The 72,089-nt window shown below is 43.4% G+C and overlaps 5 protein-coding genes across 5 annotated transcripts; 1 reads left to right on the top strand and 4 right to left on the bottom strand.

Annotated features, from left to right (window-relative positions):
* Positions 1-2,662: 2,662 nt before the first annotated feature.
* On the bottom strand, positions 2,663-6,295 carry LOC143219707 (uncharacterized). Its single transcript, XM_076445580.1, has one exon. It carries the CDS (start codon positions 6,243-6,245, stop codon positions 2,901-2,903), a length of 3,345 nt encoding a protein of 1,114 aa, XP_076301695.1. The 5' UTR covers positions 6,246-6,295; the 3' UTR covers positions 2,663-2,900.
* Positions 6,257-8,090, bottom strand: LOC143219694 (uncharacterized). The gene is made up of 2 exons (XM_076445563.1): positions 6,344-8,090; positions 6,257-6,261 (listed from the first exon to the last, which is right to left on the bottom strand). Exons 1-2 carry the CDS (start codon positions 8,088-8,090, stop codon positions 6,257-6,259), a joined length of 1,752 nt encoding a protein of 583 aa, XP_076301678.1.
* Positions 8,091-33,014: 24,924 nt separating this feature from the next.
* On the top strand, positions 33,015-34,533 carry LOC143219693 (uncharacterized). Its single transcript, XM_076445562.1, has 3 exons — positions 33,015-33,149; positions 33,231-33,757; positions 34,322-34,533. Exons 1-3 carry the CDS (start codon positions 33,064-33,066, stop codon positions 34,531-34,533), a joined length of 825 nt encoding a protein of 274 aa, XP_076301677.1. The 5' UTR covers positions 33,015-33,063.
* An 8,414-nt stretch (positions 34,534-42,947) lies between these two features.
* Positions 42,948-44,330, bottom strand: LOC143219692 (uncharacterized). The gene is made up of 2 exons (XM_076445561.1): positions 44,031-44,330; positions 42,948-43,568 (listed from the first exon to the last, which is right to left on the bottom strand). Exons 1-2 carry the CDS (start codon positions 44,328-44,330, stop codon positions 42,948-42,950), a joined length of 921 nt encoding a protein of 306 aa, XP_076301676.1.
* Positions 44,331-44,406: 76 nt separating this feature from the next.
* On the bottom strand, positions 44,407-47,469 carry LOC143219691 (uncharacterized). The gene is made up of 5 exons (XM_076445560.1): positions 47,465-47,469; positions 45,605-46,066; positions 45,244-45,541; positions 44,476-45,104; positions 44,407-44,431 (listed from the first exon to the last, which is right to left on the bottom strand). Exons 1-5 carry the CDS (start codon positions 47,467-47,469, stop codon positions 44,407-44,409), a joined length of 1,419 nt encoding a protein of 472 aa, XP_076301675.1.
* Between the last annotated feature and the right edge of the window lie 24,620 nt (positions 47,470-72,089).

Genomic DNA, 72,089 nt, shown 5'->3' with positions numbered 1-72,089 from the left:
CTGTTACGTCTATGCTGTGTGCGTAGACGGCGTTCTGTGTGAACTGTTACGACTATCAATATAGTCGGCGGTCTGTGTGACCTGTTACGTCTATGCTGTGTGCGTAGACGGCGTTCTGTGTGAACTGTTACCATGTTTGATTTCCTGCAATGAAAAGTTAATACTTTCGTTACCTCTTGTACGTCAGGAAGGCCGAACTATGAATGTAATATGAAGGAATTGTTCTGTTGCAGATACACGCGAGGACGCGTGACATGTCAGTCCGGCCGTGTCGTAGATTTAAACGCGTTTTTAGAATAAGCATTGGTTAAGGATTGGCCGTTGGAAGTTGCAGGAGTCGGCTGCTGAGTGCTCGCGCGTGCATTTACATTGTAGCGCGGCCGAGACGTTTGATCGGCCGCAAGAGTCGGGATCGGTTTCTCTTACGCGCAGCCGAAACGTTTGAGCGGCTGCGACAAACAAAATCGGCTCCCTTTTAGAATGCGTGCACGTGGACGGAGTGACTCTGCGGAGTGGGGAGAATGCGAGGCAAGGCCCTCGATGGCCCGAGACCGGCCGGCAGATTTTGTTTAGCGCTCGAACGATCGAGATCAGTGTCTCCGCAGAGTCAAACGGTCAGAATACTCGACAGCCGACACGCGACGATGAAACGTATTAACGCCGGGGCGCACGGGTCGCGCCAAAATGTTTCTGCCGCGACATGTAGATGAATCAAATTACTCATATTATGGACATGGATGGGTTTATGGTTGACAAGACATTTCTCTGCAAAGAGCTAGCAATTGTGACTACAAATGATAAATTATTCAAGAAAGTCGACTTAGCAATTGTAACCACAAATGATAAATTATTCAAGAAAGTCGACTTTAAGCTTGGAATGCGTTTTTATGATTTGCCATATGCTGCTAGAAGAACTATTAGTTATTGTACACATAATATACATGGAATACCCTTCAAAGATTTTGGACATGAAACATACGATCAAGCTGACATATATGATATACTGCGTAATTTTGTGTGTAACTATGAATCGCCTTTAGTTGCATACAAGGGGGGGTCTTTTGAGCAAAAAGTACTAAAACATGCGGGAATACCGTCAATTAATTTAGAGTCATTTGGTTGTCCCAAATATGATGTATTAGTAACTGATCCAGGATATCATGTTTTCACAAATTACATATGTCAGCTTCACAGTTACTCCTCGAAAAGTAACCATTGTTGTTTAAACGAAGTTTTCACATTTCGCGAATGGCTAAATAAAAATATTATATGAATTACAGACTGGATTTATTATATGATGCCCTTTGCTCGCAGAATATCCCTATCAGACCAACCGCATGATTATCGTATTGAAAATGTGAGACTTCAGAGTTTTGATAACTGGCAATATAATGATATTGTGAATCCTAAAGATCTTGCCGCAGCAGGATTTTTCTACATAGATTTGAAGGATTGGATGGAGTGTTTCGAGTGTGGTTTACAACTGCATGAATGGGAAAAAGAGGATGATCCGGTGATAGAACATCAAAAATGGTCAAGAAAATGTCAATTTATTCGTGGAAAAAGCTGTGGCAATGTACCGATTGGAGTGGACCCTGATACGATTCAACCGCTACCACGTGGTACAGATGAATGTGGATTATAATGAGTTGTGTCTATCTTATACATGGTTAAATAAAACAACTTTTTAATGAAAAAATGTCTAAAAAACCGTTAAAGATGACTAAAATATAGTCTACAGACAATGCTTCTTGGTCAGGAAAGTCTCCGGGGGGAGAGGGGGGAGAGGGGGTGGTACAGAAGCAGGAGGAGTCTATCGTTCTGCGTAGCAGTAGTAGTGTGTGTAACCGCTTCGACCAATAGAATGCATGCTCCTACAACCCAACCAATCAGGCACTTGGCTACGTCATTCATGTCTCTTTTGTCAGCGGTAATTGGTTGTAGTTGGTAGATAGCTTTGGAATATTTACAAATATTCGTTTCAATGAACTCTGCAGACGCTCAAGGTGAGATCGTTGCATACCATATCGCTAGCCAATTAGTATGCAAAGAAAATAGTCTGCCGTCTACAACAGATAATACCTCTCAAGCATGACTGTATGAATTAATGCGTAATACAAGAGTTGTTTGAGATCAGACGGGACAATGAACTTCACCGAATTTGGACGAGCACACTTTATTCCGTCTGGCGGTAGTCTCAACAAAACTTTATACAAATTATGTACAACGTTCAGCACAATTGTATGATTGACTGAAGCAATAAAGAATCGAATAAAGTAGTTCCGAAAGAACGTGATTGTTCACAGCAGCGGTGCTGAGAACGTAGTTATAAACGAATGCTGTTAACCGAAAAAGACTGGTCTGACGACGCGCGACTTTCGTACCGAAGCTAATCAGCGATTGATTCGACGATCGATCAGAAGAGCGGAATTTCTCTCTCCGTCGGAACGATGACCTGCTAATCGAAAATCTCGACCAATGGAATTTCACCAGGCAGGTCGATAATCGATCCGACGGTGACAGCCTATCGCGCGGCGCGCTGCTGATCGATCATCGATCTCGCGACGGCGAGCGGAGCAGCCAATCACTGGGCTGCGTGGTGGATCGTGCGTCACGATCTCGCGGTACGCGCAGCCAATCCCAAACATTCCGCCCGCCTCGTCATTCATTGACGAAATTGAGAAGAATGATTGGGTTGGCAACGTGCGACGTAGTAAATGGACGATGAGACGCGAGTGCAAAAATGGAAGTTTACAGTGCTAATGATTGCCGAGATGGATACAATTAAAATGAAGTGAATAATGAGGTGAGTGAAACTACCCTAAGTAAATGATGTTGCTAGTTAATTGGTGACGCGAATTGTACAGTGCTTAACCTAAAATTGATACGCGCTCGAAATTTCACAGATGAGAATTGGAATAATCGCGTGATACGCCTGCCTCGGGTTCCCTTCCAGCATCTGTCTCAGCATCGTTCGGCGCTAGTAATGGAATTAGTTTGTGTACAGGCCTAAGAAATTGCGACTTGGCAGTACGAACAGTTGCGACTCGAATAGAAGAATCTGGTCCCGGGTGCACGTTTATTACGCGAGCGAGAGGCCATTGAGTGGGAGGAAGAAGCTCACTTTTTATAAGGCAGAGGATTCCGGCCTTGATTAGTGCCTTGTCCCTTTGCCATTTGCCTCGAGTTTGTAGTGAATTTAAGTACTCCCGTGACCAGCGCTTCCAGAAATGTTGCTGCATTTGTTGCAATAATTGCCAACGAGACAAGCGTGATGCTGGAAGGTCCTCGAGGCTGGGCTCCGGGATTGCGATGAGAGGTTCCCCGATCAAGAAGTGACCAGGCGTTAGAGCAACTGGATCCTCAGGGTCGTCTGACATAGGCAATAAAGGTCTGGAATTGAGACAAGCTTCGATACCCGTCAGAAGCGTGGTCAGCTCCTCGAAGGTCAATCTCTGCTCGCCAATGATTCTGCGGAGGTGATACTTAACGGACTTAACAGCTGCCTCCCAGAGTCCGCCGAAGTGAGGAGCGGAAGGAGGATTGAATCTCCAGGTAATTCCTTCTCTGGAAGCTGCGGCGAATGGGCCTCCTCCCTGTTTCTCCGATTCGCGTAGAAGGGCACGCAGTTCGTGGTTAGCGCCTACAAAGTTCCGTCCACAATCGCTGTAAAGTTCGGAGCAGCGACCACGCCGTGCCATGAAGCGTCGTAGAGCGGCCAAGAAGGTATCGGTGGACCCATCCGATGCAGCCTCCAGATGTACGGCCTTAGTGACGAGGCAAATGAATACGGCGATGTATCCCTTCGAGGTGCGCTGACCACGGCCACTACTGGATCTGAGCAGTATTGGCCCAGCATAGTCAATTCCAGATCTGTAAAAAGGACGACAAGGAGTTAGTCGTGGTAATGGAAGATTTCCCATTTTTGGTTGTGCAGTTTGACCCTTCCAACGTATACAAGTGGTGCAATGTCTGATACAGGACTTGACCATATGACGACCCTTGAGGACCCAGCACTCTTGACGCAGAGTAGCGAGAGTCAGTTGAGTTCCTCCGTGGAGGCACCGCTTGTGCGCTGCGTCTACCCACAGCCTTGCCAAGGCGGAGTCGTCTGGAAGTATAGCGGGATGCTTCCTGTCGTAGGTGAGGTTGGTGACCTGGAGGCGGCCGCCAACGCGCAGTACTCCTTCAGGATCTAGGAAAGGACTGAGCTTTGCTAGCCGGCTCTTGGAGGGCACCGGTTGGTTTTTCCGGAGGGCCCTGATGTCCTCCATGAAGTGTGCAGCTTGCTCCAGCTGCAATAGAGTGAGTTTACAAGCTTGTATCTCGGAGGCAGTGAGAATTGATTCCGTTTTTCGTTGTCCAGGTTTCCAACGACGACACCAAGCCAGAACTCGTAGTAGGCGAGTCAGGTTAGAAAACCGCTCGATCAAGGAGCATGCAGATCCCTCTGGTCGGCGAGCCACGTGATGAACGAGTGGTTCAGTGACTTCGGGGTGAGCTTCGCTGCTCACGGTCTCCGGGAAGTGTCCGGATGAAGAAAGCCACTCGGGTCCTCGCCACCAAAGCTCGAAGTTTACCATCTCGGTTGGATACAGGCCCCTGGATGCACAGTCTGCAGGGTTCTCGGCACTTCGTACATGATGCCACTTGGCTAGAGGCACCATCCTCTGGATTTCGGCGACTCGGTTGGCCACGTACGTCGGCCAACGAGATGGATGCCCCTGAATCCAGCTGAGAGTCACCGAGGAGTCGGACCAAAGATGTAGTCCGATATCCCGCAAGTCGAGCACCTTGGTGATGTGGTCGGTGAGTTTGGCCAACAGGAACGCTGCACAGAGCTCCAGTCTCGGTAGTGAGACTCTCTTCAACGGAGCTACCCTGGATTTGGCGACGATGAGTGAAACGGTGGCAACTCCCCTCTCATCGAGGACTCGAGAGTAAACCACAGCCGCATATGCTCGCTCGGAAGCATCAGCAAATCCGTGGATCTCGATAGTTTGCTTGGAGCCACTGATACCCAGCCAGCGTGGGACTCGAATAGTTTGCAGCGTGGGCAGCTGCTGTTGGAACTTCTGCCAGATGAGTTCCTCCCTTCCTGGTAGAGGTGCGTCCCAGTCAATCTTGAGGAGCCACAGAGACTGCATGAGAACCTTTGCGACTATAGTGACGGGAGCCAACCAGCCAAGGGGATCGAAGAGTTGTGCCGTCCCGCTGAGCACCGCTCGCTTAGTGTAGCCAGTGTTCCGAATCGAAGTGGCAGCGGAGATCTGAAAACAGTCAGAGGAAGGGAGCCATTGGATACCTAGGACGCTGTGTAAAGTGAGAGAGTCCCATTCGACGATTCCCTTCCGCTCGTCGATGGAGAGTCCTTCCAGAAGTTCCCGAGAGTTGGAGGCCCACTTCCTGAGTGGGAATCCGCCCGCCATGAGGAGCTCTCGGACCTCAAGTTGTTTCAGACGAGCCTCTGGAAGGGAGTCAGCTCCGGTGAGGACATCGTCCATGTATATGTCCCTCAGTACGGTGTGGGAGCCTCGTGGATACCGTAGCTCTTCCAGTTGGGCGAGTTGGTGAAGACATCGGATTGCCAGGTAAGGTGCACAGGCAAGTCCGTAGGTTACAGTGTTAAGCTCGTAATCTAGTATGTTTTCCCTCTTTCCAGATCTCCACACGATCCGCTGCCACCTTCGGTCTTCAGGATGAACGAGAATCTGCCGATACATTTTCTCGATATCGGCTGAGAACACGAATCGGTGTCGCCGCCATCTCAGAAGTACGTCAGCAAGATTAGGCAGTAGATTAGGACCCCGAAGAAGGAAATCGTTGAGTGACTTCCCATTAGAAGAAGGCATTGAGCCGTTGAAGACTACTCGAAGTTTGGTAGTCTTGCTGCTCTCACGCAGCACTCCGTGATGAGGAAGGTAATAGGAGTTACAACCGGAAGAAGGTGGAGTCGACGACATGTGCCCTAGTGCCTCGTAGGTGGTCAGGAAGTCTTGATAGGCGAGCCTGAACTCTTTAGAGCGTCGGAACCTGGAGCTTAGACCATCAAGAGTTTTCACGGCGGTGTGTCGTGAGTTTCCCAACTCTGGAGTGTCCTTGAACGGCAGACGCACCATGAAGCGACCATCAGGTAGACGGGCGTAAGTTTTGGAGAAGTGTTCCTCAGCTCGGATGTCGTCTTCCGTGCCAGGAATCATTGCCTCGACTTCCTCCTGCTCCCAGAACCTCGATAAGGAAGCCATAAGTTCCTGGTCTACCCTGCTGTGAAGTACTGGAGCCTCAGTGCGATCAGACGAACAGTTAGAGTTTGACGGTCCAGATCCTCCGGTCAGAATCCAGCCGAAGTGGGTCTCCTGAGCGACTGGAGTGTGTGGCGGCCCTTTCTTGACGCCTTCCAAGAGAACGAGGTCGTAGGAATCGGCTCCTAGGAGGATGTCTACCGGATCGGTATGGTGATAGACAGGATCGGCGAGTTTCAACCCCTTAACGTGGGGCCAGGAGCTGGGAGAGGGTAGATTTCGAGGTTGGTAATTGGAGAGTTCGGGAAGAATGTAGGCAGGAACCTCGAAGATTCTCCTTTGCTCGTGATGAGGAGCATTTGCGAGAACAGTCTTCCCTCGAGTGAACTGCGCTCTGCATTTTCCAACGCCACGAAGAGGAATCCTAGCCTGACTTCTTTGAAGGCCGAGTCGTTGAGCAAGAGCCTCTGAGACTAAGGAAACCTCACTGCCGGGATCGATGAGTACGCGAGCGAGGCTGCTTTGTCCGAGTGGGCCTAGAACTAAAACACGAGCGGTACCGAGAATCACCGAAGCGTTACTCACGTGAGTAGATACCTGCTGCACGCAGGCCCCAGCTGCATTATTCTCCTGTCGAGATTGAACTGCTTCGTGTATCAGCGTGTGATGCTTGCCTTCACATCGCTGACATCGCTTCGGGGACTTGCAATCATTAACTTGGTGGTTTCCAAGGCAGTTGAAGCAGATGTTTAATGCACGAACAGCGTCCTTTCGTTCAGAAGGCGACTTATCACGGAATTGCTTGCAGTGTTGGATGAAGTGTTGATCCTGGCAAAGGCTGCAGGATCTTCCCGAGGGGCTGGCCTTGGAAACTTGATGGACCTTGAAGCTCTTGGTTGCAGTCTTCTTGATCGTAGCTGACTCTCTTTCCGGCGGAGCTTCCAGTTCTTCGCAGGTTTGTATGCGCCCGAGCATAAACTCCCTCAACTGCTCCATAGTGGGAATGTCCTTTGATCGCTTGACTAAATCCTCCCACTCACGTCGTGACTGTTGATCCAACCTTTGTGTGGTTAATTCAACGATCCAGTCTTCGGCGTTGTTCACAGGTCTGTCAAGGTTTATGAGGGCATCGACGGCATCAAACGTTTCGTCGAAAAGTCGCTGTAATTCGACGGCGGATTCCTTGCGAACTGGAGATAGCTTCGAAAGGAGTCTGATCTGGGCTTGGACCAGCTTTCGACGGTTCTCATAGCGGTTTTCAAGTTTCTCCCACGCGACCTGGAAGTTTTCGGCAGTCGTCTTGACATTTTTAAGTAAGGCTGCGGCGCTACCCTTCATGCAGGTTTTAAGATAGTGCAGACGTTCTACAGGCGAAAGAGTCGGGTCCTTGATTATCAGTGAGGTAAACAAGTCACGAAAGGACGGCCAGTCCTTGTATTGTCCGTCGAAAGATGGGAGAGGCATTTTTGGCAACACGGCGCGCGACCTCTGAGTGCCCGTCTCGACGACCGTTGAGTTTGAATTCGGAGATTCTTTAACGGTCGCGGATGCCCTGAGGTCCGAAATCATGTCTCTCAGCACTCCAGTCTGTTCCATGTGGACCAGTTGCACTTCTTCGTACTCGTCGTCCTGGATGTATGCACTTTCCTTTAATTTAGGATCCTTTTCAGCGGCGGCTCTGATGGCGGAATCTCCCCTTCGATAATCGGACCATAGCTCTTGGAGGGTAGTAAGGCCAGATTGCAGTAATCCCAGCGAAATGTTGGCCTTTCCCCGTTTTTTGATGTTTGAAACGAGTCGGGAAATCCGTTGGCCGATGAGTTGCTGATTACTGACAAGGTCAGCCATTGTTTGTATTCACGATTTCAAACGCACAGCGGTTAAAAATCACTTGTAAATTTTCAGTGAACTGCAGCACTGAATCCGGCTCGAAGGACCAAATGTTTGAGATCAGACGGGACAATGAACTTCACCGAATTTGGACGAGCACACTTTATTCCGTCTGGCGGTAGTCTCAACAAAACTTTATACAAATTATGTACAACGTTCAGCACAATTGTATGATTGACTGAAGCAATAAAGAATCGAATAAAGTAGTTCCGAAAGAACGTGATTGTTCACAGCAGCAGTGCTGAGAACGTAGTTATAAACGAATGCTGTTAACCGAAAAAGACTGGTCTGACGACGCGCGACTTTCGTACCGAAGCTAATCAGCGATTGATTCGACGATCGATCAGAAGAGCGGAATTTCTCTCTCCGTCGGAACGATGACCTGCTAATCGAAAATCTCGACCAATGGAATTTCACCAGGCAGGTCGATAATCGATCCGACGGTGACAGCCTATCGCGCGGCGCGCTGCTGATCGATCATCGATCTCGCGACGGCGAGCGGAGCAGCCAATCACTGGGCTGCGTGGTGGATCGTGCGTCACGATCTCGCGGTACGCGCAGCCAATCCCAAACAAGAGTCAAAGAGGTTGCATAATTTGTTGTAACGGTGATGCATTGATCAATTAATAAGAAATGATAAGTCTACAGATGATAACACTTTGTCGGTATAAAAACCGATCTCCGCGAGTTCATATGAAGTTATAACGCAAACGAGTTACACATTGAAGGTACATCCTACACTTTTTTTAACAACAGTTAATAACTTAGTAGTGAGTATAATATTTTGGAAAATACATCTAATACTTTTTCAACAGTTAATTACCGTACTAAGTATAATAATAATATTATTTTTCTATATTGCAGCAGTACAAACGTAACTTTTACATAATGGCATTTGCCTTTATTCCCAATATGTTGTTACAAGAACAACCGCTGCCTGATTATCGATTTGAATATGAAAGACTTGAAAGTTTTAACAACTGGCAATACCATCATATTGTCTGTCCTACTAATCTTGCAGCAGCAGGATTCTTCTGCATGGACTTCGATGATTGGGTGGAGTGTTTCACGTGTAATGTACTGTAACGTCGTACCGACGTGTTGCGTCGGTTTTGTTCGTATGAGCAAATTCTCGCTGTACATACATATATATATATGGTATACGCATACTTCCTTCGTAAAATCTAAACCGAAATCGCGTTTAAATCCGTACACAGCGATATGTATATATATATCTTACGCGTATTTATATATATATACATATCCCCGTGAGAGTGAACATAGGGAATCGGGAAAGAAGCGATAGTCACCGGTACAAGCGGACGCCAGCATGGCAACCGCGAGTACAGGTGTACGTACATCTAAACCGTCGTTTCGTTCGAACTGCGAAAAGTATACATCGACGACAACATATTCGTCCGTGCCTGGTACGATTTAGACAAAAGGACTTCACGGTTCACCGAATCCCTATGGTCCGCGCTCTTATTATAAATAAGACGAAATCGCGCGAATCGCTCTCTTCCAGTTTTCGGAATTCATACCATTCAGTTCTCTAGCGTCTTCAGTCGAGTTCAGTTTAATCGCGTTTTCGGACTTTGTTCCAAATCGCTCACGATATTCAGGTCGTATTGCACCTTACCATTTCTACCATTTCCATTTCAATTATATTTCAATTGTTTCTAAATTATCTGTCGAGTTTGCTCGTGAATTCTTATACCATACTTACAGATATTATTTCTGCGCTATTTCGTTCACACGAGCTCGCTCGCCTTATAATTCATATTACAATTGCTATTTCTGTGCTATTTTGTTCATACGAGCTCGCTCGCTTTATAATTCTTATCACAATTGCTATTTCTGCGCTATTTTGTTCACACGAGCTCGCTCGCTTTATAATTCATATTACAATTGCTATTTCTGTGCTATTTTGTTCATACGAGCTCGCTCGCTTTATAATTCTTATCACAATTGCTATTTCTGCGCTATTTTGTCCATACGAGCTCGCTCGCTTATAATTCATATTATAATTGTTATTTTTGCGCTATTTTGTTGCACGAGCTTGCTCGCATTATAATTCAAGTTCGTAATTCTTATTTTTGTGCTCTTTTGCTTTGTACGAGCTCGCTCGCTTTATAATTCTTATTACAATTGCTATTTCTGCGCTATTTTGTTCACACGAGCTCGCTCGCTTTATAATTCTTATTACAATTGCTATTTCTGTGCTATTTTGTCCATACGAGCTCGCTCGCTTATAATTCATATTATAATTGTTATTTTTGCGCTATTTTGTTGCACGAGCTTGCTCGCATTATAATTCAAGTTCGTAATTCTTATTTTTGTGCTCTTTTGCTTTGTACGAGCTCGCTCGCAAACTACTGAATTTTACCCTGTGCTATATATTTCGTTCGAGCTTGCTCGCAAGCCGTCATTATATTTTGCTTCACGAGTTCTGCTCGCAAATCATCACTTTGTATCCATTTCGGTTCATTATACTTTATTTGTTTAAACCTATTACTTCGCAGCTTTATTCAGCAACATCCTGCTCCTCGCTATCTCCCATGCCCCGCCGCGCCGGTAGAAGCTACCAAATCGGTAAATTGGTGCGACAGCTACGCGCCGAAGGGAGAGGCACCGCTTATAACCCGTACTTGGGAATCGCCAAACGGCCCAGGATCATTCGCGACGCTCCTTTTCTCCGTCGGGTGAAAATAGTGGACCGTCGAGAGATCGCGATACCTCCGCGACGCGAAGAAGGAACCGCCGACCGCGCTGAAACGCCTCCGCGCCGCGAAGAAACAACCGTCGGACGGCCAGATTCCGCGCCTCCTCCCCCGTGGAGGTTGATACCGATCCGATTCCTCCCGAGTCTCCCTCCACTGGAGGAAATCAGTATCGAGGACCCGCGTTACGAACGTTACGTCGTCCGCAGAATACTCACCCTAAGGTGGTATTACTAAAGTTTCGTCGGTCAGTGACCGAGTGGAGTGATCGCGAGTGTGTGCGTGTGTGCGTGTGCGTCTCCGGGTTGTTCAATCCCGATCGGTCCGTCGATCGATTCCTCACATCCCTCACATTCCTCACATTCGTTCCTATAACCCCTAAAATTGGTGTATCAATCGTGTACGTCTGAGCCCAGAGGGTGCTCGGTACCGAGAGAACACTAATTTCCCTTCGGTCGAGAATCCTGTCACGAATCGAGCAACCCACGCGTTCGGACGAGTCACACACAACACGCCCACACAGTGACACTCTGATCGCAGGGAACTGTCACCGTCATCGCGCAGTTCGTCGCTCCGTCGCGACATCCCCGCCGGACGACGTCCATTCATTTCCCTCTTCGCCCCTTTTCAACAACGACGAACGCCGGTATCGGGTCCCTGATCAGACGTGGACGTTACGCGCCACGTGGATCTAAGATCGTCTTAAATAAATTGGTCCGGTTACGTCCCCGCCCCGTCTGGGCGTCGTTTCGTCGGATCATATCCGACCCGGGACGTAACAGTACAAATAAATAATTGGAAACAGGATGATGATCCAATGATCGAACATCGGAGACATTCGATTACATGTAAATTTGTTAATGCAATTAGTTGTGCTAATGTATCGATTTAATGAGATTTGAGGTTCCCATAAACAATTGAATCATGCAGTAAAGAATTGAATCATGCAAAAACGTAAACAGTAATTCGTAGTAATAAAAAAAATGTAAATACAAAAATTCCGGCAATTTCTAGTTAGAAGTCAATTCCCGACCCCCGGCAATTAAATTAAAATTATTAAATCAAAACAATCTAAAATATAATCAATCAACGTCCCCCCCCCCTCAGCGGGCCGCGGTAAAATTATCAAAAAAACGTTGACCGGTCCGCGGCGATAAAAAGATTGGGGAGTACTGTAATAGTGTATACAGGGTGTTTACCTACAGGTGGGAGAAAATTTAAGGGGTGGTTCTCGACGATAATATAAGACGAAAATGAAGAATAAAAAAATTGCGATTTCGGCTTCGTTATTTAGTTATTAACAATTAAAAATCCGCCTAAAATGCTGCAACACTTCTAACAAAAGAATACGTTGCGTACGTCACACAGCCACGCGACAGTCTCGTATCAAGTGACAAACGCATGCATACCTTGGTTCTCATTTGGGGCCCCAGCGAGGTGAAAATGTTTAAAAAATCGGTGGACGACATTGAACCTACCTACTCGTTAAAATCCACAAGGGCATTTCTAATATCCGCCCTATGGAATTATCGAGTAGAAGGGGTCAATGCCCTTTCACTTTTAAATTCTTCTCACAAATATCCACAAATCCTTATCCTGCACTATAATTGTTCATAACACCGTACTTAGCATACTGGAATAAACGCTCTAGCACTATTTACAATATCATACACACGCACTACGAGTTTACAGAGAGTACAAGTTTACTGAGTGGAATGAGGAGAATGTGAAGAACTGGTAATCCTTTAATGTTGAAACACTGCTCTTTATTGAACTTGATTTACGTCGCGAGACTCGCTCACAGACGGAACGGACATCTTGAGGTCGTGTGATCCAGTGTGATCTCTGCGAACGGAAATCTTCGACGCGTGCGAGAAGAATCGTCCGTACAAGCTAGCATCTGTATGTACTGATGCACACTGATTCAAAACAGCTGATGAGGTCGATGCCAGACGCCAGATCGATAAAACAAATGAAGATCTACAGCAAACTACCGCCCAAACATCGCGCGTTGCTATACCAATACATTGTCTATCCTGTTTTCACGAATTTCGTGATTCTTTCTCATTCTGTCTGTGACCGCGAAATATCTCATGTGTGTGCATTGACCACATTAGCTGTCTTGAATCAGTGTGTATACGGATACTAGCTTGTACGGACGATTCTTCTCGCACGCGTCGAAGATTTCCGTTCGCAGATTCGCATGACTCTGTAAACTCGTAGTGCGTGTGTATGATATTGTAAATAGTGCTAGAGCGTTTATTCCAGTATACTAGGTACGGTGTTTTGAACAATTATAGTGCAGGATAAGGATTTGTGGTTATGTGTGAGAAGAATTTAAAAGTGAAAGGGCATTGACCCTTTCTACTCGATAATTCCATAGGGCGGATATTAGAAATGCCCCTGTGGATTTTAACGAGTAGGCAGGTTCCGTGTCGTCCAACGAGTTTTAAAAATTTTTCACCTCGCTGGGGCCCCAAATGAGAACCAAGGTATACATGCGTTTGTCACTTGATACGAGACTGTCGCGCGGCTGTGTGACGTACGCAACGTATACTTTTGTTAGAAGTGTTGCAGCATTTTAGGCGGATTTTTAATTGTTAATAACTAAATAACGAAGCAGAAATCGCAATTTTTTTATTCTTTATTTTCGTCTTATATTATCGTCGAGAATCACCCCTTAAATTTTCTCCCACATGTAGGTAAACACCCTGTATATTTAAAATACTTTTATTTTGTATTGTAACAGACCTGTACCGTACAGGCCTGTTACTATACAGAACGTAAACCGGATCAATCCGGTTATAGCCAAACCGAGATCATCCGTCGTTCATTTCTCGGAACAAACCGCCGTACCCCCGTCGTCACGCCGAGGCGGACCGCGTCGCGCCACCCCCGCGCCTAGAAGCAATCCGCGAATCACCGCACCGCGCGACCACTCCCACCACTATTCGCGAGCTATAAGAGCCGCCACGGCCAGAGCCCAGGACGGCATTCATGACATCTCCATCGTAAGTATATGCAATGACATACTTAGGTTTCCCACGCTGTCCACAACGAGATAACTTCGCCTAGCGAACACCTCGAAGCCAGCCGTGAGAATTCACGTCCTAGAGTACGGCGGGTCGCCACTCTTCTGGATACGGTATGTCACTTGTCACATCCTGAATCCTGATCCTGAGAGCACAGCGTGTCGCCACTCTCTTCCCGGCCACGGTGTGTCACCAGCCGAATCCTGAATCCGAGAGCTTGCGTGTCGCTACTCTCTTCCGCAGCCACGGTGTGTCACCAGCTGAATCCTGAATCCGAGAGCACGGCGTGTCGCCACTCTTTTCCCCGGCCACGGTGTGTCACCAGCCAAATCCTGAATCCGAGAGCACGGCGTGTCGCTACTCTCTTCCGCAGCCACGGTGTGTCACCAGCCGAATCCTGAATCCGAGAGTACGCCGTGTCGCTACTCTCTTCCGCAGCCACGGTGTGTCACCAGCTGAATCCTGAATCCGACAGCCACAGCGTCGTAATCGATCTCCAAGCACCGCGATCATCGTAAACATATTTTACGTCCCGCACTCTCGCGATCGCAGTAGAATGAAACTCGCTGGCAGCGAGCGCACGTTTATCTAAAATTCCACGTGTCTTTATTTCTACGCACCCCGTACTTCCTAATCCCGACTATTCTCTCCACCGTATACGAATCCTGGCGCGGCGAGCTACTCAACAACGGAGGGAACCCAGATCCAGATCCAGATCGAGATTCAACCAACACCGGGAACAGGACCCGTTACAGTGTAAGTATATTTCATATTTGCCAGTGATTATTCCATTTAATTCTGTGTTACAAATGGGATTTTTATAAATTGTAAAATCCTGTTTAACTTGACGAAGAAGAACGTCATCCACATCTGGGTGAGAGGGCCCTCACGGAAGTATCCATCACCATGTATGTGGCGACCAATGTGTTAATTTTTAAACAACAAATAGGACAATCACAGTATAACATTTCCAAAAAGTCGCAATCTACAAACCATTTGATCTCATCCATGCGTAATCTACCTGGGCCTCTTCGGTACACTTCAACTGAGGATTCGGTTCCCCATTGTCATTGCTATAGGTGTTAGCGTTATTATGGTTAACAATATTTCTATTGTCCAGATAACCAGTTCTGTAAGTTTGTTGCGCCACATAATCAGACGGCCCAAGCGTCCCATAATCAGACGGCCCAGGCGTCACATTACACAGCGGCTGCTGTGAATAACTCTGATATCCTTGCAAGTGGTTCCTCGTCTCCTGCACTTGACCAATCGGCACGCATCCTGTGACAGGTGACTTTCCGTCTGTCGAAGTCGGTGTATATGGCGGTGTCAGCAGGAATTGTCCGCCTGGTGATGTCGGCGGTTTCCCGACAGAATTCGCGTAACTATCGGGACTGCGTTCTTTCCGTGACGGAGGAGTGATTCTAGAAAACTCGCTGTAGCCGACGAGAGTTCTTGTAATTGAAGTTGCTGCATATAATCCGGCCTGGACTGTACTTGCTGATGCGCCTGATGCGCGTTATCCGGGTACATAACTTGTAGAGGGGTTTGGTCGCCGACCGTTGCTTGATAAAGCCAATAGTCGGGCCCGCAGTTGGCAGGGTACGTAGAGTTAGACATGTTCAAATGTGGCTAAAGAACTGGACGCTAAGATAGTTAAGTCCAGCAGGACTTGAATGAAACTGGGCCTCGATCCTGATCAACCTGTAACAGACCTGCACCGGGCAGGCCTGTTACTAGTAGAACCGGGTATCCAGGCGCGCCGAATCGAACCGAACCGAGCTGAAATAGACCGAACCAAACCGTCGCGCACCACCGATACGCGCCCCGCGCCGCGCGACCACCGCGCCACGAAACCGATACCGATGGGAACGAGTCGACAGTTTTTCCCACGCGCGTAAGAACGTACGAGAGAACATTCGCGAAGTTCAGCACCGCACCGTCGCCCGGATCACCAAACGAACAGCTATAAAAGCGGCTACGCAACCGCGGGAGCTGCTTCTTAGTTGAGACGAGACTCAGATCGGATCGTTCCTGTTGGTATCCCTACAAGCATCCCTTCCGGTGAAGAACTACGTTCCACCAAACAGAATACGGCGTACCGCCATTTTGATAACCAGTATTCCTGTTCCATGGGAGCATTCCACCGGTGACGAACTACGATCCACCGAAGTAGAGTACGGCGTACCGCCACTCTGAAAGGCCAAGGTGTACCACCAGCTATCTCGTCAAGACGTACCGTCCACGAGAACGAACGACGAGCACGATGAACCATCGCTCGTCGCCTTAGAACCGCCTGAGAGGACGTAAACGCACGGTGAACCACCACGTTGAAATCCGACCGACACGACTCAGGCAGTTTGCCCTCCTCCCTTCCCGAAAACGTCCTGTTCCTGTAGCATAGCCAGAGCACGACGTACCGTCTCTCTCTTTTCGCCAAGGTGTACCACCAGCGAGCTTGTTAAGGCGTACCGCCGACAAGAACGAACGACGAGCACGATGAATCATCACTCGTCGCCGTAGAACCGCCCGAGAGGATTATGGCGTATGGCGAACCGCCACGTCGCATATCCGGCCGACCTGACTCGGGCAGGGATTTCCCTACCGTCCTGATTACCCGTTTACCTTTCTCGAAACACATTCGCGCCGCGTGCGAGAAGGTTACGCGTCCCGTACCTGAAAACCGCGATCTGCGCGTCCGAGAAAGTTACGCGTTCCGTACCTGAAAACCGCGATCTGCGCGTCCGAGAAAGTTACGCGCATCCGTACCTGAAAGTCGCGATCACCGAGTGAACATTCGCGAAGACCGAAACCCGGAAACCGCGCTCGCGAACTCGCCGGCAGCGAGCATGTCAGTGAAACCGCCTGTGTCGTTATTTCGAACCCGCGTACCACGTCCAGTTCCCCATCGACATTTTTCCTCTCGTTGAACATGGAACTCTGGATCGGCGAGCTATAAGGACGAAGAGGAAGTCTCCGACGTGACGACGAAACCAGGTTGTTACAAACCCACCCTCAATCAAGCTCTTTTCAATCTAGCAGCATCCACCCGGATCAAGCTCTTCTCTCGATCATACTCCTCTCAACTGGACTCTTGCTTAGACACACACGTGAACCTGTTCATGCGTGGGTAGGTCACCACCGTGAACCTCGTTGCACTGTCTTTCACTTTGCCTACACGTATCTCATTTCACTGACGACGGAAGGTGACTGAAGTTCCGTTTGCAAACTGATGTAGTAGTCCTGATGCATATATCACCACCGCAGATGACACAAATTGCACAAAATGTTTCCTCACTGTTTCTAGAATTGTTATAGACAGCACTATGTATTCTGAAGTTCACGGCTACAGATGACCTGCGTAGATAACACGAGTAGCACGTCCTCTTCGTGGCACGAGTAGCACTACACTTCCCCGTCGCAATTGATAATTCCTCGAGCGTAGCTATACTGGCACTTTCAAGAGCACGAAGGGAGTTCCGACTGCACTGTAAGCGCGACGCCAATTGACTGTTTCGAGAATTACGGGTAAAGTCTGACTACCTAGATGGTTTCCAGTGTTAATGCGGCTAGTCCAGGTACTTGAAGGACAGTGGAGCTAGTTCCGCCGGGCACCGTAGCCGACTTACAATGAAATGGAACGTCCCCGTTACGATTTCGACCAGTCACGGTGAACAGGGGGTTCTATGCGTGCCAATAATGAGCACCCCGGCAAACTTTCTCCGGGTTTATAACCTCACCACGCGGATCGAGGCAGTCGGGCGAAGGTGGAGGGGGTTGGTTTACAATTAGGGTCTCTCTTTTCTATCTCTCCTGTCTCCCTCTTCTTTTCCTGATTTCGTTCTCTGTGTCAAAGCCTCCCGTGGCTACCATCCAGGGGAACTACGTTCTATCTGCTGTCCTTTGATTCAGAGTTAAACCCATCCCCGATACTGCGGACCCGCTTTCCGATATGTACTGCAACCCCCTCCCACCATTAACGCTATTGACACAGAACAGATATTGGTTCCCCTTGGTTCTCCTTGAATCTCCATGCGCACGACCTCGCACAATGCCGGCCATGTGCGCGACCCCCTTCGGATACCCCATAGGTCCGGAGTACGTGTCGACCTATCGGCGAACACCAATCCCCCCGCAGAATCGAAAACGCTTCGCGAGATCTGCTAAAATTGGCGAAATTGATAAGCGACGTTCGTGCATGTAATTATGGAAGTGATCTAACAAGCGTGGTCGTACAAGCGAGTGTGCAAGTATTCGTAAACCTTTTAAAGACGAATAACTATTAATGAGAATTTCATATTTTATTTGACACGTAACGGTCCCGAATTCAAGACCGCGGGAAGCATAAGAACGCTCATGTGTTTGGCATTTTTGGACGATCTGCTGTACGGCCTCGATGTCGAATACAGGTGAACGCACCCGAGTGTAAACATCGCGCCAACCGCGTGTGTACGAAACACGCATCAGCCATCGCGGAGGCATCCTTCAAACCACCGAGTGGCCGCTCGCGAATTTCTTCCTCCGCAACTGAGATTTATTAGTCTCCAAGAGTTTCCAACTTAATCATTGGCTCCATGTAGTTTTCTTTCTGATAATAACTGTTATCATCGTACATAGTTTGTCGATAATGCAGGTAGGCTTCGTGAAGATATGGACACTCCTGCAAACCAGAAGTCGTCGGCTGATTTTGTCGCCGATAATTGTCCTATCTGCTGTGACGTGGCAGATTCTGCCTACGTCAATCCGAACCCTACACGAAAGAGCGGGTCACTTATAGGCGGTATCGTAACGAAACGGCAATAGCGAGCGCTCTCCTTGGGACATCCGAACACCCAAAGAATAGTATTATCGCATTTGAATGTCGCGCCCCTGAGCGCGACAAGAGTTTTCAGGAACTACCGAAATCGGCGAGGAGCCCGATACCTGTCTCCGGCCGCCGATTGGCGGAAGGCCGCAAGCGGAGACGCTCGGAACACCAATCACAGGGCGCCGCTGGCGAGGAAGACGGCGAGGATTGGACCGAGCCCGGATCTTTCAACCCGGAGAAATCGACGAGGCTGTTGCAACTAAGGACGACCATCAGTCCACCCTCGTCGACATCTCATCCGAAAAATGCCATGAGAGCAACACCGGAAAGGCTCGGATCCACGGATGCCGCCCAACCGCCTTATATCGGCCGGGCCTCGGAAAATATAAAATACCGAAGGCCCGGGCCAGGATTTCATCCAGGCGCCCAGGCGTCCAAGAACAACGTGATTGGCCCGAGCGTCGACGAAGACGAGAGTAGGGGGGAAAGCTCACTTCCGCGTTCCAACCGGCTCGAACTGGGTCACTGGGTCGAAAGACTGATTACGATAAGCACGTGCGAACTTTAACGCGATCTATGTAAAAGTACTTTGCGACAGCCGCCATCTTAGCGAAATTGGTAAGTGCCGGTCAGGCTCTTTCGATATATTTTGTGACCAGTTCGTGTTGGTTCGGGGAACGCTATTTGATTTCGCGAAAGTTTCGTACCGCTGCGTACCGCGGATCCGCCTGCGTTACCGTCGACCGGGAGTCGCTCCCCTGCGAGGCTCGCGAGGCCGCGGGTCGTGTTGTCGCCGAATCCTCGTGCACGAGTTATTCAGGACCCACGATATTCGTCCGGTGATTCTTTGAGTGCCATCGGATCGTTCCTCGTTGGGACCACGCGCCGTGTTCGTTTCGCATCTTTCGCCGTTCGCACGTTTCGCCCAGTCTCGAATTAGGAACGCGTATGTTACCGGAACTCGGTCGAATTCGTGCCTTCGAGGCCTGTATTTTCACGCGAAGTCTTGTGACGACCGAGCTCGACGCGATCGAATATATTCCGCGCGATCGGCCGAACAGCCGCCGTCACTTCCGTGTTCGCGCCGGCAATTATATTGACTACCGCCGGCTACTGCCGTCGGATTGTACGACCACCTCGTTTTTAATAAACGACGTCATTTTGCCTAAAGTACTCGTGTGGTTTATTCTCTCGTGAGAAACGTTCCCGTCGCGGGGAATGCCCCGTTCCTTTCCTCACGTGGTACCCTGGACTCGTTCGTGGCCGTCACCGGCCAAAGCGATCCTCGCAGATTCGACTTCGTGTTAAGAATCGAACGAATCGTTCGATACTTTCGCGTGGCACTTTGTCGTGCCTGGCGCCCGTTCATTTTGCGTTAGTTTGATCTTTCGGTTCGAATCTGCGAGCGGTCTTTTGTCCCGAGAGGACCACGTGTCGCGCGACCGAGCGTGGCCCGGTCGCAAGGCCATAATTTCTCGGAGTCGGTCCTTTCTCTGTTCGCAGGGAAATAACCGACGTGACACTGCATCGGCGCCATCGTAGGTGTCATCGTTTCAGCAGCAAATTGATTGTTCATCAACGAGCAATTTTGACTGCTGGATAAATGATTCCCGTTGGTTACCACCTCGGCATTCTGTTTGCATATTATCCCATCCTTTTTCGCCTTCATCCGTCGATTCTGGAACCAAATTTTCACTTGGCGCTCGCTCAGACATAGAGCTTGAGCGATTTCGAGGCGGCGTCTTTCGGTCAGATAGCGATTGAAGTGAAATTCCTTCTCCAACTCCGAGATTCCAGGAATCTTGTATACGTCTGGCGGGTCCGTTTCTGTACGATTCCATTGTGTTCGCCTGAAACAAAAGGTTTATGTAATCTCATCTAGCTTTGAGGGGTGATATGGGAGAAAATTCGTAATACGTAATACATCAAAGATAAATAAGTAAGTGATAAACTAATAAGTAGACTGCGGATCTTTATGCATTTATGGCTTCTGGAAATTTTCAAGAAATACTAGAATATTAAGGTCGATAGAATCGAGAACGATTTTTATTTATTTCATATCCGAGTCATCAAAACCCGACCCGAGGCTCGGGTGCCCGCCCGAAATTTTCGGACACTGGCCCACCCCTGTAAATTTTACTCAACACGTTTGTCGCCCAGCGTGTATCGCTCGAGTTTCTCGCGGAGCCCCAAATCCGATAGTCAGAGCGCAAAAACGTAAACAGTAATTCGTAGTAATAAAAAAAAATGTAAATACAAAAATTCCGGCAATTTCTAGTTAGAGAATGGTTGTACTCGGGCAATATTAGGTCCGACAATGAATGAAAGTAACCGACAAAGGCGTCCCCCCGTTTAGAACTTCGTAAGAATTTACGGGGCTGGTCTATTAGAAAGATTTGCGTTCTAGAAAGCGAGAAAATATTTTAACTGCTTTAACGAATACCATCCCAAGTAGCCACGTACCTCCCTAAAACGTACGTTTCAGGGTCAGTTGACGTCCAAACGTCCTGCGTCCATTCAGTACTTCCCAAGGAGGTATCTAGGAATTAAATTTTGGACCCTTTATGAATGGCAGTTTCTTGGGTTTTACCAAAGGTCCCTAGGCCGGGTGCGCCGGACCCAGCCGGACCAAAACTAGTAACTTCAACAGCGCCACTCGAGGTGAACTACGAAGACAGAGAGCAGATTTGTTTCTCGCAGGAATGACACTGACAGGGAATATGGAACAGCTTTATTTTTTCGATCACGCGGGTAAGCCGCATTTCGCGAAGAAGCAATATTTTTTGATCCTCTTTGTGTTGAAATATTCTCTGCATTATTGCGGGGTCCCGTACAGAGCCTTTTTTTGCAATTTGGCTCTTGGAAATTTATAAACAACAAAACTGTACGTTTTTATAGAAGAACTTTTTTTCTGTGCACTTTTTCCAAATGCGTGGACATTCGTAAAACAAGAAATTGTAAAATTGTTTACAACAATTGTTATAAATTTGTTAAATTTTTTATTATATCAACATGTTTTACACAATGAGTGGAGAGAAAGTCTAACAGGAACCATGCGGTAAACGCACTATTTAGCTGCAATTGGTTAAATGTTACGGCAAATTGTGAGCATGTAGTACAGCACGAACAAAACGAATATTACAGGCGCGCTAAAAAATATTTATGTTAGGAAGCCTCTACCTAATTAAGTAGACTACGGATTTTATGCATTTTTATGACAAAAATGAGTAGGTGTAATTTAAAATAGCGAAAATATATAATTCTGAACCTACTAAACATGTTTATGCATAATAGGGGAAGAAATAAATTTCTATTTCACTCCTGTTTGATGCAATTTAAGGTAATAAATGTTAATTTTGCATAAAGATCCGCAGTCTACTCATATATTAGATATAATTAAAATCTCTAAATGATTTAGTTGACTTAAATTCTTTGTTACATAGTAAATATAACATCAAAAGATTATTCGTTATATCGGTTTTCAATTGGTTCTGCAAATGATCCTCGTACTTAGTTGCATGTAACATTTCATTGAGTAATTATAGTAATTTAAATGACTACAAAGTTGTATTTTAAAACTTTTTTACGTGAGTCTACAGGGTGTTTCGTCTAAGGGTGCGCCTACAGTGGAGCCGTTTTCGTCCTTCGTCCTACAACCGACCACACAGACGAGAGTTTCGAGCGCCTCGAGAGGCATGTGTTGATGCCAGTACGGCCGATTTTGCCAGAAAGTGTGCTTACAGTGGGCCCGTCGTCTGACGAAATGGTCAAAATCACGGGGAGCCGAACCTTTTTCAGGTACTTCGAGAAGGGTAACAATGGACAAACCCCATGGGGCCTCGACGTCTGACGACGTAGGACGAAAATCAAATAATTTTGTTTTTCGTCCGGCGTAGGACGGAACAGCGTTAACTTCAAATAATTTTCATGTCTCCAATTTTGAAGTATCCGTATTTTTAAAAACGGGGCCGTAAAGAGGACACTTGGGGCTATATTATCATTATTTTTTTTCAATTTTCTAGTGCTGTGATAGCTATGGACCTGTTTAAAACAATTGCAAAATAAACTATGAAAACAAATATTTTTTCAACTGAAATCATTTTTATTAAATACTCTTATGGTTACACTATGATATAATTTAATGAAAAACTTGTGACTTTGGGTATTCGGATAGTGTTTTCATATTTTCTGAGTTTTAAAAATCTTAATCTTAATAAATGTGGATTCGAAATAATCGTTTACCTCGCTCTTTCCAAAACCATCGTGACTTTATTTTGTCGGAAAGTCACAAAAAGTCGCGAACTTTTGGATTATATCCAAATAAAAATCGGTGGGGCTCGGAGACTCAATAACATACAAAAAAATTAATAATTATCTTTATATTTTTTATAATTTAAAGTAATGTACTCACCGCACTGAATAATATCTACACTATGAAACTTTCGAAAATCAAGGAGTGCATATACACAACAACAACAAAGAAATGAGACAAAATTTTTTCCTTCAAACGTATGTCACAGTTCTTTCCAATGTCAGTGTTTGGGTTAGGTTCTATTACAATCTATGATCGATGCATTAATACTGTAATGTATTTCAATACACATAGATTTTTAAAAATGACATAATAAACGAATTATTGCCATGTCTTGGGGATTTTGCACCACTGTGCGACGTACGATAGCGTAGCGGCTATAAAACATTGGGCATGCAAATGGTCGGGTCATTATTGGGCGATTGACAGCGAAGCTATTTTTCAGAAAGCTGTTTTTAGCGCGTCCTATTCATAATGTTTTACTGTAAAGTAATTTTTAAATTAACACAAGTCAACACGTGTTGTCCGAGAAAGTGTCGACTTCCAGCTCAATAGTAATGACCTGTCATAAACCTCTCCATAGAGAACAGCCCCGGGAACGGCACATAAACAAATCGAGCCTATGATCGCTAGGTCTGCCTATCCCCACCACAGCCGCGCCCGTAGTCCCAATGCTTTGACTTCGAGGTTGCACGCTACATGGTATGTGTGGCCGCTGTAGCCCATATTTCGTCGACAGCCGAAAATGCGTGTGAAACGAGGTCTGCCTCCTCCGCTCTGATCCAATCGGCCGCTCATTCGTTCCTAGAGACACGTCACCGTAGTCCTGCCTGGTAACCTTCTTCTCACGCTCGCATCAATACAATGTCACCAGTTCGGACCCATACGAGATGGCGCCTTGCCACCCCCGACAATCGCGTAGTAGTGGGCGGTAACGGTGTAATATCTTAACCCACTCAGAGTTTTGCTAATACAATTACACAATTGAATTACATTGTATTTCAATTATACATATAGTAATTCATCTAGGTACGTCATCATTGAATTACATATTACATTAAAATATAGCCCTCCAAATTATAGTCCAGAACTTTGAAGAAGTGCGGATATATTTTTATGTTTTTCTTTCATATGCTATTGTTTGCTGTCCATGCGGTGTAGTTTCTATTCCTCGTCCTCCTTCAGGATACGTACCGCCATTTTATAATTGTACTCCAATTGTAATTACGAATTACATTGTACTTTAATTGAATGAAGATATGAATTATAGATTACAATATGACTGAATTACAATGTAATCAATTAGTTTGTATTAGGTCGAAGAGAAAGTCCTTACGGTTTTTGTTATTTTGATTTTAATTAAAACCGCAAGAATTTTCTTTTCGGCCTAATAATTTCGATTCCTCGAGTAATTCAATTGTAATTCTGCACAACTTTGAACCCACTGCTGTTCCGCTATCGCTTCGTACGGGCATTGTATTGGACTACTTGTTGGACATAAACAAATTGAAAATGTTTTTTCACTACATGAAAGGTGTCCCATCTCAACTTGGCCAAAAGTGTCTTCAGGGTGGAAGACAGATAAAAGAGTCACTGCACATGGTGTGCGGGTTTGACGGGAAACTCCAAGATGATTAGGTGCAGCCCAAAACTGACCGTGGAGGTCTGCAAGGTTTATAGCACATAATTGCTATTGAGGTATAGGGAGATGTCTGAGTCTTTCTTCGTGGCTCCGACAATAAAGTAATAACGAACTAAATGGATTTAAGAGAGGTTTTCTCTCAAAAATTGCAATTTGAATTTTTTTGCTTACGATTGATCTATGTAAATCGCAGTTTCTTCTAATTGTTTTAATTTTTAATTATTTTCGAGTACCCATACTTTCATGAGAGTTAATCTATATACAATTAGTGCACATGAATCTTTCCATGCGGGATAGGACTACTGTTTCGAATTTTGTTCAAATTTGAATATGTCGCAGTCTTTAGCAAAATCTAGACGTATCTCAAAGAATTCTTTGAAATCTTGAAAACTGTTGGTTTTACGGACGTGTAATATGAGGTGTGTGTCACAAGTTTTTCATTAAATTATAACGGCTAAACTAGCAAATTGATGAAACTTAGTTTTGGGTACTCGTAGTGAAACCATCAGAGTATTTAATAAAAATTATTTCAGTTCAGAAAATATTTGTTTTCATAGTTTATTTTGCGATTGTTTTAAACAGGTGCATTGCTATGAAAGCACCAGAAAATAAAAAAAATAAAAATAATGATAATATAGCCCCAAGTGTCTTCTTTACGGACCCGTTTTTAAAAATACGGATACTTCAAAATTGGCGACATGAAAATTATTTGAAGTGAACGCAACACCGAAATATATGGCGCGAGGGCCGTCCTGTCGGTTGATGCAGGACGAAACTAGAAGGGCCTCACAGACGGGCCTACCTGGGCCTACCCACACATTTGAAATGTCTGCCAGACGGCTCTGACGTCACCATGTCTGTCGATCGTAGGATGCACTGTAGGCGCACCCTGAAACAGGACACCTAAATATCTCTTCAGGTTATTGTGATGTAAAAAATATTTGTTATGTAATCTGCATGGTGTGAATGGACCAAATATCTGACACGAATACTTTTTCCGAAGGTCATTTTTTCGGAGTTATCAAGGTCATCGATGTTTTTTGATACACAACTACATCTGTTTTAGACGAAACACCGTTGTATATTGAAAATTTAAAAAATACGTTTTGTACGTCGGTCTGTGTCAATTAAACGAATATTCTAAAAATTTCGTCAAAATCGCGCGATCGACGTTGCAATGAGCTACAAACGTTCAAGGTAAAAATTGCAGATTTTCAAGATTTTCGGCCTACAGTGAACCGGATTAATATTCGGACGCTTTAAAAAATAGGATAACTTTTTTAATATTGTACTATACGATTTGAACTTTTCTGGGCAGCTAAATCAATTAGTTTACTACAGGATCGATGTAAAAATAAATTTTTTCAAAAATTGCAATTGATCGGAGAGTTGTGAAAAAGATATTAAAACTTGCATTTTACAAGTTATTTATGTGGGCCTGTATTGAAAATTTAAAAAATACGTTTTGTAGATCTCTGCGAATTATATGTACTGAGAAAGTTCCGTAAAAATCTGTAATTTTGACCAACTCTAGATGTTTGGTGCTCATTGCAACGTTGACAGATTTTGACGAAATTTTCAAAATATGCTTAATAGGCAAAGATCTACAAAACGTATTTTTTGAATTGTTGATATAGTCCCACATAAAAATTTGTAAAATGCTACTTTTAATATTTTCTCTGCAATTCCGATCAATTGCTACTTTTGGAAAAACTTTTTACAGATCTTGTAGCAAACAAATTGCTCTAGCTGTCCAAAAAAGTTAAAATCTTATCGCCCTATTAAAGTTATCGCCTTTTTAAGAGCGTCCAAATATTTATCCGGTTCACTGTATGTATATCTAAGAATTCTTACATCTTTCAATGCCTGTCGTTCCATTCCGCATCAACTGATTTCGATGAAGCTTTCACAGTGCATACACAATTGGCACAGACCTACAGAGCATACTTATTCAATTTTCTATATAGGCCCGCATAAAAAAATGTTGCAAAATGCAACTTTTAGTGTTATTTCTACTGTCCCGATCAAAATTTCTTTTCACATCCTGTAGTAAACTAATCGCTCTAGGTTCCCAAGAAAGTTCAAATCGTATAGTACAATATTAAAAAAAGTTATCATCTTTTTTAGAGCGTACCTGTAATTATATAGTTACTCGAATTCATATTCGGACGCTCTAAAAAAGACGATAACTTTTTTACACGTCTTGAAAATGTCATTGAAATCGATTTAGACGCGAGCTACAGAGGGTCAAAAGTGGTGAAGATCGTAGTAGACGCTGTTTGTCGGTGATCGTTTTCCAATGCTGTTCACAGTGTTTTCTCAACAAATGTCCCAAATATCATCTGGCCTGCCTGTCTCACGGACCCACGGTGTATTATAGAGGTGTTACGACTGGTTACGACTGGTTACGACTAGGTAATTGTAAGCACCTCTGTGAGGTTGAAGTTTTGTGATAGATATAGAGGTTAGTTCTCTGGTCGCCGCCAGATGGCATACTAGGCACCAATGGTTCACGCTAAAAGCGTGATGGTGCCTAGCCTAGTATTCCATCTGGCGGCGACCAGAGAACTATCTATCACACCTTTCCGAGAGAAGTCCGAACACCTCTATAATACACCGTGGTGGCCTGTCCCCACTACCGCGGGATGACCATGTACCCCGTTTGGAACCGGGTAAGCTCGAGAGACCTCAGTGGCCGAGAAATATGACATAATACACTTCTCCCCGCCGTGCGTCTCGCTCCCCGTAGCGGCCCATAGTACTCGGACGTGCGGTCAGAAGAAGTGAGAGTTTCCCAGAGTTTCCCTTAAAAATGCCCATGCCCAAGCAATTGCTTGGGTCCGTCTTGGAAAAAGTACAAATATGTTGCTCACAGTCCCGTAAAGAATAATGAAAAATACAGCGAAGGCCGCTCGAGCTTCGTTGACCTTTTCTACGTTCGGCAGAAGTCAAGGAATAGAGTATCGCTGGCCGGACCCGTATTTTGGGCAATTATTGAGAAAACACTGTACTTGTCATTTTTGGGTCGGCGGGTTTCCTAAAAATAAAAATTTTTTATTAGATGCCGTGCTTACAAATACGTACTTCTATATTTAGATTCGTTTACATAGTTCTATTAACTTACCAATAATCTCACAGAATTCCTCGGAACCTCATTTGTCCGATATTGTCGCTGCATGTACCTGAAAACAATAATCACGGTTGTCATACCAATACACTGATTATTGATGGAATATAATTAAACAATTAGCACAATTAGTAGCATATTCAATTTTTTTCATATACCTAACTCGTTCAGTCGTTCTGACGCCGAAGGCGGAGGCAATACCGAATCGGACTCGTCATCGCCATCGTTCATCGCTTTAATTTTCCTTTTGCTCAATTGAGTCTCTTCTACTCATCCTGACTGCAATTCTTTTACCTTGGACCTTGCGTATGGGCGAGCATCTGAAAGCAGTTTTAAGTAATTTTAAATAACACTATAAGGAGTCGAGAGTCTCGACTCCTTATAGTCAAGACTACGCGCGGCTGGGTCAAGTGGGCGCAGCCTTTGGATGATTACCGAAATCCGAACCGCGATAAGAATCTACAAATTACATTTTTTAAATTTCCATTCCAAACCAAGACAAACAAAGTTGTAAAACGGAACTTTAGATATTTTTTTCTTATTCATACTATATGAACGCGCTTTATCAAAATTTGTCTATTCATCTAGCTTGGAAGAAAAACTGAGGTATGTGCCATTAATTAATTATGGATGGGAATGATTGTATGTTACATGGCCGAACAAAAGAATAGAAACTAAATACAACCAAACCCCGAACCAAACTGCAAAAACGAAAAACAATAGTTATAAAAACGTAACGGTAACCGCTAATGTAACATTATGATGTACGATATGTATATGTATGTGTAATATATATATATGTAGGGGTCAGAACCGTTAAAGGAGTCAACGGTTAAGCGAGCGAGAACGGAAAAGCGGCAAACGTTTTGCCGAATAGGTCGCCCGCGAATTGCCGAAACAATAACACGGGGACAGGTGAATGCCCTACTGAGCGATTGCGAGAGAGCGAGCGCGTGAGTGAGAGAGAAAGAGTCGTAAGAGGCAACGACCGTGAACTTCGTGTGTGAGATAGAAAGTATGAATGTTTGCGTAATCACAGTAGGGTATAAATATGAGGTAGGTCGCGGGAGCGACAGAGTTATCGTTCGATTGTCGAAATACATAGAGAGGAAGATAAAGCTAGAGAGCTAGTTAGAGAGAAAGAGAGAGAGAGTGCGAGAGAGAGAGAGAGAGCGTTTCGGCTTAGAGAAGCCAGCAGTGCAAACTAGTGTATTTTAAGTAGTGTTATTCAAATTAATAAACGAATTGTTCTTCGTATCAAGTTGATTTCGACCAGCCTGACACAAATCCCTACAAATTTTGGGGGCTCGTCCGGGATCAGTTCAGGCCAAGTCAAAATTAACAAGAGAGTAGAGCGGTGAGCCGCGGGTACCAGTAGCACAAGTCAGTCTACAGACGGAAGAGTATCATCGCGATGGAGCAAGGAAGGTCCGCGGATAGCTTCTCGATCACAGAATTGAGGGAAATAGCAAGGAGACGAGGCATATCGGCAGGAGGATCGAAAGCCGACCTGATAAAGAGACTCAACGAGCAAGATCCGTCAGGCGCGTGGACGTCAGACCTGGATGTAGAGGATGATCCTCCCGGCGAGGTAAAGTCGCGGTCGTTGGAGGAGAGCCTCTACAGGCAGCAGTTAGAGATCCGCTCTAAAGAGTTGGAGCTGGCACAGCGCGAATTGGAGATCGCGAGACGCGAGATGGAGGTAATGCGTGTGTCACAGTACGGAGCTCACGAAAACACGATGGTGACGTCTCAAAGGGTGAACGTGACGGCGTTGGCCGACTTACTTTGTCCTTTCAGCGGTGACTCGAAGGAATTCGAAAATTGGGAAAGGCAATTGGCGCTTATCAGAGCGACGTATAAGCTGGACGAAGGTTTGACAAAAATACTGATGGGAATGCGGCTGAAAGGAAAAGCGTCGGAGTGGCTACACTCGAAACCTGAACACGTAGAGATGTCCGTAGGCTCGCTGTTAACAAGGCTAAGAAGCGTTTTCCATTTCCCACTTAGCAGATTAGTCCTCCGGCGACAGTTCAAGGAGAGGACATGGAGGAGGAGCGAGTCGTTCCAAGAATACGCACACGATAAAATAATTCTTGCCAATCGCGTGCCAGTGGCAGAAGAAGAAATTGCGGACTACTTGATTGAGGGAATCCCTGACGTACGACTAAGAGATCAGGCCCGGATGGGAGGATATAAGACCGCGTCGGAACTGCAGAAGGCGTTCGAGAGAATCACGCTACGACAGGGAGGCCAGCCGAGCATCGTGAGGAGAGTGGACCGGCCGGAAACGAGGAGCAGCGGGCAGTACGGCGCATGGAGAGAGCGGACGAGTGTAGAGCGGCCAAGAGAGCGGCCCTGTTACAATTGCGGCATGCGCGACCACATCGGGGTGAACTGCCCCACAAAAGCGGAGGGTCCGGTGTGTTTCCAATGCGGCGCGCGGGGTCACCTGGCATCGAGGTGTCCCAAAAGAGCGGGCGGACAACCCAAAAATGTATGTGCGGCGAGTGAGGTAAGATCACCGAAGTTTAAGAAACGCGTAGAGATTAACGGTCGCGAAATAACGGCGCTCATAGATACCGGGAGCGACCTTTGTTTAATGCGTAAGGAGCAGTACGTCGGAATCGGTTCTCCTCCGTTGAACTCGCGCGAGGTCAGATTTCGCGGCGTCGGGTCGGGCGAGAACACGACATTAGGCGAGTTTAAGACAGAAGTGCGAGTAGACGGGAATACCTATCCGATCGTCATTCGAGTTATCCCTGATGAAATCATCGAGCATGGGTTTCTTATAGGTGCGGATTTCTTAGACACGGTAGACGTCATGATGCGAGCGGGAAATGTGTACGTCAACCCGTCGCCCGAGCAGTTCACTGAAAATCTTCCGGAAGTGTTTCAAATAAACATAAACGAAGAGGCGTCGGACAGGGACGTAGACGTCGCGCACATACCGCGTGACGACCAGAGGGTCGAAGTAGAAAAGTTAGTTCGGGAATATAGGCCGGTTAAAACACGAGAGGTAGGCGTAAAGATGTCAATCGTTCTTACGGATGACGTGCCGGTTTTCCAGAGAGCGAGGCGATTAGCCCAAGCAGAGCGCGAAAAAGTAAACGAGCAAATAGAGGGATGGTTACGCGAAAAAATAATACGGCCGTCTCTGTCGGAATACGCGAGCCCCGTCGTGATAGTGAAGAAAAGAGACGACACAATACGCTTGTGCGTCGACTACAGACGCTTGAACGAAAAGATAGTTCGTGATCGGTATCCGCTACCGCTTATGGAAGATCAGTTAGACCTGCTTCAGAATGCGAGATTTTTTAGCACGTTGGACTTAAAAAACGGGTTTTTTCACGTCGCGTTAGAGGAACAGAGCCGGAAGTACACCGCTTTCATTGTCCCCGATGGACATTACGAATTCCTCCGAGTCCCTTTTGGCCTGTGTAATTCGCCATCGGTATTCCAAAGATACATAAATGCCGTTTTTAAAGATCTCATACGTAACAAAACCGTGATCACATATATGGACTACCTTATAATACCTTCACGGGATCGCGAGACGGGAATAAGCGGGCTGAGAGCGGTGCTAGCGGTTGCGAGCGAGGTCGGACTAGTCATTAACTGGAAGAAATGTTGTTTTCTGCGAGAAGAAGTAGAATATTTAGGCCATATTGTGCGAAACGGACACGTGCGTCCGTCGCAGCGTAAAGTAGAAGCCGTCCGAAAATTCCCTGAGCCGACCAGCGTGAAGCACATTCAAAGCTTCCTAGGATTAAGCGGATATTTCCGAAAATTTGTGCCGTACTATTCCAATATAGCACGCCCATTGAGCAATTTGTTAAGAGCGAGCGTGAAATTCAAATTCGGCGAGGAGGAAAGGGCAGCGTTTCTCAGGTTGAAAGAAATACTGAGCAACGAACCCGTGTTGCAACTGTACAGACAAAACGCCGAAACTCAGTTACACACCAGTAGGATATATAGGCGGGTTCTGGATCACTTCCCAATTCAGGCGGTTCTGAGGAACTTTCCAATTCACGGGAGAGCGGTACCGCATTGCACAAGCATTACGTCATCTAGGCCAAGGACAAAGCTGTTAGGCACCGCTCCCTTCATTCTGACGTCATCTAGGTCAAAGGCAGAGCTGCTGAGTCATACCCCCTTCTTTCTTACGTCATCTAGGCCAAGGACAGAGCTGCTGAGTCATCACTTAATGGTATTGCACAAGCATTACGTCATCTAGGCCAAGGACAAAGCTGTTAGGCACCGCTCCCTTCATTCTGACGTCATCTAGGTCAAAGGCAGAGCTGCTGAGTCATACCCCCTTCTTTCTTACGTCATCTAGGCCAAGGACAGAGCTGCTGAGTCATCACTTAATGGTATTGCACAAGCATTACGTCATCTAGGCCAAGGACAAAGCTGTTAGGCACCGCCCCCTTCTTTCTGACGTCATCTAGGCCAAGGACAGAGCTGCTGAGTCATCACTTAAGGGGTGGTACCGCAGAGCGGTATTGCGCAAGCATATATTACATCATATTTTATTGCATCATATTTTTTCGCGGGGAGGGGAGACAATCCCTATGAAAGATGATACTCCTTTGGTATTGCACAAGCATTACGTCATCTAGGCCAAGGACAAAGCTGTTAGGCACCGCCCCCTTCTTTCTGACGTCATCTAGGTTAAAGGCAGAGCTGCTGAGTCATACCCCCTTCTTTCTTACGTCATCTAGGCCAAGGACAGAGCTGCTGAGTCATCACTTAATGGTATTGCACAAGCATTACGTCATCTAGGCCAAGGACAAAGCTGTTAGGCACCGCCCCTTCTTTCTGACGTCATCTAGGCCAAGGACAGAGCTGCTGAGTCATCACTTAAGGGGTGGTACCGCAGAGCGGTATTGCGCAAGCATATATTACATCATATTTTATTGCATCATATTTTTTCGCGGGGAGGGGGGACAATCCCTATGAAAGATGATACTCCTTTGGTATTGCACAAGCATTACGTCATCTAGGCCAAGGACAAAGCTGTTAGGCACCGCCCCCTTCTTTCTGACGTCATCTAGGCCAAGGACAGAGCTGTTAGGCACCGCCCCCTTCTTTCTTACGTCATCTAGGTCAAGGACAAAGCTGCTGAGTCATACCCCCCTTCTTTCTTACGTCATCTAGGCCAAGGACAAAGCTGTTAGGCACCGCCCCCTTTCTAAGAAAATGTAAAAAGGTGGGAGCCAATGCATCCTATAAGAACATTGTATTCCAAGCGTTGCGCGTCAGATCGAGACAATCAACACGAAAAAAGCATGATGTATTACAACAATCATCCGCTCACTGAATGTGATCATTCAAGCATCGAGGAGTCACACAAAAAGAGGAGACTAAATAATATGTAAGTAGAAAGATGAAAAACTTGAGAAAAAAAAATTTTGAAAAACATCTAATTCTTTAAAAAAAAAAAAATATGTTGCAGGAGTTTTGACAACAGCGACTCCATTTCACAATCATCGAGTAGTTTGCACAGAATCTTGAGTCGAAGATATTCCATAGCTGGCAATTATTTTAAATATCTCGAAATTGGTGTACACGTTGGCGATGATATTTGTGTGGAACTAACTATGGGGGATAACCGTGGTAACGAGATCACATTTTCCCGGGATGCATGGACAGAGTTGTTGCGCACGAAGGAGTGTATTTCCAATTTACTTTCTATGCAGAAACAGTGTAAAAAAATGAGTGATGATTTAACATTGCAAATAGTTAATCTCAATGGTATGAATCTAGTGAAATTGTCGAATCAGTTCACAGCTCTATACATCACGGAAAAAACTATGCGTAACTTATACAATCTCGAATTCTGCATACACAACATGTATTCATGGCTGATCGGCAATGTTCCCACGATTACCGATAAATTTATGAATTTTGTCATTGTGGTGAGGGATACCAACGCGAAGAATATAGTAAAAGCGATTGTCGAGAGCGAATTTTTTGATCAAAGTTCATTGATTGATTGTGAACTGGTGGCTTCATGCACTAATATCATTGCAGTCGAGGCACAAAAAACGGATAGGTTAAAATATTAATGTTGTGTGAAAATTGTCTTTTGTAACAATACATTATTTTAAAAATAAAATTATTCAAGAATACCTCTTTTATATTTTTTTTTATTACAACATTACATACAATTCCTACAGAGAAATGAAGCAGAATTATCACAATATAATAAGTATAGTCGTTTTACAAAAATTAATTATCATAACTAAAAAATACAAGTAGAAAAAATATAATTAAAGTATATTCGTTTTAGATATCCACGAATTATGTGACGCATCCATTCCCAGCCATTTCACATATACTTTATTTCCTTTTCTGCGTAATATTTTTTCAACTAAGTATATATCAGGATATTTTGCCGCACGTATCTCATGTTCATAAAATCTTCCGGCGATAGGTTTGTTCGTAGAGTCGACTAAGAGATATGTGACAGGATTCGTTCGTTTTACCGCGATAATCTTGAATATTTCAGTTGACCAATTTGGCGTGTATCCTTTGTTGAATAAGGTTTTAAACTTGCTGACACGCACACGATCATCGACCTTGAATTTGGCAGGACCAGCAATCTTCACGTTGCTGTACACGGTGGACAGAAGGTGTCCAGCATTTTTACGGCTCACGTCGACAGGTCGCATGCGGATTGTACGATGTTTTCGATTATTGTAGCCCTCAGTCAACGTGGGAAGCGCATCGATCCAGCGATATTTTCCACTCAATGAGAAAAATTTCCACATGCTATTCTTCAGCGTGCGATTGAAACGTTCCACGACGGAAGCTTTCATAGTGCTAAATGTAGAATAATGATGTATGTTACGACTCTTTAGATAATCTTGAAACGTTGTATTGTAGAATTCTTTCCCCATGTCGGTCTGCAAGTTATTCGGGACTCTACCATCTTTCTTCAACGCTGACGCGAAAGCTTTGCACACGTCGCTCGCATTTTTACTCTTCAAAGGAACCGTCCATGCATATTTGCTAAATACATCGATTATCGTGAGAATATATCGATGCCCTCCATTGTCACGTGCATATTTTTGAACTTCAACGATATCGGCTTGCCAAAGATCATCGAATCCTCGCACGATTACACGTCTACGCGAGTAAAAACGTCTCGCCGGAGCATGCAGTTCTTCCACCACGTTTTCTTTACTCATCATCGTTCTTGTAGCGCTCTCTCATTAACCGATTATTCACTTTTCAATCCAACTATTGAAGCGATGACTGATTCAGCTATCCAACTCGTTGAAAGCTACGCGTATCGTCTCTTGCTGTCGCTACTCAACTTGCTTTTCAATAGAGTCTTTACCTCATATATACTTTTCTTAAAAATCTTCAGTTATATTTCCATCCCCTCATTTTTTCTCTCAAGGTTGATGATTTTTATGATAACTTGATGACTCGATAAATGCTACTTAATATTGATAATACAGGTACAGGTACAGACAGGTACAAATACAGCTACAGACAGGTACAGACAGGTATAGGAACAGCTACAGACAGGTATAGGAACAGCTACAGACAGGTATAGGCGGGTACAGGAACAGCTACAGACAGGTATAGACAGGTACATGAACAGCTACAGACAGGTATGGACAGGTACATGAACAGCTACAGACAGGTACATGAACAGCTACAGACAGGTACAGGAACAGCTACAGACAGATATGGACAGGTACAGGCAGGTACAGGAATAACTACAGACAGGTATAGGAACAGCTACAGACAGGTACAGGAACAGCTACAGACAGGTACAGGAACAGGTACAGATACATCTTGTACAGTATGTTCATGTATGATGATTGCTATCCATGGATTCCCCTCAAGGACCGTCGACACGTTTCTTGTCAATATTTCAAACTCGTCTTCTTTTTACTTTCTCCGTCAAGGTCTCATTGATATCAGTTGATTTCATATTTTCATTTACATCATATCGAATGCCTTGTATCATAGCCAGTATTTCAGACTTTATCGTTTCTTTAATGGTTTTCAGGTCTTTGATCAGTTTTTCATTCTGTTCAGCTAATATTTCAGACATTATCGTCTCTTTAGCGGTTTTCAGTTCTTTGACCAGTTTCTTCACAATCTCGGACTCAAGCTTCACGTTAAGCGTGTCCACGTATACTTTGGTTGCAACATGATCGTTTGCTTCAGGATTCGCCACGCGTCCGATCCTCATACCTTTCGCATTATATAATTTAGCGTCATCATTTAAACATATAGCATTATCATGCACATAACTTTTAAAAACGCCGGGATAGAAAATCGAAGAAACATTTGACTCGGGTTTGTTCGCTTCGCGAAACACCATACCAAATTTGTCGATAGACATTGTTTCAAGCTAGTCTTTTTCTTCACTTATCGTCAACTCATACAACTGTTTGACCTGCTCTTCACTCCACAGTATTCGTTGAAATATCTCATCCAGTTTTATCCATAGACTTTGAAATCTCAAGTTCCAGCTTTCACCGTTGTCCTCCCCCGAGGATATTGTTTGATTCGTTTTACAACAATTAAGACGAATGCGCATTCTATCGAGCTGTACCAATTGACATTTCATTCATCACTAACTCAATGAATGCACGCGCTTTAATTTATAATTATACCGGCTTCACGAAGTTCTTCGATTATTGACATTATTTCATTGTTATGGTTGGAATGTCCGGCATTCTTCGAAGCGGTTAACAATTTCACACGATCGACGAGTTCGTTTGGATCATCCCAATGCACGTAATCAATCGGATTGTTAGTCACACGCATAGAAGTTGGAAGTTGTATCCCCTTCCCACCACGTGACGAAAACATCGGTCCTATAATTTTCTTATACTTATAACCTTTGTTTCCCTTTAGCTGATTCCCACGTCGATGCGCTTGCGTGAGAATGAGAATTCTTTTGTACACATTCTTATCATCCTCGGTGTACAACTGCTTGTCGGGTACTCTGTTGAATATTAATTCATAAAGACCATGAGTCCCCTCGTACCTTACTCCGTTAATGATGATATCGTCATTGCTGTTCACTTCAAACGCTGAATTTCCCAACATCAGTTTATTGTCCTGGAAATATACCCCGAACACGTTGTCGGAATTTTTCATTGATCCGGTAAAAAATTTTTCTAAATATTCACGCGCCAAAGGTCCGAAATTCTCGGTTAGATGTTGATTTTCCTCTCGATGAGTTTCTGGATTTTCAAAAATATTACGCATTGAAGATTCCAAAGATACCGTGCTCGGTGATTCGAAAGTATCCTGTTGCGACATCGTTGACTCGATCTCATCGTCAGCGAGCGTTACTTCAACATTCTTTTTCTTCTTTATTCTTCTTCTTTTTTTCATAGATGATGATGGCGTCGTTCCCCTAATATCTGAGAATCTTCTTTTTTTTTGTATGGGAGACGGTGGTGGTGTTTCCTCAATATCCGAGAACGTGGTGTCACTATCCGGTTCAACAGTAGATGTATTTTGAACTAGCTGTTTCAACGGTTCGACGATCGGCTGTAAAGTTGTTCGCAAATTCGTCTCGGCCATCATTTTCCCAACTTTCAACGCTAAATACTTTTTACGTATGGTATCACTGGTCTTCGCTATTTCATTCACGACTGAAGCTCGCAGCTTTTCGTTCTTTTCCTTTTGAGCTGACATATTGGAAGCGCAAGAGAGATTTACAGCCCACGATACAGCACCAACCACCCTTACCGAGCAACTGTACTCGTTACAGTATGACAAACTCGTTAAATCCACGTCTGTAACGACCGCGATTTGTAGGACTGTCTTTATCGATTACGAGAAATCCATACTTCTTTCGCCAACAATTTACACATAACGCGCTAAACGTTTCAAACGACATATCGGTATTTACATGATCCTGATGAATGTGACGCAAGTTCATGGTATCCTGTTTGAACAAAACCAGTAGATTGGCATTGTCACGAATTAAATGTTTAGGTATTCTCGCATACGACTGACCCAAGTAGAAGCAATCGACGTGTGAATGTCTACCTATCGCAAAATACTCTCTCATGATATCCTGCTCGTCACACGCCACATCGTCGAAGATAAATATCGAATCGGGCCGTACCTCTGCGGGGGGTATTACGTCAGCGTTGTCTGTGAACGCGAAGTAGCCTACATCCTTCCCCACGGATGAGAACAGTTTGCTCAAGTATTGATATTTTGGCTGATTCAGCGATTTTGAGTATACATAAACGTTTGCAAATCGTAGTCCGTTCGCACTCTCCAGCAGGCTGATCATAACGTTTGTTTTACCGCATCCTGACGGACCGCTTATGACACATCGTACATTGCCTGGTAACAATGATCCATGTTTTCGCATCGTCTCGTCACAATCGTCGAACGCGCGACACGTTGGAACACGAATATCCAAAGATTGCCTTACAAAATGCATGATTTGATTGATTCGATGAGGGAGGGGAGGTAGTATTTATATGAGAGCTCGAACACCGTAGGTATCAGTCACTCCCCTCCCCCGAACGTGTTCTTTTTAAAAGAGATAGTAGGCAAAATAGCTTATGAATCATCATTCACTCGGTTCGCATACGGGCAAGGGGTTTTTAAACAGAGCTATAAACGCGCTACCGTTTGAATTGCATATACCTGGATATCAATTCTGCGGTCCTGGTACGAAACTGACTGCGCGATTAGCTCGTGGGGATCGAGGAATCAATCCGTTGGATACAGCCTGTCGAGAGCACGATATAGCGTATTCGCGATACAAAGATCTTGAAAATCGTCACAAGGCCGATAACGTTTGGCTGATCGAGCACTGCATCGGATAACGTCCGGAGACGCAACTTTGGGAGAGAAGGTGTCCGCGACTGCAGTGTTGGCAGCCATGAAAGCTAAAACGAAATTGGGCATGGGTTTGATAAAGAAAAAATGTGAAAAGAAAAAAAAAACAACTAAACGAATTCTCCCGATCGCCAAACGTGGTGGTTTTCTACCGTTGCTGTTACCCGCTTTGTCGGCTATAGGCGCATTGACGGGTGGTGCCGCGGGGGTAGTCAAAGCTATAAACGCTGCAAAAGCTGCTAAGAAACAATTACAAGAAGCGGAGCGACACAATCGAGCCATGGAGGGTCGTGGGATACATCTCGCACCGTATAAGCATGGAAAAGGTTTGAAGGAAAAAAAAAACAACGAAGAAGGACAACACGACGACAGATATCGAATTGATGGTCATGTGTAAAGGATTACCGTATTTTCGTGGAGTTTTTATGCGTGACGATTTACCGCTGCGTGCGTGGGTAAACGAGCGAGGTATAGTCAATCTAGATAATAGTCGTGGACCGGGAACGCACTGGGTCGCCTATATAAAACACGGCTCGCGTGTCAAATACTTTGATAGTTTTGGAAATCTTCAACCGCCGATTGAGTTGATTCACTATTTCGGCGCGAACGTGGCGATCTTATATAACCACGAACGTTTTCAAAACTACGACGAAAGCGTGTGTGGTCAATTGTGTGCGAAATTTCTCCGAGAATAAAAGACCCTGGAAAGAGTCTCTCTACACGATGTATGCGAAAAAGTCATTTACGTTTACATTGTCGGGAAGAAGCAGCATACTATCATCAAAGTACTTTCCCCCCATAGATCTGAGCAATGGCGAATATGAGCTGGGATTGCTCGATTTGCAAACTTATTATACGATACCGAACATCAGCGCCAACATTGGAAACAATAGATTCTACTTCGGTGAAAAAGATGAGGAGATAATCATCCCCGACGGTTCACACGAATTGGATGCAATCAACGCGTACTTGAGGCGTGAAATATGCGCGCGATATCCTCCAAAAAATGTCGATGAGACTGCCGCCTCAGAATATCCGCTGGTCTTACGGGCGAACAACAACACCATGAAAAGTGAAATTAAAAGCAACTATCAAATAAACTTTGCAAAGCCTGGCAACGTGGGATCCATCCTAGGATTTTCCATAGATCGTGTTTTACCACCAAACGTGTGGCATACATCGAACACACCAGTGAATATCATCAGCGTGAATATCGTACGAGTGGAATGTAACATAACCACCGGATCATACGACAATGGTAAACTCGTTCACACGATACACGAGTTCGCGCCTCAGGTACCACCAGGATATGAATTGTCGGAAACGCCTGCGCGAGTCATTTACCTTCCAATCGTTGCACGAGTAATTGACGATTTAACCATTCGCATAGTTGATCAATCCGGACGTTTGATTGATTTTCGAGGTGAAGAAATCACGGTGCGACTACACGCGCGACGAAGCAATGCTAATTCATAATACGGTATTCCATACATTGAACAACAGCATCGGTAACAACAGCAAGAAACTAACCGCAGAAAAAAGGTTGACGATTCGTAAGAAATTAACTGTGAAAAACGCAAAGTATCTACAATCTTTGGGCTTTATTGTTAAAAAGTGAAAGATCATGTTTGATGACATTTTGAACATCTCCGAAGCGCCAATCTTCGACAATCGCATAACGAAGATTGAGCTGCACACATACAATCCGTATGCTAACACAACGTTTGAAAACAGCGATGAGATAAGGATACCCATTCAACAACAAGACCTATACACGCTCCCATGTAAAAGCTTCCTATACGTTGAGGGAAAACTTAGTTTACCAGGAAAACTCGAATTACCGGTTGAAGGAGAATCCCACATCGATACGGTAACTCTCGAGAACAATACTGTTGCGTTTATGTTTGAGGAAATACGCTATGAATTGAATGGAGTGGAAATTGATCGGTCCAGAAATCCTGGCGCGACGACAACTTTGAAGAATTATGTGAGTCTGTCTAGAACGAGAAGCAGCGCATTGTCCAACGCTGGTTGGCTGTATGGTGATGATGGACAGAAGCAGACTGCAACGGCCACAGCTGCAATATATTTCAACTTTTGCGTACCTATGAGTGTTTTATTAGGCTTCTGCGAAGACTACAAACGCATCGTGATAAATGCTCGGCACGAATTAATTTTGATTCGCTCGCGTACCGACGCGAATGCGTTGTACAGTCCTTCCAACAACGCGAAACCTATTCTGAATCTATACAAAATTCAATGGCGAATGCCTCACGTCACATTGGATGAAGTACATAAGCTGTCCATGCTACAGATTTTAGACAGCGACAGACCAATCGACATAACCTTTCGATCGTGGGATCTGTACGAATATCCTCTACTACACACAACTACGAAGCATACATGGGCGATAAAAACGGCTCTACAAATGGAAAAACCGCGATACGTGATATTCGCTTTGCAAACCAATCGAAAGAACAACTTAATGAAAACGGCTACACGATTCGATCATTGCGCATTGACAAATATTCGACTTTACTTGAACTCGGAAACCTATCCATACGATGATCTAAATATCGATTTCGAGAAAGGTAAATACGCGTTGCTCTATGGCATGTATGCAAAATTCCAAGAATCATACTATGGAAACGGTGAAGCGCTACTCGATGTCACGGATTTCTTGCAATACGGTCCACTCGTCGTTCTCGATTGTTCTCGACAAAACGAAGTGTTAAAAAATGCTACGGTTGACGTGCGAATTGAATTTGAATGTCGAACCGACGTCCCCCCATCGACAACAGCCTACTGCTTAATAATACATGACCGTATCATGGAATACAATCCACTAACGAACATTGTTCAAAAAATTACTTAAAAAACGCTTGTACAAAAAATATATACTTTATCAAATAAAAAATTATGTGAATGATTTTTTATTTAAAAACAATCCTCATCCTTGCAATAGCGCTGTACCACCCCTCGAGAGAGTTTCTACTCCACTTTTTCAGAGTGGTATAGAGTTTCCCCCTTATCTTTTTACCGCATGTAGGATTGTACCCTCGAACGTGCTTCATGATTCTTATTCATATCATTGCAAGAGGTGCGTTTCATAATCTGTAACAGCATTATTTCGCTGCTGATGCCGAGTTGTCAAGCTGGAGAAACATCTGAACACAATCCTACATCACCGAGAGAATTTCTACTTCACTTTTTTTTTCAGAGTGGTATAGAGTTTCCCCCTTATCTTTTTGCCGCATGTGGAATTGTGCCCCAGATGTTTTACGGTTCTTATCCATATCATTGTAAGAGGAGCGTTTTATAATCTGTAACAGCATCCTTTCGCGGTTGATGTTGACTTGTAAAGTCTGAGGAATTTTGTCTTTCCTCTATGAGACTTTTCTAATCTAGCAAGCTGTAGTAGTGGCGTTCTTTAACGGTTTGGAGTTACCAGGCCAAAACATCTGGTCACATCAGTTCTCTCGATTAGCACTGATTGAATTTCGCGAGTTCAGATTTCATTATCTACTGCAACGAAACGTCTTTTCTAATCTCACGAGATTTCATTGCATCTTTTCCGGAGGGGGTACTTGTATAAAACAATGGGTGTTGGCAATGTCCAAGCACATTTCAAGATGTTATACTTAATTATTGAGGCTGAAGTTTCCCTCAGTGGGTATTTGGAGTTGATGGTAAGTATAAAGAAATAAATAATATTTTATTAAAGATATTTTAATTAATAAATATTATTACAGATTTTCAACACGGAGGAGGAGCGAACAGCGTTCATCAGGGGATGGCAGTATGCCGTGAGGCATAGTGCTGATGAATGGGACGCGTTTGCCACAATTGATATTCCATTAGATATGGTGCGTAAGTTACCAATTTTTATATTTATTAATAATTAACACTTAAAAATAATTTTTATATTTATTAATAAAAAAAAAAATGATTAATATTAAAAAACTTTTTTTCTTTTCAGGACATCAATGAGCAATAATTTGTATCATAAAAAAAGGAATCCCTCAACCCAGTCAATATTTTGAAGTAATGTTTTAAAAATTTCAAAAATGTAAAAAAATTTTTATAATAAAAATCATTTTTTTTTTAAATTATGATTTATTTAAAAACAATCCCTCATACTTCTCAATCTACTACTCAATCCTACTTAATGTTATAAAATTTTTTTTATAATAAAAAGCATTTTGAATTAAGATGTATTTTTTTATTTACAAAACAATCCTCCTACTTCCCAATCTGAAGCGCATAGAATATAATGTTTTCATAGGATGCGTCTCCATATTTTTTTTCTTTTTATAGATAAAATTTCTCAATCGATACTGTAATGCCCCCAAGGAAGAGTATTGATCAAATTATTACAAATATATCGCTTATCGTCGTACGGGCTCAATGCTAATTTTATTTCCGACATCGAATACACCTGATGTCGTACAGACGCTATACAATTACTGCTAACACTCTTTTCGGTATGATTATTAAGACATTCGACATAGTCTTCGAAACTTATATCTCGAGCGGTAACGTTTGTCCTAATGCCTTTGATCTTTTTGGTTTCGCAATCATCATGCACGCGAATCGCATACATTTTCGAACGAAGTCCTACGAACTCTGTCATGATTTTACCGCCATTCTCATCCTTCATCAATCCGAGCTGTTTCTTGTTTGCAATCGGAACACCGTAAACGTTGTTCACTGTATAATTACTGGTGTCATATCGATGGATATCACGTTTCAGCAGCGTCTCGTACGCGTCATCGCAAGTGATTTCATATATCAGACTATCCGTGTCCGTGTATAAAATCTTACAATTTTGCTGGAATTTTGGATACATGTACTCGTAATGAAAAGTGTATAAATGAAATTTTGATATATCCAATATGGACATGCCTACGTAGATGGGCTTGTAAAATTTAACGAGCAGCTTTTTCATCTGAATCGCGACGAAGTCTTTAGAAAACACTGTATAACTATGAAAATTTGGTCTAGCTATCAATCGTTCAACTCCGTGTCTACCATTCCACCGAGAAAGTAATTTCACGATCGCATGATTTCGAACGTTCTCCATCGTTTTTCCAAACACAGCATTGTTCATTAATTTGAATAAATTCTTTGAAAAATCGATGGTTGCGTTGGTGCGTAATTTTGTATTCAAGTCGATATATTCATGCAACCATCGCGACTGTTGAAACTCTAGAATTCGATGAATTTTCTTCAATTTCAGATTATGTTTTAAACTTTGCTGGAGGTATCGATAATGTATAACGTATCGCTCCTTATTGCGAAGTGTTGCCAGCAACTTTCTTTGACTCGAGCTGGTTGCTGCATCGTGACTTGGACAAAATGGAAGATCTGTGTGAGCATCGTGAATTTCGCGTGGATAGTCTAAATCAACCTCCAAAATGTATCCTACAGGGCTATCGATTGGAATGGATTCAAGGTTGAAATTATCGATATCCTCCACCCATCGAAAGTCTCTGTGCGGTAGAGGTTGCGACATAGCCCAACCATACAAATTATTCACGTCAAAATACATTAAATAGGTGGATGGTTTACTCGAATCGTGTGTAGACAAATATTTGTTGTTCGCATGTGCATATCTGTGAGAACACTGGCTCAATCCACCACGTATTCCTCGCTCCACGAACAAAAGCATATCGACGTCGGTGAACAACTCCAATTCAATTTTCGTCATTTTCAACATCACATCCCACGCGAAACCGGGGAGCGTGTAATAATGTGCTGGATCAAGCTTATAATTCTCGAGACAGTCATCGCGAAAATTTTCGAAAACATCTGCCAACAACAATACATCCAATTTTAGATATAAATCACTGTACTCTCCCAGCGTTTGTATAGTGAAACGCGACCAAACAGTATTTGCATGAATGTAATCAATGTTGGATATCTCGCTACCATTTAACCGATTGTAAAATGCTTCGCGCGGCGGTAAACATGTATCATTTAATTTATCGTACGATGCCAGATAGTCGTATGGAAACACGCCTTTTCTGGTCAACAGGTTGAAATCATCGTTAGAAAGATGTGTAAATTCGCCTCGTACGATGCATAATTTATTTTTGTCCAAATACGATGACAGCTTGTCCAGACTTGAGTTCAAGAACTTGAATGAGTCGATGAAGCGAAATTTTAAGAACTTTACATACTTTCGTTCTTCACCCGGCTGTCTCCCGATGGAAACGTTTTTCGTGAATGAGATATACTCCTCTTTCGTCAATGGTAATACGTCTATCCGTCCCTCAAACGAATTTGCTAATTCTTTTATGATGAAATGTGCATCGTAGCCTGATAAATTATGGAAAACCACTGGTATCACGTACGAAGATTGATAGCTTAAATTGCATTCGTTATGAGCTGGACCACGAATATGCGCCCGTGAAATGACAATGATCACGCACTCGTATATCGTTTTCCTCAAACGTTTTCTCACAGACATGACAATGTGTGGCTGTACGAAAATTTAATTTTTCTGCTTCAGTTAGTGGATTCATTGGCACCGTTTTATCAAATAGCGTCTGTAATTTCTGACTCAGCTCGTACAACCTGTTTGCAAACCATGCAGCGCATCCCGCTTTATCACGATAAACCTGATACTCGCACAGCGATTCATCGTAGCGACAATGTATATAGTATCCTATACTAAACGCGTGGTGTTGTTGATATTGTACGCGTGCTGCACGGTCTTCTCCCTCCTGTTCCTCAGGCAGCAGCAGACACTCCAAGTCAGCATAGATAATGAATGGTGTCTGTTCTTTGTTTACAAAATTTTTAAAGTGTAACCACTTATCTTCGCTCGTTGGAAGCGTCAGAGCACAATCATTCATTCGTTCACAGTCGATTGTATGAATGTTTAATCTCTCCAGCGTAGGGAAATATTGCAGGCACCTGTGGGAAGAAAACTTTTCTTGCTTCAAAGAATTTAAAAAAACAAAAAAACGTGCAACTTACCGATCACAAATATGTTTATGATTTTTCTTCTTGCTAAGCTGTGATGAAACCAATCTTGACAAATTTCGTATACATGCGAAATGGCCGTGCGTCTTTGCAGCATTCTGGATAAACAGCAAATTGACATGTCTTCTCCGTTTCTTCTCAGTCAAATGAAGTGTTACACATTTCTTGCGCACCCATTCGAACACGTTTATGGAAACATCGTTTTTTCGTTCAAATTTTCGAATGTCTTTGAACAGCATAGGCGATTGAAAACCTTCGGTTTGAAGCACTGTTTTGTAGTGTGGATATGATGATAAACGCGATGGATTTGTCTTGGCCGGATAGAGACCCACCACGACCGCCCAAAAAAAGCATGCCTCATCCTTGTTATTCACATTCACGACCGCTTTTTTCAGCTGAATCGTTCGAGGCAAGTAGGTTTCAGTGGTGCAGCCGGCTTGCAATGGCTGGTATTTGCTAAAGTTCACAATCAAATGCAGTATTTGAGTAGTTAGAGAGAGAGAGAGAGAGCGTTTCGGCTTAGAGAAGCCAGCAGTGCAAACTAGTGTATTTTAAGTAGTGTTATTCAAATTAATAAACGAATTGTTCTTCGTATCAAGTTGATTTCGACCAGCCTGACACAAATCCCTACATATATATATATAGTCACGATGGTTTTGGAAAGAGCGAGGTAAACGATTATTTCGAATCCACATTTATTAAGATTAAGATTTTTAAAACTCAGAAAATATGAAAACACTATCCGAATACCCAAAGTCACAAGTTTTTCATTAAATTATATCATAGTGTAACCATAAGAGTATTTAATAAAAATGATTTCAGTTGAAAAAATATTTGTTTTCATAGTTTATTTTGCAATTGTTTTAAACAGGTCCATAGCTATCACAGCACTAGAAAATTGAAAAAAAATTATGATAATATAGCCCCAAGTGTCCTCTTTACGGCCCCGTTTTTAAAAATACGGATACTTCAAAATTGGCGACATGAAAATTATTTGAAGTGAACGCTGTTCCGTCCTACGCCGGACGAAAAACAAAATTATTTGATTTTCCTCCTACGTCGTCAGACGTCGAGGCCCCATGGTGTTTGTCCATTGTTACCCTTCTCGAAGTACCTGAAAAAGGTTCGGCTCCCCGTGATTTTGACCATTTCGTCAGACGACGGGCCCACTGTAAGCACACTTTCTGGCAAAATCGGCCGTACTGGCATCAACACATGCCTCTCGAGGCGCTCGAAACTCTCGTCTGTGTGGTCGGTTGTAGGACGAAGGACGAAAACGGCTCCACTGTAGGCGCACCCTTAGACGAAACACCCTGTAGACTCACGTAAAAAAGTTTTAAAATACAACTTTGTAGTCATTTAAATTACTATAATTACTCAATGAAATGTTACATGCAACTAAGTACGAGGATCATTTGCAGAACCAATTGAAAACCGATATAACGAATAATCTTTTGATGTTATATTTACTATGTAACAAAGAATTTAAGTCAACTAAATCATTTAGAGATTTTAATTATATCTAATATATGAGTAGACTGCGGATCTTTATGCAAAATTAACATTTATTACCTTAAATTGCAACAAACAGGAGTGAAATAGAAATTTATTTCTTCCCCTATTATGCATAAACATGTTTAGTAGGTTCAGAATTATATATTTTCGCTATTTTAAATTACACCTACTCATTTTTGTCATAAAAATGCATAAAATCCGTAGTCTACTTAATTAGGTAGAGGCTTCCTAACATAAATATTTTTTAGCGCGCCTGTAATATTCGTTTTGTTCGTGCTGTACTACATGCTCACAATTTGCCGTAACATTTAACCAATTGCAGCTAAATAGTGCGTTTACCGCATGGTTCCTGTTAGACTTTCTCTCCACTCATTGTGTAAAACATGTTGATATAATAAAAAAATATATATATATACATGTATATAATTTCGGTTCTTCATAACTGTTTCAAACAAAACCGATAAATAACAATTTGAAACAGTTATTTTCAGAACCTTTTTACTCCCCGATTCAAATAAAATGGGTAAACTTCCATACCACCCAAATGAGGTGTCACCCGTTGGCACGTTATACTGTTTTTTTAATGTAGGTAGTTCGCCGGTAGCCCTATCGTCCCACAATCTTGTAACAGACCTGTACGGTGCAGGCCTGTTACTATTAGACACGCGCCGAACACAGCCGACCGACGCCGAGGATTACCGAACGCGTCGTCCACACACCGCGTCACTACGTACGATGCCGCGCTCCGAGACACATTCGGCGGGAAACGGACGTCGAGGTTCGGCCATCTTAACGGATACGGTAACTCGACGTCACACATCCGTTGTCCCCCGCACCATTCCCCCACCACCAACCTCCGCCTATAAAAGGCGATGCAAACGAGGCACGGGCCTCTTTTCCAGCCTGGGCAGCATCCCAGGAACACCTTCCTACCTAACCTAGTTCCCACCGGCGGGTACAGCATACTCGCCAAACAGAAAGGACAGCATCCTTTCTGCCGTTCGGTCAGCCACCGAGCACGATCTCTCAGGGCAGCACCTTGGGAGCTCCGTCAGCCACGGAGACGCTTAAATGAAGGGGACAGCACCCTCTCCATTTATCGTAGAACCGCCACGGGATCATCCCGACTCGTGGTAGGGTTTCCCTGTCCAATCCTGCCTGTACCCTGAGTCGTCACACGCACCAGATTGCCGGGCACGCGTCGCGATGCCTCGATCTCACGACGTCGGTAAATTCACGCACCGGTTACGCGAATGAACGATCACACGTCGCGACCCAGGGTCCCCGTTAGATTCACGCACCAGTCACACCCGGTTCCGCAAGAGTACGAGTAGTGAGGCCCGAAAATACACATTTACGTCGTCGTTATTTCACGTCCCGCGAACCTCGTCCGTTTTCAGCTTCCGTCGATTCTCTCGCCGGTGTTACGGATGACGAACAGGTGTTCAATATCATCTCTGGCAGGAACCGTCCTAGATAAACGAACAGAGCTACCCTAGATAAATCTACATAATTGTTTAGGTTAGTTTAGGGCCCAAACGTACGCACGACCAACTGGTCGTTGACAAAATACGAATGTTCACTTGAAGGGTACTGACAAGTACCACCGTCATTGCAGGGCTATATAAGCCCTTACATTTCCACTCTCGTAGGCTAGTACTGTCGTAATCACGAATAGTGTCGCGTCGTGCTGCATCTCGGAAGTCAACTACCAGTGAGATCGGACGTTCGTTCCTTTTGAATCAAAGTTTAACCGTACAGATTCCGCGAGTTCGGTCTGAAATCTGTTAGGCAGTGACAAGGTTGCTCCGAGTCCCCCGCATTGCCAGTGCATCAACACCGTGCGTCTTAGCTTAGGTAATATCACCTTTCAATTTCTTTCCTATTCTAAATTCAGTTCTTTCGCGACACAAATACACTTGTAGAACGAAACTCTATAGTAAGAATATATTTGTCTTCTTTGATAATTAACTCAAATTCATTAAACCCATAATTATCGTCCAATATCCTAACCAAGTAATTGAACGTCCCCACATGATACAATCTTATCGCTCGGATTGTATCAATTAAATTATACTAGTTACGAGGCTTACTAATTATCCTAGCAATTCCCTGATTAACCATCAGGTTCTTTCGCGACATTCCAATTGTCCGAACAGAGATTTATCCAACCTAGCGGCTGCCCAGTTTTGCATTGGGTTCGTCCGCATCCTAACAGCTCCCTGATTTCGCATCACGTTCGTCTGTGCTATTATACAACCTCCTAGCAGCTCCCCGGTTTTGCATCGGGTTCGTCTGCGTTTGACTCCATTCCTAGAGGCTCCCTGACTTCGCGTCAGGTTCGTCCTCGCTGTCAATAATCCTAGCGGCTCCCCAATTTCGCATTGGGTTCGTCCGCGTTCCTTAACTAACAAATTTATATCATATTCCTAGGGTAATAACCCTTCGCCGGCCACTCGTGCTGCTCGCAGCCCTGGCTCGTAACACCGGTAAGCGAACCTGGCTCGGCGAGCTATTCAGCACGAGAGGACACAACAGCCGTGGCAAACACATCCCGCCGGAAGCAGAACCGTTACAATCTGACTGAGAAAAAAAAGATGATTAGTTTTTAAATATTGTACTATACTATCTGAACTGTCTCGGGAAGCTAGAGCAATTACTGTACTACAGGATGTGAAAGGAATTGTTTTTCAAAAATTAAAATTGAACGGAGCAGAATAATACTAAAAGTATTTGAAATTGATCGGAATAGCGGACAAAAGTTTAAGAAGTTTATTACTACGAATTACTGGGCTTCCGTTTCCGGTTGTGTGAGAGATTGTGGTAGGTAATTAGCTGTGCGTGATTTTGGTGTGCTAGAGTGGAGTGGAAAGAAGTGCGAGTGCTGAAAACTGCTGAGAGGGGTTAGGAGATCTAGGGATAGGTGGGAGAGAAAGGGATAAGGGTGTGGGGGTGAGAGAAAAAGCAATAGGAAGGGATAAGTGAACGGAGAGAATAGGTTAGGTTGGCGTGGAGATAGGCAGGTGGGCGCGGGAAAAGAGAGTAGGAGGAAGGTGGCGCGATCTGGAGAGAGAAAAGTAAAATAGGTGACAGGTAGAGTAAGAAGCGGGAACTTTTGAAAAGAAGTAAGAGGGAAAAAGTTGAAAGTGTAGGAAAATGGGCGAGAGAAGAGGGGTAGAAAAGGGGATAGAGAGGGAGGAAGCGAAGGGTAGATTGGGGATGATCATGAGGGATGGTAATATAGAGCGGTGGTTCAGCTCTGAAAGTGTGGACTCCGTGGGGAGGAAAAGGGGGTTTGAAAACGTAGAGGAAGGGGAGGAGGATGTTAACGCAATTTTTTAAAAAAGCGATAATACGAGGAGGTCTCCGCAAAAAGATAACAGGGGCGAGGGAGGAAATTATAAAGAAATGGAAGAAATGTTTAGAGGGCTAATGGGGGAGGTGAGGAGGATGAGGGATGAGATGAGGGGGGAAAGGGAGGAAGGGAAATTGTTAATAGATGAAAGGAGGAGGGAAAGGGAAAAATGGAGGGAAGAGAGGAGGGAGGAAGAACTAAATAGGGAAAGGATGAGGAATTGGTTAGAAAGCTTAGAGGGAAGGGTAGTAAAGGTAGAGGGGAGAATAGAGGAGCTAGTGAGGGAGGAGGGGGAAGGGGGTAGGAGGGAAAAAGCAGATATGAGAATAGATTGTATAGAGGGAAAATTGGGAAAAGTGGAGGAATGGATAGGGGAAAAGGAAAGGGGGGAAAAGAGGCGGGGGAGTATGGGGCAAGGGGAGAAATAAATATAGATGAGAATAGGAAAATATTAAGGTTATTAGAGATTAAGCAGGACAAGAGGGATAGAGAGGAGAAGAAGAACAATGTAGTAATAAGGAGGATAAAGGTGGAGGGTAGGGATATAAAAGTAGAGGTTAGAAGACTGTGGGAAAAGATGGAGTTGAAAGAAGAGGGTATTAATGAAATTAGGAAGATAGGGAAAGTAGGTAAAGACGGGAGGGGAATGGTTCTGGTGAAGCTGTCAAGTAGGGAAACTAAAAGAAGGGTAATGGAGGGGAAGAAAAAGCTTAGGGGGCAAGAGGAAAGGGTAGAGGACGATTTAACAGAAGAGGAGAGGAGGGCAAGGTGGAAAATTGAAAGGGCAGCTGAGAAAGAAAGGAGGGAGGGAAAAAATGTTCAGATAGGATACATGAAGTTATGGGTAAATGGGAAGGTGTAAAGGTGGGATGAGCTTGAGGAAAAATTGATAGAGGGGCAGGGAAACAAATAGGGAAGGAATCAGGGGAGGGTGGGGATAAGAAGAAGAGAGAAGGGTATAAGATTAGTTTCTGGAATGTGGCAGGGCTGTTAAATAAAAATAAGGAGTTTTGGAAAGGGATTGAAGATTGGGATGTAGTAGTTTTGATGGAGACGTGGCTGGAAGAGAAGGGGTGGGATAAAATCAGGGATGGGCTCACAAAAGGGTATGTGTGGGAGGCTCAATGGGCAAAAAGGGAGGAAAAGAAGGGAAGGGCAAAAGGGGGTATGGTAGTAGGTGTGAGGAAGGAATTAGAAATAGAAGGGGGGGACAAAAAAGGAAGTGAGGGGATTATGTCGGTGAAGGTGAAGTTAGAGGGGTGTTGGTGGAGGGTGGTGGGGGTATATGTAAATGGGGATTTAGACAAGAAGCTAGATGAGATGGGGGAATGGGTAGAGGCTAGAGAAAAAGGGGTAAGGGTGATTGTAGGGGGGGATTTTAACGCAAGAACGGGAAGGGAAGGGGGAGAGGTCATAGAAGAAGGAGGGGGGAGAGGGTTAAGAAGTTCTAAGGACCTAATAGTTAATGGGGATGGGAGGAGACTGTGTAACTACATAGGAGAAAGGGGGTGGGGAATTATGAACGGGAATATAAAGGGGGATGAGGAAGGGGAGTGGACGTACGTAGGGGCGAGAGGGAACTCGGTGATTGATTACGTGCTGGGGAATGAGGATACAAGGGAAGGTGTGGGAAAGGTAGAGATTGGGGATAAGATAGACTCAGACCATATGCCCGTAATAGTATGGGTAAAGGGGGAGATGGGAGGGAAAAAAGGGAGGAAGGGAGGAGGGAAAAGAAGAATGGTGGGGAGGTGGTCGGAAGAAGCAGGGGAGGAATTTAGGGAAAAATTTGCAGCTAGAGCAAGTGGAGGGGATGGCTCGCAGGAAGACTGGGAAGGACTGAAAGGGAAAATAATGGAAGCTATAGGGGAAATGGGGAAAAATGAAAAAATAAAGAGAAAAGGATGGTGGGATGAGGAATGTAGAGTAGGAAAACAGTTAGCGAGGGAGGAGTTAAGAAAGTGGAGAAAGGAAGGAGGGGATGGATTAGTCTTTAGGGAGAAGAAAAGGGAATACCAGAAATTGTGCGAGGAGAGGAAGAAAAAAGAGAGGGAAAAATGGGAAAAAGAAGTAGAGGGGGTAAAAACGGAGAGTCAGGTGTGGAAGATTGTAAGTAGGGAAAGAGAAAGAAGATCGAGGATAGACGAAAGAATAAGGATGGAAGAGTGGGAACAATATTTTAGGGATTTGCTGGGAGGGGTAGAAGGGAGGGTGGGAAAGTTAGGAAAAAGTAGAAGAGAGGGGGATGGAGAGAAAGATTTAGAAATAGGGGAAATCATAAGGGTGGTAAAAGGGCTGAAGGATGGGAAAGCGGCGGGTGGAGACGGGATTCCAAATGAGATATGGAAGTATGGGGGATCCGAAGTGCAGGAGGAGCTATGGAGGATCTGCAATAGGGTGTGGAGGGGAGGGGGTTGGCCGGAGGATTGGGCGGAGGGGGTGGTGGTACCAATCGCAAAAAAAGGGGATAGTAGAAAGGTGGGGAACTATAGAGGAGTAACATTGACGCAGACAGCATATAAGATCTACGCGGCAGTATTAGCGGAGAGGGTGAGGGAGGAAGTGGAGAGAAAGGGGCTGTTGCCGGCAAGCCAAACAGGAGTTAGAAAAGGCCTAGGGTGTATAGATAACATCTATGTGTTAAACTATCTTATAAACAGGCAGGTGAGGAGGAAAGAAAGGAGGCTAGTAATTATGTTTGTAGATCTGAAGGCGGCGTTTGACTCAGTAGACAGGGAAGTATTAGTAGAAGCGATGAGGAAAAGGGGAGTGAGGGAAGGGCTAGTGGAAAGATGTGAGGAGGTTCTGAGAGAAACAAAAAGTAAAATAAGAGTGGGGGAAGAAGAAGGGGAATGTTTCTGGACAGAAAGAGGGGTTAGGCAGGGCTGCCCACTAAGCCCCTTGTTATTCACATTAATGCTGGCGGATATAGATGAGGAGCTTGAGAGGGAGGTTGGGGAGGGGTCAAAGTGGGGGGAAGAAAGATTCGTACGCTATCATATGCAGACGATATAGCCATGTTAGCAGAGGAGGAGGACGGGATGAGGGGAATGATGGGGGTATTAGAAAGGTACCTAGAGGGGAAAAAGCTGCAACTTAACGCGGAAAAGTCAAAGGTGATGAGGTGTAGGGTGGGAGGGGGGAGATGGAAGAAGGTTTCATGGAGGTGGAAAGGGAAGGTAATTGAGGAAGTAGGGGAGTACAATTATTTAGGGTACACGATCACGAGGGATGGGGGGTAGAAGGCGCATGTACAGGATAAATTAAGAAAGGGGGCGGCGGTTATGGGACAGGTATGGGGGATAGGGAAGAGGAAGTTTGGTAAAGATTGGGGTAGAAGAGTGTGGCTGTTTGACAAACTGGTACGGTCGGTAGTTAGCTACGGAGTAGAAATATGGGGTTGGAAAGAGAGAGAAGGAATAGAGAAGCTACAGGAAAGGTATTTGAAATGGGTTTTAGGGGTAGGTAGGTTTACACCAGGATATATGGTTAGGGAAGAGTTACAAAGGGAATTGTTGAGGGGGAGGGCTGGGTTAAGGGCATGGGGATATGAGAAGAAGTTAGGGGAGGGTAAAGGGGGGGAGTTAGCACGGTTATGTTGGGAAGAGATAAGGAGGAGGGATGGGAGGGGAGGGATAAGGACTGGGTGGGAAAGGGAGAGAGAGGAATTTATAAGGGGGCAAGGGTGGTCGTTGGAGGAATGGAATGAAATAGTAGAGGGGAGGAATGAGTCAGTTAGTGGAGAGATAATAAAAAGAGAGGGGAAAAGGCAAAGAAAGGATAGGTGGGAGAAAATAGAAAACTCGAAGTCGAACAAGTGGTATGGGAGGGTAAAGGGGGAGGGGCTGCCGGGGTATTTAAAGAAAGGGTGGGGTGAGAGTAGGTGGCAGAGGGTGGCAAGGTACAGGTTAGGGAATGAGATGATGGGTGAGAGATATTGGATGGATGAAGACAGGAGAAAATGTAGAGTGTGTGGATGGGAAAACGAATCGTGGGAGCATGTGTGGGAAGTATGTATGAGGATGGATGACAGCAAAGGATGGCAGGAGAGTATGTGGGAAATGTTGGAAGATGAAGGAGGAGGGGAGGAATGGATGAGGATGATAGATGATTGGAGAATGGGAATGAATGAGAAGAGTGGGAGTGGAAGTGAGCAACCGGGAAAGGGAGTCCACGGCTAGGGAAGGGGGGTTGAGAAGGGCTACGGGAACGAGGTTCTGGGGGAAAAGGGGTGAGTTAGCAAATATGCTAGCTCAATGTAAGCGTGTCTCTCTCTCTCTCTAGAGTAATTTAGGTTAAGATTAGTTGATAAGTTAGATTTAAGTAATTAGTAATTAAGTATTAAGTTTGTATGAGAGTTGTGATAAAGGAGGCAGTATGTTAATTTGTAACCCCAAGGGGATCAAATAAAGTTATTATATACTACGAATTACTGTTTACGTTTTTGCGCTCTGACTATCGGATTTGGGGCTCCGCGAGAAATTCGAGCGATACACGCTGGGCGACAAACGTGTTAAGTAAAATTTACAGGGGTGGGCCAGTGTCCGAAAATTTCGGGCGGGCACCCGAGCCTCGGGTCGGGTTTTGATGACTCGGATATGAAATAAATAAAAATCGTTCTCGATTCTATCGACCTTAATATTCTAGTATTTCTTGAAAATTTCCAGAAGCCATAAATGCATAAAGATCCGCAGTCTACTTATTAGTTTATCACCTACTTATTTATCTTTGATGTATTACGTATTACGAATTTTCTCGCATATCAACCCTCAAAGCTAGATGAAGATTACATGAACCTTTTGTTTCAGGCGAACACAATGGAATCGTACAGAAACGGACCCGCCAGACGTATACAAGATTCCTGGAATCTCGGAGTTGGAGAAGGAATTTCACTTCAATCGCTATCTGACCGAAAGACGCCGCCTCGGAATCGCTCAAGCTCTATGTCTGAGCGAGCGCCAAGTGAAAATTTGGTTCCAGAATCGACGGATGAAGGCGAAAAAGGATGGGATAATATGCAAACAGAATGCCGAGGTGGTAACCAACGGGAATCATTTATCCAGAAGTCAAAATTGCTCGTTGATTAACAATCAATTTGCTGCTGAAACGATGACACCAACGATGGCGCCGCTGCAGATAGGACAATTATCGGCGACAAAATCAGCCGACGACTTCTGATTTGCTGGAATATCCATATCTTCACGAAGCCTACCTGCATTATCGACAAACTATGTACGATGATAACAGTTATGATCAGAAAGAAAACTACATGGAGCCAATGATTAAGTTGGAAACTCTTGGAGACTAATAAATCTCAGTTGCGGAGGAAGATATTCGGTAGCGGCCACTCGAGGGTTTGAAGGATACCTCCGCGATGGCTGATACGTGTTTCGTACACACGCGGTTGGCGCGATGTTTACACTCGGGTGCGTTCACCTGTATTCGACATCGAGGCCGTACAGCTGATCGTCCAAAAACGCCAAACACGTGAGCGTTCTTATGCTTCCCGCGGTCTTGAATTCGGGACCGTTACGTGTCAAATAAAATATGAAATTCTCATTAATAGTTATTCGTCTTTAAAAGGTTTACGAATACTTTGCACACTCGCTGGTACGACCACGCTTGTTAGATCACTTCCATAATTACATGCACGAACGTCGCTAATCAATTTCGCCAATTTTAGCAGATCTCGCGAAGCATTTTCGATTCTGCGGGGGGATTGGTGTTCGCCGATAGGTCGACATGTACTCCGGACCTATGGGGTAGCCGAAGGGGGTCGCGCACATGGCCGGCATTGTGCGAGGTCGTGCGCATGGAGATTCAAGGGGAACCAAGGGGAACCAATATCTGTTCTGTGTCAATAGCGTTAATGGTGGGAGGGGGTTGCAGTACATATCGGAAAGCGGGTCCGCAGTATCGGGGATGGGTTTAATTCTGAATCAAAGGACAGCTGATAGAACGGAGTTCCTGTGGATGGTAGCCACGGGAGGCTTCGACACAGAAATCAGGAAAGGAAGAGGGAGACAGGAGAGATAGAAAAGAGAGACCCTAATTGTAAACCAACCCCCTCCACCTTCGCCCGACTGCCTCGATCCGCGTGGTGAGGTTATAAACCCGGAGAAAGTTTGGCGGGGTGCTCATTTTTGGCACGCATAGAACCCCCTGTGCACCGTGACTGGTCGAAATCGTAACGGGGACGTTCCATTTCATTGTAATAGCTACGCTCGAGGAATTATAAATTGCGAAGAGGAAGTGCAGTGCTACTCGTGCCACGAAGAGGACGTGCTACTCGTGTTATCTACGCAGATCATCTGTAGCCGTGAAATTCAGAACACATAGTGCAGTCTATAACAATTTGTTGTGCCGCAGCCGGTTACTGAGAACCTTTTTGTTTATTTTCACAATTACAGAGAGTAATAATATATTGACATAGTTGCATGCGTACTCATTCTGCCCGCGTGGGGCGGTGTCCAGAGTTTTTATGTTGTATCTCTTGCTGACTAAGCATTGGCAGGTCGATTGCCTCGCTTTAGCAATTCGCTGAGGCAATCTTATGAAGGATGTTGCCTTGGCCAAATGCTTAGTAGCAACTTCCGGACACCACATTCCTACTCCCTTGGGGAGAGTGCTCTTACATTTTTCCATGAAATATGTAGAGCACGACATGATACAGTAACGGATAAGTTTAAATAGCTTATAAACAATAGTAACGTATACTTATATTATACTTATACAGGGTGTCCCAAAACCCCTTCGACTCCGGGAAATGGGAGGTTCCTTAGGTCATTTGAAGCAACATTTTCCTTTGCACCAATGTCAGCCGGGGCTTTGTTTAGGAGTTATTAACGAAAAACACGGACCAATCAGACCGCTACCTAGACGCGCGATGGCACGTTCAGCCAGGCGCGCCGGGAGACGAGCGTGGTGTAACGCCGCGATGCCGTAACGAACAAGAGTTTCTCGAGATTATGTGAATCCTCCCCGATTTGGATGAGCTTTGGATATGTTGTCAAGACCATGATTCTGAACAACATTTCCCTTTACAGTTTTTGTCGGCCGGCTTTAGTTTACGAGATACATAATTGTAAAAACTTGTAATCGTAAATCGATCGATGTACTATCTTCTACCCGATTTGGATGAGCTTTGGATATGTTGTCAAGACCATGATTCTGAACAACATTACCCTTTACAGTTTTTGTCGGTCGGAAGAACTTTACTTGTCAATTCATATGGGTGGATCTCTTTACCCGACTTACGGCAACTTTACCCGAACGAGGGAAGAAGCAGAAACTGATTGTATTAAAAACTCACTTATTCAGCCATAAATCCATTGGCTGCTTCGAAATGTGTGTCACTGGGTCACTCGGTGACGAACTGCACAGATGTCTTCAGGTATACGACAGTACCGAAAGCTAAGGGTGTAACCGTATTAATGCTACTTCCTGAATTACTATTGATTGAATTTAATAGAATATGTTTTCATCACTAATTAATGATAATGTATGACTAAGATACGATATAATTTGTTCGTGCCTCCAGGCACTGGAAGCGGAGAGGTTTGGATTATCTGATAAATAAGTTGAGAACCAGTTAGGAGGTAAAAGTAGGGTATATTGTACCAATCTTTGTATACAAGTTTTTCTATGTAGAGATCATCCGTCAAGATTATTGACTCTCGGCGTCAACACGTTGGTATGTTTCACATTCGTTCGCCGACAATTAATATACTCGGTGTTGTAAATCCATGCCGTGAGGTACCCTACTTCTCCGAAATACTAATTTCCTCAGAGGAACCGTTCTATATAATTTATAATGAAAATATCTAAACCGTGACGAATACGGTTTCGCTCGCGAATCAAAAGAAACTTGCACACGGGCAAGATAATATATTTTTAACCGAAAACTCCTACTACAAATACGGTCGCCAAACGCGATTCTTCAAATCAGGGTTCACAACCCAGTCAAAGTTTATTACTATAAACTTTGAAGAGACGCTCGCTAAATGCGATTATCAAAGAAACTTGCACGCAGGCAAGATAATATATTCTTTACCGAAAACTCCCACTACAAATACGGTCGCCAAACGCGATACTTCAAATTATAGCCGCGCTCCCAGTACACCCACGAGACGCTACGTCTGGAATTATTTCAACAATCGTTATTGATCTGGATTTAGATGTTAAACGTATATGGACAGCTAGTCTCGATCGTTATACACGAGCGTACCCTGCCGACTCCTCGGAGAGGTATCGCCCCTGATCACACGCACAATACTCGTCACCTTTGCCTCACCAAAAGAATACACCCTTTCTGCACCAAGCGGTGAGCCCGTTTGTACTCCGGTTCAGTGTCTAATGACTCGTATTGTGCTAATCAATTCTACAGTTTATAATCCGGACAACAAATGACCGTCGAAACACATAGATATTCTGCCGATTGCTCGGAGAAGTATGCTGCATGCCAACACGTACAAAGCGCCTCTTTACTATGCAAAACCAAAAGAGTGAATCCTTCTGCGCTATTAAGCGAGCCTGATTCCACTCCGGTTCTGGAATAGTAAATCAACACAGTACATAATCACTCTTGTCATTTGAACGTACAAAACCCCGACAGATGACGATCGTCGTATCACATATGTACTCTGCCGATTTCTCGGAGAAGTACATATATGCCGACACGTACAAAACTCCTTTTACTAGGCTTCACCGAAAGAGTGAATTCGTCTGCGCTATTAAGCGAGCCTGATCCCACTCCGGTTCTAGAATCGCAAATAAGAGTCGTACTAAATCCTTCTGTCGTTCAATTATGATTTTAATGATAATCACACGACTCTATCTATCGACAGTTCCTATTAGATTGCCGTCTTCTCGTACGTTACCTTTACACTTGACTCTACGCCGACACGATCGTTACACACGATAATAGTTATTAATCTCGGCTGTGCCACAGTACGGTTTGTACTTGTGACTCCTCGGTTTGAGGCGCGTACAAGACGAAGGCAATCTATGCGGTTTGACTAGAAATGCGAAGTCGGTTTGATTTCTCGAACGAGTACCGGTTTTCGCCGGATCTATTAGAGTCGCGTGTTATTAGACCCGCTTCCAGACGTAGAGTGATGAATCTGCTTCGCGCATCGACCTCCTTAGATCTGTATCGAGTGGGGATCGGTGCGCGCGCATCCTAATTAGCGGTGATGATCTGCGGTCCTTTATTTTGACAAGGATCGCAGATCTTGTCGCGACACGCTGTGGTGGGGATTCGCGATAGTCCCTCTCGCTCTCACTCGATATGTAATTGGTACGGTTACAAGGGACGTACGGCCAGGTCGACGAACTGCACAGCCGGTGGTAGAAGGGCTACGGGATGCGCGGTCAAGTCGACGATACAGAATTTCACTTTCACTTTCGAATCGATAAATAATTTGTATGTTTATTTCACACAGATGCCTTGAAATTTTTCCACACTCACAATCACTGTTCACATTTGTCAACACATAGTTATGCACTAATACTAATTGCTTAAACTAATTAAACGATTATTTAATCTAATCACTAGACTGCGGATCTTTATGTAAAAGTTGGCTGCCGCTATTACAAGGGACAGGAGCCAGACAGATATTTGATTCTTACTGTGATCATTTTAAGAAGTTGAAAATAATACATTGGTGTTTTGAAATTATTTTAATCTCTCTAGTGTCTTAAAATGCACCTACTCATGTTTGCTACAAATGCATGGAATCCGCAGTCTAGTGATTGCATTACCTGATTGTTGTGATTTGTGCAGCAGGACAAGGGATATGGCAATTATTATTAGTGCACAACTATGTGTTGACAAATGTGAACAGTGATTGTGAGTGTGGAAAAATTTCAAGGCATCTGTGTGAAATAAACATACGAATTATTTATCGATTCGAAAGTGAAAGTGAAATTCTGGATAGTCGACTTGACCGCGCATCCCTTAGGCCTTCTACCACCGGCTGTGTAGTTCGTCGACCTGGCCGTACGTCCCTTAGCCTTCGGTACTGTCGTATACCTGAAGACATCTGTGCAGTTCGTCGCCGAGTGACCCAGTGACACACATTTCGAAGCAGCAAATGGATTTATGGCTGAATAAGTGAGGTTTTAATACAATCAGTTTCTGCTTTTTCCCTCGTTCGGGTAAAGTTGCCGTAAGTCGGGTAAAGAGATCCACCCATATGAATTGACAAGTAAAGTTCTTCCGACCGACAAAAACTGTAACGGGTAATGTTGTTCAGAATCATGGTCTTGACAACATATCCAAGGCTCATCGAAATCGGAGAGGAGATAGTTCAGATAGTACATCGATCGATTTACAATTACAAGTTACTTATCGCGTAAACTAAAGCCGGCCGATAAAAACTGTGAAGGGAAATGTTGTTCAGAATCATGGTCTTGACAACATATCCAAAGCTCATCCAAATCGGGTAGAAGATAGTACAATCGATCGATTTACAATTACAAGTTTTTACATTTATCGCGTAAACTAAAGCCGGCCGACAAAAACTGTAAAGGGAAATGTTGTTCAGAATCATGGTCTTGACAACATATCCAAAGCTCATCCAAATCGGGGAAGATTCACATAATCTCGAGAAACTCTTGTTCGTTGCGGCATCGCGGCGTTACACCGCGCTCGTCTCCCGGCGCGCCGGGCTGAACGTGCCATCGCGCGTCTAGGGCGCGCTCTGATTGGTCCGTGTTTTTCGTTAATAACTCCTAAACAAAGCCGCAGTTGACATTGGTGCAAAGGAAAATGTCTCTTAGAATGGTCTCAGGAACCTCCCATTTCAATTAAGTACACCACATTTGGGACACCCTGTATAGTCGTTGTCTAACAGCTTACATTTTTTAAATTCTTCGGCATTAATATGCACGTAGTCTAAATTTGCTACATCTAGTGTTACATATGTATCGGTGGTATCTAAATATGCGAAGAGTGACCCGTTTATTTTTGTGGGTACTGGATATACCTTATTTATCTTATATTGTTTGGCGTTGAGTAGTGGTACTTCGATAATTGTAGTGATAGACTGGGAAGTGCTATAGGCTGCTAACTTGATTAGTTCGTATAAGGAGTGGATTTTTTCGACCGTGAGTGAGCATGGGAAATTTAGTCCTTTTGGTAGGTGAGGTAAGGCTGAATTTAGGTATTCTATAATCTGTTTGGGAGGAAGGATTGTTGGGTTCAGAATTCCTTTCCTGATATCTTTTGTGTATTCTAAAAGGTTTTTTACGTCTTCGGCTAGATCCTTGACTATACTTTCGAAAATTATAGTCTGTTCGTCTATTGCGGCTTGGAGGTTCTCGTTGTTCGTCTCCGTTTCCAGTAGCTGTCTAAGTGCGTTTGTTGCGTTTAACAGTGTTCGTTCGTTATGATTGATGTTCCAGATGGATTCGTTATACAATTTAATGTTTCTATTTACGACTTGCATTTGTTCTAACAATGATGTTCTTAGTGTACTACCTTCGTTTTCAAGTATTGCTATCTGTCTATTTATTGTTCGTCTGTCGTTTGCGTCCATTGTACCAAATAATGCTTTCCCGAAATGTCCGATTCCGTCAATTAGTCCTCTGCGACTCCGAGTCGCCGTTCCTATAATTTGCTGTACATAATCGAGGTTTACAGCAATCTGTTCTAATTCCTTGCGGGATATATTGTAGAATTGTTTACAAAATTTATTCAGTCTGTAGTTAGCTGTGTTCGTACACTGTTTCGTCGTCTCGATAAGCGCAGTTTGTATTTTGGCATTGCGAATAGATAACGGTGTTACATCTAAGTGAATTACTAATTTCCAAGTATTCCTATACATGTGTAGATTACCTAGTTCTTCGAAATAGATGCCTGGCCGGTCTGCGAACCTTTGAATGTTAATGGACTCGTCCGGTGGTATCCCGTGAGTTATTCTTATAATTAAAATTGAGACTCTGCAAATGGAGTACAAGGCATTGGTCACTATGGTGTATTGATCTATTAATAAACCAAAAGCTTAACGTAATCCTATTCTGTTAGTAGTATTAATCTATGAAGTGTTTTAAACGGTTAGTGTGGATTCGTAGAGGTCTACGTCCTTTTTTTATAGTATAATTTTCGTTAGCGTGTGCTTCTAATACCGTGTATGGTCCTATCCAACTCGGTGTCAATTTTTTCGATCGCCCTCGTCTAACTGTATCGTCGCGTAATAGTACTCGGTCGCCTGGTATGAATTTGATATCTGTCGCCCTTTTATCGTAGTTTTGCTTAGAACGCAGTTTTTGGTTATTTATTGTGTCCCGCGCTATTGTATTAGTAGAGCGTAATCGTTGTTTAAGTTCGTGAGCATAACGATCGTAGGTATAGTCTGGTTGCGGCGCGAGTCTGAGCGAGGTCGGTAGTTCGGCTTGTCTTCCAAATACGAGTTCGTAAGGAGTAAAACCTGTCGCTGTATGCGGCGTTGTATTATACGTGAACATTGCATAGGAGAGCCATTCATCCCAGTTCGATTGATCTTCGTCAACGAAATTTTTTAGATATTCCGCTAGCGTCCTATGGCTTCTTTCCAACGCACCGTTTGACTCTGGATGATATGCCGTCGTCTGTATTTTGTCTATTCTAAGCAGTTTGCACGTGTCCTTAAATATCTGACTAAGAAAGTTAGTCCCTTGATCTGTAAGTAATTTTTTTGGTATTCCGTACTCACACACTATTTTTGTTACGAATTTCCTGGCTATGGTATTTGCTTCCTGATCTTGTAAGGGTATCGCTTTACTAAATTTGGTTAACAGATCTTGGAATGTTAATATGTATTTGTTTCTGTTGCTGCTCTCGGGTAGTGGTCCTACTATGTCCAGCGCGCATTTTTCAAAAGGTGCCGATGGTGTATCCGTAATTATCATTGGGGCTTTGATTGTTTTTCTCAGCTTATTTTTCTGACATTTTTCGCATTTCGAAATGTAGTCTTCTACGTCTTGTCTTATTCCTGGCCATGAATATTTTAATTGTATGCGTTTCAAAGTCCGCTTCATACCTACATGTCCACCTAATGGGGCGTCGTGGTATTCGTATAATATTTGTTTCTTTTCTTCTTCTGTATATTTGTCGTTTTCCGTATCCATCGTGTCGTCTTCATCTGTTTCCGAAATTTCTGGTTCGTCCTTTTCTTTTTTATCGTCTTTACCTGAGCTATCTGATGCCGCCTGTGGTTCGTCATCCGTTGATTGTGTCTTTCTTGGCCTCCCGCGTCCGCGTTTGATAATGTACATCCTACTAAGTGCATCCGCGTTTTGGTTTGTCTTCCCTTCCTTGTAACGAATTTCGTAGTCGTATTCTTCTAACTTTAGTCTCCACCTGATTAGTCTAGAGCCCGGATCTTTTACGTTAAATAACCAAGTAAGTGGTTTAATTTAGTTTAATTTAGTTCCGTATAAGTAAGGTCGGAAGTGTTGGGTTGCCCACACTATAGCTAGTAGCTCCTTTTCCGTCGTACTGTAATTAATTTCGGCTTTATTTTTTTTTTTTTTTATTGAAAGCTTAATTGAAACTCCCCATAGGGGGTTATAAAGCTATACATTAGTAATATATGTACATCTTACAGTTAAACATCAGTAATGTAGGTATCGCAGAACACATTAGGTATAATAACACATAAGTACATAACTTTAAATCTTTAAATTACATTGCTTGAAAAAATTGAAAAGAAGATAACAAGCCTGAATATTCGGTTCACAAATTAACGATCTGATATTTAAGGGTGGAAACAAATTGAGCTTCCTTAATTTTTTCATGAGATCAACTCTTTGTGTTTCCAACAAGGTACATTGCCAAATAATATGGTTCAGATCTTGAACCTCATTGCCGCAGTTACATTTGGAATCATCTATTATATGTAGTCGTGAAAGAGATGCTGCAAGATGATAATGATTTGCTCTACAACGATTGAATGTAACAATAAATTGTCGTGATAAATTTAAACCCGAGAACCATGGTGCAACCCCGTCTCTAACATAATACTGAAAGTATTCCTTGCCTTTAAACTGACCCTGCTGCATTGTGAAATCACTAGTACTTTGTCTACATTTGTTTTTAAAAGATTCTCGTAAATCAGAGAAGGGAATGACAACACGCTCATTAGCTTGTTCTAGTGTTGCCGACTTAGCTAAGGCGTCAGCCTCATCATTTCCAACAATGCCTGAATGGGACGGAATCCAAACAAATTCTATACTGCTGTTATTCGACGTGGCTTTCATGAACTTAAAGTATTTTTCCTTAATTTCGTAAATGTAGAAGTTGGTCATTATATTTATCTTTGACTTTTGTAGACATAGCAGGGCACTGAGAGAGTCAGTAAGTATTTTATAATTATGATTTGTGTCCAAAAGAGCAATGTCAAGAGCATCAATTAAAGCAATGCATTCAGCCGTGAATATAGAAGCAGTAGATGGGATGCTTTTTTTGGTCGATATATTTAAATCTTTACAAATACATCCAGATCCAACAGAGTTAGAGCCTGGAATTTTACTGCCTTCAGTAAAAATTGCGTATGAATCACAGTTTGAAAGCCAATTATGTAATATGAAATTTGGATGGCTACATATTTTAAGATCATGACCAAGTTCTGTATTTATTGGGATCGAATTACTAATAATATTATAATCCAAACGATAAATATCATAACAGTTACTAATTCTTAAATTTCTTTTTATGATAGGGATACCATCAATACATTGATGTATGAGTCTTTTCCTCTTGCGTTTAAAATTTCTGGTCTTGGAATAATATTGATGTATTGCATTATTGACCAAGGTGGAAGTATTGGAAATAATTTTACTCAAGTAACTATTACATAAAAATTCAACACGATCTTCTATTAACGGGAGCTTTGACTCAGCCAATAAAATGTTGGTAGGAGTAGATATACGATAACCCAAAGCCGATCTAATGGCAGAAAATTGAATTTTTTCTAGTTTGTACTTTAGATCTTTACGTGAAGGAAAATAAATGAAGCATCCATAGTCGATATGTGAACGAACAAAACTTTTGTATAGAATTAATAATGTTGATGGGTCTGAACCCCACCACGTTCCACATAGAAATTTAACGATATTTAAGGCTCTCATACATTTGTTTTGAACATAGGATAAATGAATTTTGAAACACAATTCATAATCAAAAATTATTCCTAAGAATCGAGTGGAGCAACTAGATTTGATAAGGCAATCATTTACTGTAATTTCAGTTTGTCCAGGGAGGATCTTTTTGTTGTTAAAGTGAAGGAGAGCTGTTTTCTGTGGACTTAGTTCCAAACCTAATAAAAGAAGGTTACACTTTATAATGGAAATAGATCTTTCTATAAGATGTTTACATTTTCTTAGTGGGGAGATTTTTGAATAAATTGCAATGTCATCTGCAAATTGAGATACACAAATATTTTTAGGCAAGTTTTCAGTAATTTTTGAAACATATATTAAATAAAGAAGTGGACTTAACACACCTCCTTGAGGGACACCTTTGAAGACAAATCTAACTTCATCGCCTGTCAAACTTGTGAATATTTCTCTTTTATATGTTAAAAATGTAATAAATCGAATTAAACGGTTAGTGCAACCTACAGAAGACAGTTTGTTCAACAAAATATCACTATTCACGTTATCAAAAGCCCCTTGAACATCCAAGAAGGCTGTCAAGGTGTCCTTTTTCTTAAAAAATCCTTCCTGAATGTATAACATTAGCTTGGTGGCATTATCAATACATGATTGTCCTTTACGGAAACCCGTTTGGCTAGCTGGAAGTAGATTTTGATGTTCGAGCCACCATTGTAACCTATTTTTAATAAGCGTTTCGAACAGTTTACAAAAGCAAGAGGAAAGAGCTATTGGACGGACACTTTTTTTGTCTGATTTTTCAATGAAATGAATGTAATATTGATTCCATTCCTGAGGGTAGTCATTTGATAAGTAAATTTCATTATAAATATCTAGAAGTAATAGTTTATATTGTAAAGATAATGTTTTGATAACTAGATAATTGATCCCGTCAAGACCCGGAGCCGAGCTAGAGTTTCGTGAAGCTAAGGCAACATTAAATTCAGTTAGATTGAAGCATGCATCAAGAAACTCATTGACATTACCATTTGATACATAGGTAGGGTAAGTGGGAACCCATGGTGGACTAATCTTGTCCAGAGCACACAGAATTTGATTCTCTTTCTGGAGATTCTCAGAAATGCTCTTTGGGTTAATTTTAACCCATTTATTTTTTAACACTCTAACTCTGTTCCAAGTAAATTTTGCATCAGTATGAATGTTAATTTTTTCAGCGAATTCCCTAAAACTATCCCTCTTTTTTCTTTTAAATAATTTCTTTGTTTGAGCTGTAATTTTCTTATAGTTAATTAAATCATTAAGGTTATGAGAATATTCCCATTTTTTATATGCAGCTCTTCTTAGTCTTTTAAACTTATCACATTCCGAGTCCCACCAGGGAACAGGATTTCTATGTCTACAAATATTTACTCTTTTCTTTTCAGGAGTGTTGTGCTTAATGGAATTCGTTAGTATATTAATAAAAAATTTGTATTTTTCACTAGCAGATAGAGTGTCATAGAGAGGATCAAAAAAATCAACATAATGATTATCTAGATATGTTAGGACTCCGTCCCAATCAGTGCGAACAGAATCAATTTTAAAGGATTTTCTATAATAATAATTTTTTTCGACCAACATATCAATAAAGATAGGATAATGGTCAGAACCCAAAGTTTCATCACTAATTTTAATGTTAATTTTATCTGCAATATTCATAGATGATAGGACGAGGTCAATATTAGACTTACTATTCCTATAAAGATCGATATGAGTGAATGAATTTGGGTTATGCAGAAATAAATCATTATTATCAATAGCCTGTAAAAGCCTTTCACCATTCAGGTCAGTATTGGAACAATTCCACACCCTATGATGGGAGTTAAAGTCCCCCATGAGAATACAATTGTTACTTCTTCCAATATTACTAACTAATTGGTCCCATTGAGCCTGGGAAAGAACAGAACCTGGAGTTCTATAACAAGATATGATCTTCAAAGAGGGATTAATATTAGTTATATTTACGCCACCAATTTCAATGGAGTCATGAACTGAAATTAAATGATCTATCTCTGAAAACGCAATGGACTTACGAATAAGAAAAATAATGCCGCCTCCACGAGAATGTAATCTATCAAGTCTATACGCGTTAAAGCCTGGAAACTTTAAGTCTTTTTCGGGAGTAAGCCACGATTCCACACACCTAAAAATGTCTAAATTTTTTAACAAAACTTCAACTTCTTCTTTCCGTTGTATGATGCTTCTTGCATTCCAGAAGAACAAACGTAGATTAGAGGAGCTGCAACTACGTTGAGTAGAGTAGGAGGGAGATTGAGATTGATAGAGCAAGTTTGAATTATTCATTGATCTTCTGAGGAACTGAGATCCTCGCTAGAAGTGTCTTTCCTATTTGATAGTAACTTTTTAATAATCCTGGAAGTCAGAGCCTTATGTTTCTTCTGTTTGAAGTGTTTTTGCGTTTGTTTTAACATTTCGATGAGTGCTGGAGTGTCGTTGGTGAATTTAGAAGCAAGTCCTTGTATATCTGAATTGTTTAAACTTTCCACAATAAAATTGGATAAATTTTCGACACTGAGAGGAGGGTTTTGTGTCGAACTGCTAATGAGTGATTTTATAAGATCAAATTGTTCTTTAAATTCATCTGAACGGCTATCTGTCCTAGACTTCTTATTTTTGTTTTTGTTTGTAGTTTTTTTATTATTATCGATGTCCATCATACTTGGAATTTCACTTACATTAGAGGAATTGTATACCGAGCTGGTATTTGAACGAGGACGTTTGCTACTGGATACAAGAGGAACTTTGAATGAATTGTTTTCTTCATTTGATGTTAGTTTATCCTGATGAATTTCTTGAGAAAGGTTGTTATTACCGGATATGTCATCCATCACTTGACTGTAAGTAGTCATATCATTACTGGATTCCTCCTCAAAGTCGACCATTGGAGTGGAAGAAGTATGATCTTCATGCTGAACAGTGATTGAAGGTTCTTGATTGACAGAGCTATTGTTTTTACAGTGCTTGGCGAGATGACCTTCGGCTTTACAAATGAAACACGTCAATTTTTCAGTTGAAATGTAAATCCAATATAGTGTGTTTTCATAGTTTATCTGTATAGCATCTGGTAGTTTATTAATATCTTCTGGCTCAAAATACACTTGTCTTCTGAAACTCAGAATATGACTGTACCCAGGATCAGACATTCCTGCTCTAATAAACGATATTTGAGATTTTATGGAAATGTTCAGTTCTTTCAATTTATACTCAATAACATTATGCGGTATTATTGGGCAAACGTTCGATAGTATTATACGTTTGGCAGGAGAAACAAGCGGACGTATTTCTAGAATATGACCGCTTATGTTTACACTTTTGTGCGTACTGAGGAGAGTATCAACGATAGCTTGGCTGCTCAGATATAGACATACTCTGCCGTGAGAAATCCTAGATCTGAATCGAATATTACTTGGGCCGATTAATTTTCCAATGGCTACGGTGTATTCTTTGATCGTGATTCCTTCCATTGAATCGACTACAATGGCTTGATCCTTCTTCGGAAAAGTAACATTTTGGGTAACTTGAGCATACGATACTTTTGGTGTAGACATTGTAGACATTGTTGGTTTTACTTCAGTATGGTTTACGAAACGATGAGAATGGGCATCTCCAATATTGGAGGCACTCATTTATGCTGATACTCCTTCCACGGAAAACACTTCCGAACACAGAAAAACTGTGTTCGGAGGAAAGAAGAACGCAGAAAGCACAGAAACTTATTTTACAGTAATACGTTAACGATATTATAGAGTAGTAACCTCGCTGGCACGAGCGTAAACAAATACGTCCTACCGCTGTGACGGCTCAAGCGGAACTCCTCTTCGGCTTTATTTAATACTCTACTTGCATAAGCTATTGGTAGATCTTTTGCCTGCTGCTGTTGAGATAATATCGCACCTATTGCCTTGTTCGACGCGTCTGTTGTTAATGTAAACGGTTTTGAGAAATCAGGGTATTGTAACAGTGGTGCCGAAGTCAGTTTTTCTCTTAATATCTGGAAGGCTTCTTGTTCCTGATCAGTCCATCTGAACTCTACATCTTTTTTTTAACAATTGTGTGAGTGGTTTTGCTATACTAGAAAAATTTTCTATGAACTTTCTATAATAACCTGCTAATCCTAGAAAGGTTTGTAAGTCTTTCGCCTTCTTAGGTATTGGGAAATTTTTTACTACTTCTAATTTTGACGGGTCTGGTTTAATGCCGTCTTCGGTGATGACATGGCCCAGATAAATTGTTTCTTTACGCAAGAATTGGCATTTGTTTGGTTGTAATTTCAAACCGCTTTCTCTTAATCTCTCGAAAATTTGCATCAATCTTTCCTGATGTTCTTTGAGTGAGCGTCCATGAATGACTATATCGTCTATGTATACGAAGCATTTTATTCCACGTAGCCCTCCTAATAAGGCTTCCATGGTTCTTTGAAAAGTAGGAGGAGCGCCCTTAAGACCAAATGGCATACGTTTGTATTCAAAGTGTCCGTACGAAGTTGAGAACGCTGTCTTCTCGCTATCCTCGGGCTCCATGGCAATTTGATGGAAACCTGATGCCAAATCTAATGTAGAAAAGTATTTCGCTCCTCCTAATTGGTCGAGTATTTCTGCTATATTCGGTAGAGGGAATGAGTCTCCCACTGTTATCTCGTTTAATTTTCGGAAATCGACTACTACTCTGTATCTTCTTTTGCCGGACTCGTCGGCCTTTTTAGGTACTACTAACAATGGGGCATTCCATTCGCTTGTACTAGGCCCTAATATTCCTTGCTCCCTCATTTCTTTGACCTGTTTGTCTACTTCTTCCTTGTGTACTTGTGGTAGCCTATATGGTTTTATGTTTACTGGTTTCGCGCCCGGTATCAATCGTATTTTGTGCTTTACTTTGTCCGCGAATCCTAGTTTGTCTCCTTCTAAGTAGAAAATGTCGTTATATTTTTCACATAGCTCAATCAAACCTGCTTTCTCCTCCTCGTTTAGATGCTCTGTTTTAACATTGTCGCGTAGGGCCTTCATCCTATCTTTCCCGGACAATACTCGAATGTCATATGTTATATTGTGGACACACTCACTGCTACTGCTGATATCGCGTAGGGCAGTATCTGGTGTTGTCGAGAACGTCTCTAGTTGCACCGTCGGAGGCCGCAACTGTATTGCGCGAGTCGTCATGTTTATTATAGGTATCGGGCACGTGCCATCATCAGAACTTGTCAAACAATTTCCTATATATACGCCCGGTTCTATCATTTGTTTTTCTACTAACCCATGCCCCTGCTTATTTGTTAGTGCTCGTATAATCGTCTCGGTTCGTGGTTGAATAATAATTTCTTCATCTTGAACTAATGGCCAGTGTGTGTCCAAAATTTCTACGCGTACTCCTGGTCTAATTATTGCCTTGTATTTAGTAATGAAATAGTATCCCAGTATTCCATCTACTTGTAAGGGAAAATCATCTTTAACTACGTGACAAGGATGCATAACGAACCTATTACCTAGTTTCACATTAAGTTCAATTTTACAGATGGTAGGGATATCAGTGTTTCCTATACCCCTCAGGGTTACTACTTCTCGTGTAGTGCGCACTTTCCCTATAATTTTGCTATACTTGAGTAACGTAACATCTGCTCCCGTGTCGACCAACATGCGAATTTTTGGATACTTTATCTCCTTCGCTTCTATTTATACTATATTTTTTGATTTGCTCTCTCCATTGGTGCAATTTATTTGATAAGATTCGAGAGTTGGCCTTTCATGTGATTCTGCTCGCCCAGATCTGTTTCCCATTCCGTTACCATGTGACTTATTTTCCGTATTCCCGTACGCGTCACGTCGGTAACTAGGTATTTGCTCAGTATTTCTGGTTCGTATCTCCCCGTTGTTGATTCTCATTAATGTTCTACAATCGCGCTGAACATGCCCGGGTTTTTTGCAATAGTTGCAAACTACTGTTGTGTGATACATCTCCCGTCTGGGACCGACGCTTTGGCGATTAAACGCGGGGCGATTAGATGATATTTCCGGTCGCGGCATGCTTAGGCGCGAGTAACAATTCTTCGCAAGGTGCCCTTGTCTGTGACATCTTTCACATTTCGGTTCATTATATCTTTGTCCTGCTCTGTCTTTATTAAATCCGGCGCTTCCATAATTTCCATAACTGCGACTGTTGTTCGGCCCAAGTGCCTGTTCTTCTTCGATAGCGGCAGTTATAGCTGATAATATTAGAAGTCGCATTTCGCTTGGCTCTGCTCGGTCGTTGGTCCTCGGACTGCTGACTGCTGCAACTATAGCCCTTTTGACTTCTGTTAGCTCCTGTCCTAGGTCGCCGGAAAGGAAGTCTGGAGTGGTTGGCCTCCTAAGATTGGCCCTCAGATTGCCGACCGTTGCTGGATCCTCCTTCAGATTGGTCCTCAGACTGCTGAAAGTTGCTGGATCCTCCCTCAGATTAGTCCTCAGACTGCTGAACGTT

The sequence above is a fragment of the Lasioglossum baleicum genome, unplaced genomic scaffold (genome assembly GCF_051020765.1).
Source record: "Lasioglossum baleicum unplaced genomic scaffold, iyLasBale1 scaffold0059, whole genome shotgun sequence".
NCBI classification, from domain to species: Eukaryota; Metazoa; Arthropoda; class Insecta; order Hymenoptera; family Halictidae; genus Lasioglossum; species Lasioglossum baleicum.
This window is presented reverse-complemented; position numbering and strand designations above follow the sequence as displayed.

Coding starts and splice junctions, on each gene's coding strand:
- LOC143219694 (XM_076445563.1), bottom strand. CDS start 8,090: ATGGCTGACCTTGTCAGTAATCAGCAACTCATCGGCCAACGGATTTCC.
- LOC143219692 (XM_076445561.1), bottom strand. CDS start 44,330: ATGACGAAAATTGAATTGGAGTTGTTCACCGACGTCGATATGCTTTTG. Junction 43,569..44,030: donor CTGTAGGATACATTTTGGAG/GTTGATTTAGAC, acceptor GTCGCGATTCAG/ATGAAAAAGCTGCTCGTTAA.
- LOC143219693 (XM_076445562.1), top strand. CDS start 33,064: ATGATGTATTACAACAATCATCCGCTCACTGAATGTGATCATTCAAGC. Junction 33,150..33,230: donor AAGAGGAGACTAAATAATAT/GTAAGTAGAAAG, acceptor AATATGTTGCAG/GAGTTTTGACAACAGCGACT. Junction 33,758..34,321: donor GAGCGAATTTTTTGATCAAA/GTTCATTGATTG, acceptor TTGTTGAATAAG/GTTTTAAACTTGCTGACACG.
- LOC143219691 (XM_076445560.1), bottom strand. Junction 45,105..45,243: donor AATCGCTGTGCGAGTATCAG/GTTTATCGTGAT, acceptor ATTTTCGTACAG/CCACACATTGTCATGTCTGT. Junction 44,432..44,475: donor ACTATACAAACGCTGGGAGA/GTACAGTGATTT, acceptor TGTTGTTGGCAG/ATGTTTTCGAAAATTTTCGC.
- LOC143219707 (XM_076445580.1), bottom strand. CDS start 6,245: ATGGCTTCCTTATCGAGGTTCTGGGAGCAGGAGGAAGTCGAGGCAATG.